Genomic DNA, 58,440 nt, shown 5'->3' with positions numbered 1-58,440 from the left:
CCACTGCATATAAACAAACAATTCTGACTAAGGGTTACAAAATGCACTTGAAACTTGAAGTAGAACTTGAAAGTGTGAAATAATGGTACGTATTGTCATTCTAAGCCTCCTTAAAGTTTTCATTGAGTGTTTTTGTGTATGTTACCTTTCATAATACTAAAAACAGAGGTGAAATGTATGGCATTAGTAATGTCCAGACTGTTTTTTGCATTCTGGACTTTTATGATTTCAAAATGGCAACCTGTTCCCTCTGAAGCATTTAGTGATGAAGTCAGCACTGAAAATATCCCACAAACCACCTACTACTAAACCACCACCACAGTATTTCTTCGAGCACTTCATCATTCATAACATTTGACGTACGAGCACGTTTCAGCGGGAACTCGACTCAAACGTAGAAGGTCTAAAAATACACTCGCTGCTATTTTAAGCCACGTTTTTACTGCCACCTGGGCTGCCGCATGGAGAGAAAGTGAATGTGTGTGTGTGTGTGTGTGTGTGTGTGTAAAGAACAGAATGAGAGACGCGTGAGTCACTGTGTGTGCCATGATGAATGCCTTACCTAAATCCCCCCAGAGCAGGCGGAAAGGGATCACAGTCACACAGAAGCTCCAAAGCTGTCAAAGCAAACAGGTAGTAAATAGGCTTATCGTGCCTCAGAGCGTATGCAGTGTCAGGCAGCAAAACTCGAAGTGCAAAGAAAGGAATTATAAAATGAAAGCGCCATCTCTTACTGTAACCGCTGCGTCAGATGTTTCCAAATCCTCAGAGATGTGCTATTGGGGTTTTCGGTACAGTCAGGAGTCAAGACGATCAATGTCTTGCGCCACGAGTAGTCAAACTAGTGCTAGCTACATCGCGCGATTTAATTAAAAGATAATCCAACACTAAGATATAAACACTAGTTTGCAATTAAATCACCTTAATTGGTGCCAAATTCTCAAATAATCTAAATGTATTTGTTCTAGCTCTTTGTAGAGCAAATAACTCTCTTCTGAAGGGACTTTCTTGGTGCTGACGTCACTTAGCCTCCCATGTGGGCTATTTTATTATGTTAATAATAATAATAATAAAATGCTTTTATGCTTTGCTTTAGCATCCTTTAGATATGTTTATTGTTGAATGCTATAGATGACAAAACATTACTAAACATTGTGCAGTATACATACTGTATACTATGCAGTCTATTACATTTAAATCCAGTTTTGAAAAAATTATTTGACCCTGATCATATTGAAAATGAAGTCAGGTCCATTGCATTGTGGGATGCAGTATTTGCATACAGAAAATCTGCATACTGTGTACTGCAGCAATAAAAATATGGTAGTATTGTGCTGTTAAAATTAGCATTGAATGTCCTATTCCATTCTGACATATCACATATTGCAAACAAGCTGCAGTGAGATTTTGTGTTTACTTAAAAAATGTTTTTATAATTTTTATTAGAAAACAAGACAAAAAGGATTATGTGAGTTGCTTTTTTTTTTTTTTTTTTTTTTTCAGCAAACTCCAAAATCTATTTTTGTCTGCAGTATAGAGCAGGGCAGTGTGGGAGTTTTGTGTGATATTGATGTTGGATGGATTGAACTTTCATGTTAAGTCTCTGAAGTGCACTTGGGAGGTGCTGCCTGTTCCAGTTCCCTGCCATGTGTTCTTGGTTTCTGTTGTGTATCTAATCCCCTAACATGGATTATACTGGAGTATTTGTGTAAGAGACACAATTTAGATTTCATACAGGCTTACATGACATTTCTTGTGGAAAAATGTACCACTTCTCTTGACAAAGACTCTCTGACTCAGTGGCGGCACTTGAGGGCTTGTGAACTTGATCAAAGGTTATACCTACTGAGTTGTACATTTGTTTGTTTTTAGATTTTTTTTTTTTTTTAGATGTAGTTCACGTCAGTATGATTTTGTGATAAAAGATTTAATTAGTAATCGTTTCATGAAGAAATCATTAAATGGAAATGCTATCACTTAGCATCTTAACCTGACAAGATGAAGTATTAAGGATTTAATATGAGGGGAAGGGTTGGAAACATGGCCTAGTCCAGCATCGACTTTAATGTTCTTCCAATACAACGTCCAAGTCTTGTTTTTCTTTGGCAGATATTGAACTTGAGTGAACTTGAATTATATTAAGTGTTTTTTCTGGCTATTGGCAGAATATCACCCCTCTCTGTCATGATCCTGCCAGGATACTGGAGACAGGATGGCAGCAGATGAAGGACATGCCTCTGTTAATGCCAATTTCTGGCATTCAAATACACCACATTATATAAATGAAAAGGTTGAGCAAACCCATTCTATTTTGTTTGATAAGTGAGCTTTCCTCACATTTCCTCATTTGATTTATGTGCACACATGACACCTTTGCAACAGGTCCATGTATTTCATAACCCTTTGGAGCAGGGAGCATTTTATTGTTTTATGCGAGGAATCATGTGTTACATGAATGGCAAAGCTGAAAACTTTTTGAATAAAGCGAATTAAAGCGTTAGTTCACCCAAAACTGCTGGTCCTTATTGACTTCCATGTGTTCAGAAGAAGAAAGAAATTCATACCAGTTTGGAACAGCTTGAGGGTGACTAACGATGACAGAATTGTTATTTTTTGGTGAATTATCCTTTTAATGCAGGCACAAAAGTTTTAAGTTTCAGCAGTTTCAGTGTTTATTTGATTTGAACACTGGAGATGCTGAAGAGTAAGCTTCCTCATGTGATTGATTGATTGATTGATTGATTTACAAAATGATTTTTTGTGGTAGTTTACCTATCACCCACACATGTAAAGTTGGTTGATAGCACAACTGCAACTAATAGTTAACAATTAGCATACTTGTTTTAAATAGAATGTATGAGGTATTTTATATCTACTATTTAAGGATCTGTATCCTATTCATTTAACAGAATTTTCTATTTTAAAATGCCATATACTATCTTTACGTTTTCTTATACGATTGTTTATTATAAATTCTACAACAAAAATGTGTCAAATTTAGCACAGTGTGTGAACACCCCCTTACTTTAATATAACGTGATAAAATCTAGAGTGGTCGTGAGTAGTTTAAAAAGCTTTCTAATGAATGTTGTTGCAGGAGGAAATGCTCTTTTTCTTCTGTCTTTTAATTTTATGCGGCTGTTTATGATTTTTCTGTATAGCATTTAAAGACAAGGTTCGCCTGGCTCAAGTCCCCAGGTAATTTTTCAAGTTTTGTTTGTAAGAGACAACTTTGAGAGGTCTGATGCTACATGAAAGTGGCGCCAATTTCAGTTGATATTTATAACTCCTTTTTGCGTTTAATTGCAGTGCATTCCCATAGTTTTTTCTAAGTAAACGTGCGCTAGACGAACGTCTCGCGCATGACACTGTGTTCTAAAAATGGGGCGCTCAAGTGTAAATAATTTTTAAGAATCCTTTAAAAACGCATCTGTCTATAAAATGCGAGTTTACCCCATTCCATTGCCCTGCGTTTCTCATTTTTAAAGGGAAAGCTTGGAGTGAGTAACCTATAACTTAACAGAGAATATTTTGTACACTTATAGTTCAGATCTGTTGGTTTCTTTTGTGGTTACTGCCAAACTTTTATATAGAGTCTATACCTTAATGTTGATGAAAACAAGTATGTGAGGGAAATACAAATCTTTACCCGCCGACCCATTTAGGGGCAAGTAGGGCTCGCTGCATCCTGCGGTGGACATCCAACCCCGCCCACATCCAAGTGTGACATCATATTGGTAGGTTTAGGGGTGGAAATGGGGTGGGTTTAGGGATCAGGGCGTGGAGATGGGTAGGCTTACGTAAATGTAAGGTGGGAGGAGTTGGATCTGGATCCAACCACACCCCCTTGATCTTGTGGGCTGCAGCGAGACGCTCCTCTTTAGAGGCCCTAAGCAAATTCAAGACTTGAGGGCCCTTCGAAGGAAATGGCATTCAGGGGGCCTCTGTCAAAAAATTTAATATGGCGCTACCCTAACTCTTTGCCATCATAGTTAGAGAAGGTTGGTGTAAGTTGATGGTTATGAAAAGCATGCTCTTTTTGCAGTATTCAGTGCTATGACCTATTCCAGAGGCAGGACAGAGAGTGTTTGAACAGTTCTGGAGGATTATGAGCATTGCTCATCCTGTTTTAGAGATACATGCAATCTGTCTGACAACACTGGGCAGGACATGCCCTGTGCTCCACCTTATTCTTTCTACCATTTTAAATCTCCTCTCCCAGCTGTTGGGTGGGCAGGATTGGCCGCTCTTGAGTTCCTGCCTCCAGCACTATGGGGCGGAGCATCATCCAGATGTTACGTTGCATATTCATGCTGTATTTTAATGCTTTGTCAGTCAGAGGGGCTGAGGAGGAAGAAAATGGTAGAGACAAGATGACCAAACTTTGTGTTTTTTGTCATGTCCTGGCATTGCCAGTTGCTGTACACATCATGTAGGTGGTGGCTGATGGCCACTGTGTATCATCTCAAAGCCTAACTTCAGTGGGATCAGACATCACCGCTAATGGGCCACAGATCTCAGAGGTGAACTTGGATCTTGAGGGCATCAGTCACCGATTCTCCTTGTCCTCTTTGCAGAAATGCCCAGAACTCTTAAGAATAAAAACGTCTCTTGGGTGAGTACTGTCTGAAACTAAAACTGTAAACCCTGAGGTACATTGCATGTGTGTTTCTAGCTAAATTGTCATTCAAAGCACATGGATTTCATTGGGACAATTGGCTTTAGATGAACTATGGGTTGCACAAAGCTCTCTATTGACAGCTGTAGTTTGTGAGGGCCAGATTGTGATTAGAATGATATGACTTGTTTAAAAAAGGTCATCATTTGCATAAAAAGATGGCAGAATAAAGTATGCTACAGCATTAGCCGTTATGCGTGATATCATTTAGCTTGACATTATTAGCACAGTGGTCTTTTGAAAGTGGTTTGAAACAGCACAAAACGCAGCTCAGCTAGACTAAAAATTGCTTCATAGTCCCTGAAGACCTTACAACTTTGATTTATAATGCCATATTCAAACAGATGTGAAGGGAAAGATGCTTTCATTCCAGGACGCATTTCAAACAGGCATAATGAGTGACCTGAATGCTGTTAAGAACAAGGATTACTGAGAAAAAAAATAAACCCTCCCAGAAACACAAATTAAGCTCTTCTGGAGTATTGTAAGCAGCCAATCAGATATACAACATTTTAAGTATAAAAAGAAGCCAATATTCAGGTTGGTACTCGACTAAATTCAGAAATTCATTAAAGTTAGCAATAACCAAATTGAATCCCTCAGAGATTTCATATGATTTCCCCAGTCCTATATTACTTACTTTCTTCTGTGGACCCCATTGACTTTCACTGTGTTGAAACAGTTAAAAAAATTCTTGAATATCTTTTTTTTTTTTTTTTTATAAAAGATAATTAAAGATAATCAGAGTGTAAATTATGACATTTAAATTTCTATATTAAAATACTTTTGAATGAATTTTTCTTTTTGTATGAACTGTCACTTTAAGAACTAAAGAGCAGTGGAGTTTAAATTTGTGGTCTCCCACTGAAAGGCTGATCATTTATGGTGTGATTGTAAGGTCAGACAGATGTTTGTCTTCCAGCTGGATGTGTGTGTGTGTGTGTGTGTGGGGTGGGGTGGGGGGGTTGAATGATCCAAAGGAGAGAGGGGCTGAGGCCGGAACTCCAGCAGTGTGTGTCTGCTTCGTTGTGCCCTTCTGAACAGTGTATTACTGAGCGTGGCTTTACACTGCACACACCCCTCTGTAAGAAGCTTATAGATTCACTGTGTGTGTGTGAGAAAAGCATAATCCAACTGCATGTGCTTTCACATGCATATTAGTGCATTTCGTTCCCATGAGTTTGTGTGTTATATTAATGTTTAAATGTACAGGTCTATAAAATAAAAAAATTATAAACAGACGAATAGCTGTATCTTGATTTGGAATGCATTAGCCATGTCTAGGATAATACAATAGGACAATATAGCAGATATGTTTATGGTCAACGGATGCTCCACAGAAATCCTATTCTGTTAGTGCGGCTGACGTAAAGTGTCTCACGCTAAGATCTGTCACCTACTAATTTAGTAAGTGCATCTGTGTGCTCACAGAATGATCATGACTGCTTGTGTGTGTGGGTTGATGACATTTAAATGTGAGAAATATATATATATATATATATATAAAAAAGATTGTATTGTTCATACTCTTGGCTACTCAGTAGTCCATAAAAATGTAATTCTTTGAAAGTCTAAAGAAATGAAAGGAAACATGATTTAATAATATCTATATAATTATTTAATAATATATAATATAATTTAGTATTATCATGGTATTGTTAAAATGTGCTGGAGATGTTCAAAAAGTACCGATACATAAATCACTTCACCAAGTTTTATACTTAAAAATCAACAAACAGCAAATAAAATGACTTTTTGTTTGCATAATCACTCAAACAATAACATTACCAATGAGGTCTGGATTTTAAATGACAACTTGACTGACACCAGTTTAATAGCATGTTCAAATAAATAATGTAAATGTTCAAATAAAGCTTTGAAAAAGTTTCATATAAAGGTAAACCTCACATTTCAGCCTTTAAAGAAAAGAGTTAAGTCAAAATGATAATTGATTAATAAGGGGAAGGGGAAGAGGAAGTGGTGTGTGGCCAAGTATGGTGACCCATACTCGGAATTTGTGCTCTGCATTTAACCCATCCAAGTGCACACACAGTAGTGAACATACACCCGGAGCAGTGGGCAGCCGATGTTGCAGCGCCCGGGGAGCAGTTGGGGGTTCAGTGCCTTGCTCAAGGGTCTCACCTCAGTCGTGGTATTGAGGGTGGAGAGAGTGTTGGTTATTCACTCCCCCCACCTACAATCCCTGCTGGACCTGAGACTCGAACCCACGACCTTCAGGTTACAAGTCCAACTCTCTATCCATTTATCTGCTCCATAAATAATTCTATATAGCTTATCTGAATAGTTTAAATGTGTAGAATCCATATAAGCTTGTTTTTCATCAACCGGTTAATATTTACAGCAGGTCATGCAAATTTGGTCCGTTTTTTTGGCCAGACAGAAACTGCACACAGGCTGAATGTAAATAAGTGTCTGTAAATCCACTCTCTGACAGCAGGTGGCGCTTTATACGGAAAAGCTGAATTACAGCTGATTCCCGTGAACTCCGCGAACAAAGCAGTATTGTGTTTAAGAACACTTCCTTTAGGTATTACATGGAGCTAAGATGAAAACAAAATGCCATCGAATCGTTTCTGAAGACAGTCAGAACCTTCAGAGGTACATTCATATAATTAATTCACTGATATATTCATTTGTATAATTCCCTCAGCACTCTTTTAAAACCTCCCAGCTTTTCCGGCCTGTTTTCACTCAGAATGAAACTCTGCTGCCGTGCGCTTGTGAGACTGTTACACTCTGCTTTATGCTGGACAGTATTTATTCATCGTGAGATGTTCAGATCGCGGTAATCAAATACGGTTTTAATGATAATTAAAATATGAAACGGTAATACTAACCGTGGGGAATTTTATCATGATTTATCGTCAAACCGGTAATCGTTACATCCCTAGACAGTATAGATAGATTAAAGATAGTATCCAAAACTATTCAGAATGATCCAAAGATATTGTCTACGCCAAAAGAACAATAATTGAAGGCACAGTGTTTAGTGTCTTATGTAGCGTAATAACAACGTAATATTAATATGTAATTTAAAGAAATAGTTTAATTTAGCTCAAAGGGAATCATTTATGATTTTATAAGGATTTGAACAGAATCACTGTTACGGCGATTCACTGAACGAGCCGTATAACAAACTCTGCACTGGATATTAAAATCCAGAATATAGTGACACTCTTAAATAGCACAGTAACAAAATCAGCAGATTAAGACATTAACTTATGAGCACAAAACACAAGATACTTCTCTTTTCAATATAAATCAGATTTTATTTATATAAACCTAAGACATAAACTAATCTAACACATGAACACAAGCATTCACACATTCACACGTTGCAGAAAGAGAGAAAGTGAGGAAAGGATGAGTTTAAGAGAATGGAAATGTGAAATCCCAAGTTTACAGCAATATGTTCAATTGCATAGACCTGAACAACCATCAATCACTTATTTAACCCTCGCTTTGAGTTATGCACCTGATTCAGTTAGAACCTGGAGGTGTACTTGCTTGCTTTGCCTGTGTAAAGGGGTTTCCTTTGTCTCATCGTTGCAGACAGGGGGTTCCCCGAAGTGTCTGATTGGTTGAGAGTTTAGTAGTCTTTGAAGTGAGGTCTTGGGCGTTGGCTGAGGATGCGGAGTTGGTCTGGTCGAAGTTTGAAGCGAGTGCAGTCGGAGCTGGACTTTGCAGCAAACTTACATTAGAACACGAAACTCCACAGAAAGAAAAGAAACTAAAGTAAAAGAATAAAAATAAAAGGATGTAACGACTAGGTGGCTTTCTTCTCATTATGGTAGCAGCTGGCCAGTGGGCCAGAGTAAGCTCAAAGAGCAGCACGCGGTGGCAAAAGAGAAGAAGAGGGCGCAAGAGAGTAAGAGGGACTAAGAGAGCATTTTTACGAAGAAGAGTAAGAGAATATGAGGCTAAGAGGGACTAAGCGAGCATTTTTTTAAAGAAGAGTAAGAGGAAGTTTGATGGTGTCCAGAGTTTTTAAACTCGGCTTTCAGACCGCCCCATCTGGACGTCTTGACCAATTAGATACTGTCCTTGCTTGGGGTATTGCTTTGTTTCTCCACCCCACTAATAAATTGTTGTTATCTGTTCAGTCAGAGGTCCGAACTTTACAGGCTCTTGCAAAGTATACCTTTTGAACATGATTTCTATAACAAGATTATGATGCATTCGACAAAGAATTGATTGGAAGAAACATTTAAAGCATGAATTTTCACACTCATACATACCAAACACGCATCTGAATCCTTCAGCTATTCAATGGTGATTTAAAAAAAAAACATACATAATATTTGATTAAAGCATGATAATCTAATGTGTTGTTACAAACATAATATAGGTTATTTCTATGCAGAGAAATAACTTGTATGTCCTTTTAAGATGATTTTTAGTACATGTGAACAGATTGTCTCTATGAACGAAGGACTTTCAGTCTGGTTCTTTGTCTTCTGTGTGTGGAGACCCACCCAAGAGAGTCTGTAGCTCGTGATTTTCTATCACAGGTTTAAATGTGACCATCAGTCTCAATTACTTTGAAATTTGACAGTCTCCTTCCTGAATTGGAATTATCAATAAGTGTTCTTTTGTCTCAAGGTTGTAAGCTATTCTGTGAAAGAGGCTTGCTGGTTAGTTTGCTTGTTAGGAGCCAGGAATCCGATTTATGACGTTGTCCTGTTACAGCTTTGAAGCCTCTCTGCATTCCAGCTCCTCAGGTTTCAATGTTCTGATGCATCTTAAATTCGTCTGATTCGGTCTCTGATATCTTACACTTATATTTATGTTTCTACTTTCTCACTTTTCCTGCAAGGTGTTAGTGCATTCCCATTCTTTCTGCATTTGACAACTTTATAGCATCTGTCACATGCTGAAATAAGAGATTGAATTAAGAATTATTACACACTGGCTAAGGAATAGTGAAGTATACAATTACAAGGCCTTATATTGTATGTATAAAAAGGGCTTGTGAAAAAAATCATGCAAATAAACTATTGCAATTTTGCAAATCAAACTGCATTTCATTCACACTCATTCTACAATGTCTAGCCATATTTCATGTAGTAAGGTCAATACACGGTTTACTTGAAATCAAGTGCACACAATATAAGTATTCTGAGCTCAAAATATATCATTTAAAAGTGCTGAAATTCAAAGCAAGCATTACATAATCTGTTGTCCCCATAGTCTGGATTTTAAGGTCTATAATTTTCATTTAGTCTTCTGTAATTTTTAAAGCAAATTTGAAGAGAAATCCACAAACAAAAACAAATCTCTCTCTCTCTCTCTCTCTCTCTCTCTTTCTCTCTCACAGGATCACAATCACTTACTCTCAGGTGTACACCTTTAATTCTCTGTCATCTGATTAGTGGCATACATAGGTCAACTAGAAAGATGTAGTAGTCTTTAGTGGGTTACAGTGTTAGTCTTTTTATTGTTGATTATATACAGTGCCCTCCAAAAGTATTGGAACATTAAAGTCAAAATTGCTCTGTTGGCTGTGGAGTAAAGACATTTACAAATATGATTAAAAGATGAATATGAGACAAAAGTACAGAATGTCACATTTTATTATTGGGTGATTCAACACATAGATCTTTTACCAGAAGAAGTTCAGCACTTTTAGAGTTCTATCCCTCTATCTGATGTGAGCATAAGTATTGGAACAGTTGCCTCACAGCTCTTTCTAAGTGATCAGATGTGTCCTGTTGCATTAATTCTTCAGATATGAAAAGCAGGGAATATGTTGTATCAGTTATATCCATTACTTCTGTATTCTGAATCTTGCTTTCGATGATGACACACACAAACCAGGATGAAGATGAGGGAGCTGACTTTGAGAGAAAAGCAAGCAATTTGGATGCTAAAAGAAAAGAGGAAGTTAGAGCTCTAGAAAAAACAAAGGGCAGAGAAATCAAGAGTTTGGAAACTACCAGCGACACCAGCAACCAACGATGACCTGATCGGCAAAGAAATGGAAAGTCTTAGAAATCCACAGTCGATCCAAGTCCAAGTCGATCTCCAGATTTAAATCGGATTGAACATGAATTTCACCAGCTGGAGAGGAGAGTAAAGGAAGAAACTCCCCAAAACAAGCAACAATTGGAATTGGCTGCATTAAAGGCTGGGAAAAGCATTTCAAAGGATGAGACCAAGAGTCTGGTGATGTCTATGGGTCACAGACTCACTGCTGTGATTGTGCGCAAGGGATCTGCAACTAAATAATAGCTTTTAGTCTTTTATATCTGCCTTATGTTCAACTGTCCCAATACTTATGCTCACATCAATGAGTGGGATGAACTCTAAAAGTGCTGTTCTTTTTATTTGGTAAAACATGTATGTGTTGAAACGGCTAATAATAAAATGTGACATTCTGTAGTTTTGTCTCATATTCATCTTTTATCTGCAAATGTCTTGACTCCACAGCCAACAGAGCAATTTTGTCTTTACTGTTCCAATACTTATGGAGGGCACTGTATTTCAACAATAGAAGTTTACAGTATTTCCTCATTTAGATAGCGACAGCAGGGGTTCTCCAGTCTGTTGTGATAGGGTTGTGGTCAACAGGGAAAAACATTGCTAAATGCCACTAATAAATGACAACTAACCAAATAACTGTGCAGTAGTTAGGGCAGCAAAACAAATAGACTTCCTTTTTAAATGTTTATATAATACTTTTTATATCTTTTGTTGTTGATATCAAATGCTATGTGTCCAATCAAACTACAGTATTTTGGTGCAGACACACCTTTCACTTTGTAATATAGCTAATGCTAATATAATATTTGGCCCAGTGTTTGCTCCATGTGTGAGGCTAGTGAATCATACTCCTGCTGTTGTTTATACATTTAAAATATCAAATTTTCTGTCAATTTTTTTTTTTGTGTTAATAATTTGCATGTTATTGAGCCTATGCTGTCTGATCTGATCTGAAAATGTCTGATTTTAAGAACATTTTGTTCTAAACAGTTAGTTCCGGTCAAATCTCATTGGTTGAGGGGCATTCTGAGAGTGCTCATATAACATTCCAGAGCAATGGGCCATTCCTGCAGGCATTTTGCGAGTATGTGTCAACAACTGACTTTAAAATGAGTGAGTCATTGACTCATTTACTCAACCAATTCATTCAGGAGTAGGATTAGCTTACTTACTGTTTATGTAATAGTGTTATATAAGAGTAGTATTCTAGTACTCTATTTTGTATTTGAATCATTGAATCATTTACTTAACCGATTTGTGGTTCATTCAGTAACGCCAGTATAGTGTGTTTTTCGGAGACGTAAAAAAGTTAATTCGCTTTTGAAAATGTCATCGCTAATATAGTAAAACATGATGAAAACCAACTTGAGAGGACATTTGAAGCAGTCCCCACTCCCAAAGGCTCATAAATCTCAACTCATGATTAATTTTAAATCTACTGATTGGCCTGTGAGTTTTAAGTGTAGTCGTAATGTTACAATTAGGGATTGTCAAACATCTTTATTTCCATATAAAATATTATATCTATGAAATGTCTTAATATATACAATATATCGAATAGCAGTTTTGCTAATCGCACAGGTTTGCAGCTCGTGCTTGGAGCAACAGATGCCATGCTGTGGAATAAAGCCCTTCAGAGCGGGGGAGGGTGGAGGAGTAGTGTGGCAAACTCCACTCACAGAGAGAGCTGCTCACACTGCTTGTGTATCCACTCATGGAGAGACTTTCGGTCCTCATTGTTTTTGATAACTATCAGAGAAACCCGAGGCTCACGACTTTATGATTTTCACCATGCGCAAAACATGCCGTAAAACCTGCTTAGGGCTCATCTGACAAAGTTGGCTGGCTGTCCTGGGACGGAACAGATTAAAGGGGATAGTACATGGATATTTCTCAGTTGCTGGTCAATCTCGGCTGTTAGAGCATAAAATTGACCACTAGTTAAGCTGTTAATCGTGGAGAAACGAAAAGAAAACCGAGGAAGTGGGTATGCCACCCAAGAAAAAGGTAAAACGTCTTGTGTGTTAGTGCGTTTGTGTTTGTGAGGGAGTGATGATGAGGTAGACATGAGAGTGCCATTCGAGGAGAGTGCCATCTGTTGCTTTCAAATGTAATCCATGTGAGCTTGAGCTGCTATGCATCATTGCTTTTATGTATCTTAGACAATACACTGTGTGTGCACCAGTACTGGAGTAAAGAGTGCTCTGCCTATGCTGGATGTTTTCTATGTCAAAAGTAAAATTGTCCTGAAGTGTAACCTCCATGTGACAGGTTGCACAATCATTGCGATGCTGAAAGTGATGGAATTGTGCTGAGCAGTGTTATGAACATAATCCTTTTCCAATTGTCAGGATTTCTAAACTCAGCTGTTTCTCAAATGATCTCTAAATATAGAACAGGTGTGGGGTTTGTGTTTTGTTTAGTTTTTTCCCTAGTTTATATTTTTTGGGAAAGTACCCGGACTAGTTTACTAGATACTTAGAATAAAAAAAAATATGACCTGTGTCAAAGGGGCATTAAACTAGTCCCTTCTTGCTTATATATTTTGTTCGCCATGGCTTCCAATAGAAATATCTAAACATCTTTAAATAACGTTTTAAAATTCAAATTGTATAAAATAAAAAATTGTTTTCAGAGTTTATTTTCATACCCCAGTTGGCATTTTCAGAGTTCATGTTAAATCAAGTTTCTTTTTCATACCGTAGTTGGCATTTTCAGAGTTCATGTTAAATCAAGTTTCTTTTTCATACCGTAGTTGGCATTTTCAAAGTTCGTGTTAAATTAAATTTATTTAAAAAAAAAGAAAACTCAAACAATCAAACAAAGGGGGGGCATGAGAAAAATAAACTTTAAAAATTAAAGATTTTTTTTTTCAGAAACCAGTTCCTAATGTATAATTTAATGTTGCTTGTCATCTGGTTTAGATATTTTTACTAGAACAAAATACTGATTAGAAAAATTTAAAAGCAGTAACTTTTGTCTGCTGGGAAAATCCCCCCAAAAAAATAGTTTCAAAGTCCTTGTTTTGTAGCTGCAGTTCGTTGAGGACGTGTGAAACTCTAGTCTCTATCTGCAGTGTTGTCCATTGGACAGGACGAGTTTGCATTTGTCTCTTTCTCTCCAAATCCTGGATTGACGCATGCCATCTTAATCTCCTTACAGAGAAGCAATCATGCCCAGGAGGCAACAGCGAGAAAAAGAGACGTAATGTTCACGAGTGTCTCTCCCATAGGCCTCATATTGTGTTTTGTTTCAGTACAAAACAGGCCGGATCTCTACCTTTCTATACATTGCCTTAACTGGCACAATGTTTTGTTGATATAAAAATACAGGTTGACATTGTGATTGTTGGTGATATACAGTGTATTTTTATGGGAAAACACTAAAAGCATCTCTAAACTAAACTCTCTAAACTAAATCTAAACTGATCATTGTGATAAACACTCCTTATCAGTGTTTATTGTGTTATGATATCTGATATTTAACGTGGAGATGTACCACTTCTACTATTACAGAATTATAAAATTAATCAGAAATAGTTCAGTCTACTGTATTGGATGTGTATCTATCTGTTTCAAGATGATAGCCTTATTTACTAACAAATTACAAGTATAAATTGTAAAAAATCTATACAGTCATTACTTTATATTGTTCAAACAGTAACATTTGGCAGAGTCTAGAATACAGAGCAGTTGAATACCTGGGCGACCTGCCAGAGCTCATTTAGCATCAGTCAGGAAATCTTAATCTTAGTTTTAATTAGATTAGGAGGCAGTTTCAAATAAGAAAGTGTGCTGCTCCACCATCTACAAATTGTCTTTTGTTTTGTCCACTCAGAGCTCAGGAAAACATCCCGGCCTCTCAGAAAATCAGTATATATTCTCCTTCACCCATGCATTCACCTGAGACCAAACTAAACATAGCCCCGAATCTACTTAATTGACTAAAATCTCAAATTTTGTATTCAACTTTATATAAGCATGTTACTGTCTGATGTCATTTTTCAGGGAGAAAAACATTTTGACAAAATTTCCGGCTCCTGCTGTACCCCCAGTGTTGAAGTGAAAGGTGCTGACTCACTAAATGGATCTGACCCAAATCTCATGACATGTTCTGTGGTGCGGTAGCAGGAGTCACACAGGTTGCAGTAGGTGGATGTTGGAGTACAGCCCAGAACTCAAACCATTATAGCACTGAACTAAAAAATCCACTAGTGTGATATTGTGATGTACTTACGTCTATTAATCACAATCTTTTAACTGTCCTAATAATTTTTAGAAACGTACACAATACATTGGGTTGTTTTTTATGAAAAATCTAATAATTTTAATACAGTACGTTGTAGTTGGTAAATGGGAAATCTAGATTTTAAGTCATTTACTGCATAGCCAGCACATTTCCTTTTCTTGAGTTTCCATAGCAACGGCTGTTCTCGCCTCCATCCCTTACAGCTTTCAATGCAGACACAAACACACATAGTTCTCTATTGTATTGATGACGACTGATAAAATCTTGTTTCCTCATTTGTATTTCGTAATGTCATCAATCTGAATTACTCTTATAGTAATAACATTTTATTTTAAACAATGGGCACCTTAGAAAATACAAAGTTTCTAAATCGATATAATAATTAAAATTACCCAGACTGGCCCTGTGAAAAACAAATTATGGAACTTTTTGGCAGATACAGGTGTTCCTGGTGTAAACCGAGTACTGATTCCACTGTAACAATGTCATACTGCAGCAGAGTGATTGTATAGGTATGTTTTGCTGTAGGACCTGGAAAACTTGCAACATTGCAGACACTTCTTAAATATATTGTCCATCCGTCTGTACATGAGCTGAGCCATGGGTGATGTAGCAGGACAATGAATCAAAACAGAATCAGGTCCATGTCTGAACTGCTCAAAAGAATCAAAATGAATGCTTTGGAGTGGCCTAGTAAGAATCCAGACTTGAATCCAATGATGATATGGAAGGATCTGATGAGTATAGTTCATGCTGTTGAATTTGTATGGAAGCTCATTTTTGCCACAGGATGGAAAATAAAAAAGGTAATTGCAACTTTTTATCACACAATTCATACTTTTTTACTTTTAAGTTTGGGTAATTGTTTTCACTGCAACAGCAAAATTAAATAATGATTTGTGCAATTTTGTTACATTTTGATTTATTTGTTTATTTGCAACTAGTTCCCCAAAGATGAATATCATGAAATACATTTTCACACCTCTGTAGGTCAGGTTTGTCATTCAGGGGATTCAAGTCTGATAGCTGACGCTCACTTTGTAGTTTGTTAATTGGGTTTTCACTTGTAAGGCAATCACCGACTCATTGGTAACATAGCTATGAAGATGAAAGAACACTGAAGTCCAGTGTGTGGTTTAAACAAAAACAGGTGCTACATATGATTTATCTGCAGAGCTGGGTAGTAACTGATTACATCTAATCTGGATTACGTAATCAGATTCCAAAAATGAAGTACTTGTAATTAGATTAAATTACATTTTAAAATACTCAGAATCAGACTACAGTTACTTTTTTTTACTGATTACATGATTACATATTATTCAATAGTAATAAGTTATTCATAATTCATTAATTCTCCCTAATGCTGCTTTTTTTTTTTTTAGTCTTTTAAATTTTCCTTTTTAAAATAGCCCACTGCTTATTTACAGTCAGAAAATCTTCTAGTTTTGCAGACATTCACAAAAAGACCAGTCACTAATCAGGTGGATATCATTTCACAGAAATTTGACCACTGGTTTTACAAAAATCATTTCAGTTTTAAGAATTGTTTTCTTAGCATTTCAACATTACATCGACTACTGATGAACATGCAGAGGGTTATTTAATCATGCATTACTTTGTCTTTGGAAGGCTTTTGTCTTTTTAAACACATTAAAATGCACAAAAGGATTCCCAAACGTTTTTGTCAGCCGAACCTCTTTCGCGTAATATATTTATTTTAAGTACCCCTGAGATTTTTAAATAAATATTTTAAAAATTAAGTGTAACATTTGCATGTTCACAGTTCTCAGATGTTGGTTAATGGTCACATGACATGCAGGTAAACAAATAAAATATAAAAAATTTTAGTTAATGTTTTATTTTGATTGATGTTATTTTAAAATTATTTATTTTCATTTTTTTTTTTATGATTGAATTAATTATTTGCTTTTTATTAAACTCACAAACTCCCTGGAGTTCCTTTACGAAGCCCAGTTTGGGAAACCTTGACATAACCTTGACATGAAGATTAATTCACTTCATGTTATCAGTAAAAACAAATGGAATTTATTGGCTTTTTCTTGGCATTTTTATATTGAAATGGTACAAGATTATCCTTTTTAAATAAATAGGCCAAAAGTAATCAAATTTTGTCATTTTAGTCATTTAGAAATGTAGTACCTAAATTGCATAATGTAATGGATTATGTTACTAACTACAATTTTTCTCATGTAATTTGAAATCAGTAATGATTACAAAAAGTAATCTACCCCGATCTGTTTATCTGTGGTTGCCTTTGTTCAATTTTTGCATGATCGCACCAAACCTTTAACAATGACTAGGAAACATTGGGAAGAGACGGTCAGATCATTGACTCAAAAACATCAGCTACTCCCTTTGAATACTGTGGATAGGCTTCACTCGTCAATACATCTAAGAATGAGAATATAAATGATCCCCACTAAACTCAGTGGTTGGAAAAGCATCTTGGTGAGCGTGGCATTGGTTAATAATTCAGGAGCGTTTTGTACTGCTCTCTCCGTGACATTGACTTGCAGGAGAGGCGGCACTGAGTGAACAGATGTCTATGGCAGACATGAGTAAACAAAAGCTAGCACCTCTACATGGCTGTGCCTATGGGAAAAGCCCACTCTGTTCCCCACCCTCCAATTATGCCGGTCTCCTCTAATTCCTCATTTTATTCCTTTCTTTTCTCAATCTCGTTTCACCACCTTCTCTGCTAATTAGCCTCATTTCTTTCAACGCAAACTATGTTATGTTTGCTGCATGCCCTTGAGTCAGTTTATCCAATGGGTCCTGCGTTAAGACTGTTTATTTTAAACACTTGTGAGCACAATATTTATTAATAATAACATTCAAGCTCACATTGATATTCTTGACAGACTTTATGAAACATTTATAGCATTTACAACTTTAATTACAGTTTTGCTTTGATGTGATGATGAAGTTCAGACTGGGTCTTGCTGGTTTGGTGCTGTTTACCAGCAAAAACTAATTGGGTAACCAGCACTTTAGAATCCAAAACACAACATATGCATGAGACCAGTAGTGCTGGTCTTGTTAGCAAGGTTATCAGCCTTATATTAAGGTCAGTGTGATGTTTTCAGACTGCGTGCCACCAGTGTCTCTCGAGGGGCTTGTCACGGTGCCATTCCTGTCAGCGTGTTAGTGTGCATGTGAGCATGCGTAGGTGTGCCTTTGGGAAAAAGTGTGCTTGGGTGTATTTCAGTCATCATGACTTTCGCACGACATTGTGAAATTTGGAATCTTAAACTAGAAATGGATTGAATTTTAGAAATGAGAGTAACTAAAATGTGATTTGATAACTAAAATGCATATGTAGTGAGATTAGTTAGACTGAGTATTGAAAAAAAGCAATATACACACCAGTAGAGTTGAATTTTCTGGAATCAATTCTTTTATAATCAGTATTTTTAGTTTTCTAGTAAAATATCTGTATTTCCATCTAATATTAAAATACATTTACATGAGAAACATAATTGTGTGATGTATTAAGATCTGTTTTGGAGTATATATCTTTGTTTACTTTTCTTACACATTTAGCATGTTTTTTCATGTTTTAAGAATGAACCTCACCACATTTTGTTATTTTTTTGGTTAAAACAAGAAAAAATATGTTTATGATGTAAGCAAAATTAATATGTTTAATAGAATTATTTTGAGTCTACAACATTTTCTACAACTTTTGCTTTAAGAAAATACTGAATATAAAAAATGAAGACTACAAGAAGCAGAAATTTTGCAAAAATAAAAACAAAATAAATGTATTATTATTATTATTATTTGCAATGGAAGGGAATGGTAAGAATGTTAAGTTACCATGTAAGATACAGTGTAATATCTGATATCAAATCCTTCAGCAGGTCATATAGAAGATTTAATATCATCACTTCTTTTCACGGCACTGGGTTAAAATATTATGGACACTGTGTTGTTGAATTTTTTTAAATGCAGTCTTTGTTTTGTGGTAGCACTTTGTCATAGATTAGTGTTGAAAAATGATAGGGAGTGTTGTGCTCAAATTAATTTACAAGCTCAATTTAACTGAGCGAAATGGTTTTACTTTGAGTTCTTATTGCCTGACATTACTAAGAAATTCTCTGCATGACTTTGAACACTGCCCTTTGTGAGGAGTTGTTTATAAAATTTGATGAAGGAGCCCTGAAGGAGAAAGGATCATTTGCGACTTTGATGACACTGTCATTATATAGTGGAGTGATCGCTACTGAAAACGACACATCAATGCATATGCCTCATTTGATGATTTTATGATCTCATAATGATGTTGTCTTTGTACCTGCTTAGGATTGCCTCTGTTTTTATATTTTTTTATTATTATTTTTAATTTTAAAGGCAAAGGCAGCACAGTTTCAGCTTAATCATCTCAACACTGTTATATTTGATGATATGTGCACAGTCAAGTGCTTGTTGCTACCGAGTCAGAATGGACAGAAATGTCTTGTGAAAGAGAACGAATCTATAGGTGTTATAATAATGCTGATTCTTACTCGTGTTTGTAAAGGGTTCGGCGGACCGTCAAGACTCAGGGGCCACTGAGGAGAAGGAGAAGAATGCCCAAGTCCAGCTGGAGAAAGCCAAGGTAGATTGCAACTCTATAATTCTCTCAGCTGCCCTTTCCTGCTAACAGTGACGTTGGCCACAAAGACCAAAATATATCACAGCTTTAGATGTGCTCATAAATTTTACACGGCTCTTTTTCCTCTGTCAAAGTAGTAAGGTAGCTGTGTCAAAAAGCTAATTACCAAATGCCTTGGTTGAAAGAGCACATCAGTGTTAAATCTTGTACTCTACAAAATCAATGCTTTACACATGACTGACAAAAGATAGCTACAATTACCTTTTCTTCTGTTCCTTTACACAGTCCAAAAACAGATAAGAAGCACCGTGGCAAACCATGAATGAGCAACAACAAATGCTTGGTGTTTTATCATCGGCTCTTTACAGAGACCAGTTTTTCTCGGCTTTAAAAACTGAATGAAACCCCCCTGTCTGTGTCAGTGAGCTCCCTGAGGTCCTTTTTAATTAAGCATCACGTCCTGCTTCAGTCCACCATCTCCCACAGAGCATTGCCTTTTAAAACCAGGCTATAATCAGCTAGACTGTTGACATTTGACTTTCTTTTAATTAAATACTAAATTATAATACAAAAAATTAATAGAACAAAGCATTTACTTATCATTGTATGATTTATTTGTTATTGTGTTGTGACTCAGGCAGTATTTTTAAATTACTTGGACTTAGGTTTTTTTTTTAAGGATAAAAAAAGTTATACACTGTGAAATACAGTAACCAAACTTTTACAAATGTTGTATACCATATTTTCTCACAAATTCAACTAACTAACTAACTAACTAAAAAGCATGAGATTGTGATTATTTTGTCCTTTTTAACCCATAAGTGTAATATCAAATATCAAATCATTCAGCAGGTCATATAGAAGATTGAATATTATAGCTACTTTTCACATCACTAGGTTAAAAACATTATAGGCATTATTTTATGGATTTTTATAAATGCAATTTTTGTTTTGTGGTAGGGACTTTGCCATTGATTAGTTTAAAAAAATTAAAGGGAGTGTTATGTTAGATTTCCATTGTGCTGATATTTGACTTCTTGTAAATCAAATACCAAATTATAATACAATAATTAATTAGGAACAAAAAGATTACAGTATTTTAAAACATGGAGACTTGGAGGATCGTTTTTTAAAGAAAAAAGGGTACACTTTACATTAAGGTTCCATTAGTTAATTTTAGTTCATTTTAGCTAACATGAACAATCAACGAACAATATTATTATTACAGTTTTTATTCATCTTTGTTAATGCTACTTAATGAAAATACAGTTGTTCATTGTTAGTCCATGTTAATTCACAGTGCATTAACTAATGTTAACAAGCACAACTTTGGATTTTAATAAGTGATTAGTTAATGCTGAAAGTAACATTAACTAAGATTAATACATGCTGTAGTATTGTTCATTCTTCATTATTAGTTCATTTTAACTAAAGTAGAATGTTGAATAAAGTAAAGTAGTTAACTTATGTTAACTAATGAAACCTTACTGTAAAGTGTTACCGAAAAAGTTATACATTGTAATCTACAGTAAGATAATGTTTCAAAAATTTTTGTCTTAGTCTTACTAAGTCATTTAATCACTTTTTTTTTTTTACATTTATACCAGATTTAAGCCAATCAATCAATGAGACTGTGATTACTGTAACCTTTTTTACCTTTAGAGATTCCTTATTTGAAGTTTTTGTTTTATAGGTTTAACTAATCAAAATTGTTCCCAAAATATTGTACATACAACCCTGTTGGCAATCACTGACCCAAGCAAATCAACTGTTTATCACAAAATCTCAGTTGCTACTCAATTGTCCTTTTGTCCTGTTACTGTAAATATGGATGAATCAACTCTGATCACATGTAGTTTACTCTGCTGCACTCCATAGAAATTATCCTTGCAAATTTTACAGCACTTGAAGGACAAGTTTTAGGTCTTTGCAGATTAAATTAAAATGAACTTGTGTGCATTCAGTCTCATCCTATGTATACAAACCCGCATTAGCCCGCAAGCCTCATGTAGCTGTCATTAGACTGCATTACCCTTTACTGTGCTGATATGGAGCTCTTTGAGAATGAATTTGTGCATTGCAATTGGTTTGAAGGTAAATGAATGAAAGCTATTATTAGTAACTTGCCTGGGGCACTGCAGCACATGTGCCGTTGCTCAAATCAGCAGTTGTTTTGTTCCCGCACTCTCCTCAAAGTATCTTGTCTGCTGCCATTCACTCATACACAGCCATGGACAAATTTACTAATATTTTTACCATACATGGTAGAACTACACTCAAGAGATTATATGTTTACAGAGCTGAAACACATACTGTGTTGCAGTTCATGTGCTCACAAAGGATTCTGATGCAAAAGTGTCACATTCAGTATGTTGTGTTATCAAAATGTAGAGGTTTCACTCTTTCCTTTTGTTGCGATTATTCAGTTTAAGCCTGTTGCTTTCGCGGTGCGCACAAATTTCACCTACACTCCTGCAGATGATGACAATGTCCCCATACCAGGGCACGGGGTTTCTTTTGAAGCTAAAGACTTCCTGCATATCAAAGAGGTCAGTGTGTTCCCAGATCACCTGCACAATCATTACACTGAAATACATCAAATTAAAGGGATAGTTCACCCAAAAATTAAAATTCTGTCATTAATAACTCTCCCTCATGTCGTTCCAAACATCAGAACAGCAGCTCCTGCGTTAGCAGCACCACACATGCGTGGTACTTTCATGAACGTGCTTCGAAGAATGACACAGAAGAGAAGAATGTTGAATAAAGTTGTTATTTTTGTTTTCTTTGCGCACAAAAAGTATTCTCATAGCTTCATAAAATTACGGTTGTACCACTGATGTCAAATGGACTATTTCAACAATGTCCTTACTACCTTTCTGGGCCTTGAACGAGGTAGTTGCAATGTAGGGTCAGAGAGCTCTCAGATTTCATCAAAAATATCTTAATTTGTGTCTCAAAAATGAACAAAGGTCTTACAGGTTTGAAACAGCATGAGGGTGAGTAATTAATGACAGAATTTTCATTTCTGGGTCTCTTTAATGTCAATATAGTCAATGAAGATGGTTTTTAAAATATTGTGTTGTTTTTTGTTGTTTACAGAAATTTAACAATGACTGGTGGATTGGACGGCCTGTGAAGGAAGGGGGAGAGGTTGGTTTTATCCCCAGCCCGGTGAACCTGGAGACGATTCTGATCAGAAGAGAGGTGCAGGCCAGGAAGGCCGCCAAAGCGCTGGCCAAGTAAACAAACCTGATTAATAATGCAGTGTGGAGTCTTCATTTTGTAATCCTTGTATTCTTATTGCATGAATGAATCAGCCATTTAAATGTGCATAAATTGCTGCAAAATTCATTATGTACAATCTGCTTTTTTTTTCTCTTGTTTACAGTAAAGCGGCTAGTGCTGCCAAAGATGATGTGAATGCAAAGAAAGCTGCTCCGCCACAAACAGGTGCACTGACTTCATGTTTCATTATTTGAATTATTATTTTTTTTAATTAGACAAATTACTGAATTTAACCAAATTTGCACATATGTTTCCTTTTATTATCCTTCATTTGTTGTCATCCACTTATCTGGATGAAAAGTATGTATGTGGAACATAAATAATGTTATTTTATGTGTCTGTGTGCAATTCAATTTCTACTTTTTCTCAATTTATCTTTTAGTTCAGCAAGTGAAGAAGAAATCGGTAAGCAAATACATACAGTAATGCTGTGATTATGGCCACACCACACACACATTTATGTTTATATTCAAATACTGCCAGTTTGTTTCAACATATCTTCACCCATTTTCTTTTACTGCAGGGAGAGCAACTGGCTGCATATGATGTTGTGCCTTCCATGCGTCCTGTGGTGCTCATGGGTCCTTCGCTCAAGGGCTATGAGGTGAGGGCCATTTGCTGCTGTCTCCGTATGTGCCATATTCAGTCATTCATCGTCCAAACTCTCTGAGGATCTTAAGCATTAAAGCTTTGAAGGAGCCTGTGGCTCAGAAGACATGAGAATACATTACTCCTAAAATAAAGCTTAAAAAAGTACCATTCTTATTTTAAATGGTCTATAATGTGTCTTATTGCAGAACCTGAGGATTATATTCTTATGTTCTCTTTAGCCACACTTATGCTGTACAAATATGTACTGCCCTCTCCTGTACATAACAGAAACTACAAGTTTATGCAGTATAATTACTGAGTTGCATATTTTCTCCCTTTATTTTAATTTACAGGTTACAGACATGATGCAAAAAGCTCTCTTTGATTTTTTAAAACACAGATTTGAAGGAAGGTATGGTACATGGACTGTTGACTTATTACAAAAGAAGAAATGTGTGTAGTCGATTAGACTGTTGTGACTTTTCTAATATGTAAATCCATTGCTAGAATTACTATCACCCGGGTGACAGCAGATATTGCACTTGCCAAGCGATCGATCCTCAACAACCCCAGCAAGCACACCATAATGGATCGCTCCAACACCCGCTCCAGTTTAGGTATTCACTACTGTTTGTCTGTCTGTATGTCTTTCCATACAAATTACATAATATATTCTAAATGTATTGGCTTGAGATATTAAATAATACATTTAGTTCAGAATCAGAGAGTATAGAAAGAATTTATTGGTCATTGAACCCAAACGTGCATATACTTTACTTTACAGATTTTTAATTAACTGCTTAAGACTGGGATAATAGAGCTTGATGGTGCGCTGCAAAAAAATAAATAAATCTTAATTAGTACTTTTGTCTTAATTTTCTTTAGTGCATTTACTTAAGAAGGAAAACTGCATAAATAAGTAAACTTAAGTCAGTTTATTTGGTTTGATAGATTTCTTAATAACTGTTTGAAAACAAGACAAAATACTGATTAGTAAAACTATTTTTGCAGTGTGTTCAGAAAACAAAAAAATGATCCCACTTACAGAGAAACTCCCACTGCTTTGAAATTGTATTTCTCACAACACTAAAAGTTGTGTATTTTCATTTTAATTATTAAATGGCTGTTTAACATCAGTGGGTGTGTTTTCTCACCAAGTGTGGATCTGAGGTGTGTAGCTAGCTTTGTTAAGGGGATCTGATTGGTTTTCTCCACTCTGTCCCTTGCATTGCTGTCTTACCTCAGATGCCGCGGGTATGTATAACAGCAGTAGCCTCTCCATGTTCCCCAACTCATTCCTGTTGGTGTCATCAGAGCTGCTTTACCTCTTAGAGAACACTATAAGTGTCAAAGTACCCTGATACTTTTAGTAAAGGTCACTGCTTCAAGCTTTGGCTTGTGTTAGACGCGATAACCACAAAATCTCTGCTGACCTTCATAATATGTGTTTATTTTTACTGGTCAAACAAATGCAAGCCAAAGTATTTTAATGTGTATGTATGAGTGAGTTGTGTGCTACTTAATCTGTAATTTTGTCTTGTTTTTCTGAAAAATATATAAACATTCTTTAAAAAAGATAATTTTTGTAAGATAATAAGAATATTTTTTCCTGATATATGTTTAACAAAAGAAAACTTTCTCATTGGAGTAAAAGAAACAAAAGAATGTTTTGATATTTTTACCGATTAAGAAATTTTTTTTTTTAGAGTGTGTTATGAAAGATAATGTTGAGCACCATGCGAGATGATTTTGAACTTGTCCTGTTTTTATCATTAAAGTTTTGCTCACTTTGGGCCAAGAGCAAGTTTTAAACCTTCATTGTTCTGTTACATCCTGTGGGCAAGGAACGTCTCGGTTACGTATGTAACCCTCGTTCCCTGAAGAAGGGAACGGAGACGTCACGTCGGTGACCGACGAATTGGGATCTCGCTTAGAGAGACCAATCCCCTACGAGAGTATCTAAACAAGCCAATGGATATTGGCATGCGATTATTGCATCCAGCTGCCGCTAATCACAGCGTGAGTATAATTAGGCAGCGGGTGCAGCGCATATTCAGGTTTTCGCTGAGGAGCCGAGCCGGTGACCCGGCCGCTCAGCGGTGGTACAGCAGCCGTGGCGACGGGACGTGACGTCTCCGTTCCCTTCTTCAGGGAACGAGGGTTACATACGTAACCGAGACGTTCCCTATCAGTCGGTCACTCCGAGTCACGTCGGTGACCGACGAATTGGGATCCCTACCAAAAGGCCACGGGTACTGCCCCTTCCAGTGTCCTGTGGAAGCCTCCTGAGCCCCTATTTTTTGGCGCAGGTCAGGGCTACCGCAGAAGACCAGCTACTGCTGCCATGGCACTACCCACTCAGTAAGACTGGATAACACTGGGAAAACGTACCCGTTCTAGTTGGAACCGGACGCTACGGAAGCTCGCCCTTCCCGTAGGAGGTTCGGAGCAATTACGCATATGATCAACCTTAGGCGCATATGGAGAATTAGAGGAAATTGCTTTACCTCATGGAGATTGGCAGAAGACCTGCCGGGGAAACACGGGCTCTCAGGCTATACCGTGGACTATACACATATGGGGTCCAAAAAGGCCTTTCATATGGAACCCAGCCCTCTACCGGTTCTCATGGATTCAGCGAGTGAGGGCCTGGCGTCAGATGCTCCGCCACATCTGACTGCCGAGGGGACGGAGGAACTCGACAGGGTCTACAGTACGGACTCTCTGGAGCAGTTTTAGCAAGCCGACCCGAAAAACGGAACCCCTCAGTGCTTCTATCCGTTTGAGGTGAGAACACAGGAGGAAACCGGTTCCACACGAAGGCTATAGAACCTAGCGAACGTGTTAGGGGTCGCCCAGCCCGCAGCTCTACAAATATCTGCCAGCGAGGCGCCACGAGCCAACGCCCAGGAGGATGCAACAGCTCTAGTAGAGTGAGCTCTCAACCTGAACGGGCAGGGCACACCCTGTACCTGATAAGCCAGGGTGATGGCGTCCACTATCCAGTGGGCCATCCTCTGCTTGGAGACGGCCTTCCCCTTCTGCCGGCCTCCGTGACAGACAAAGAGCTGGTCTGAGGTCCTGAAGCTTTGTGTCCTGTCAACGTAGCATCTTAGCGCTCGGATGGGACAAAGCAAAGCAAGGGCTGGGTCTGCCTCCTCCGAGGGCAGCGCCTGCAGGCTCACCACCTGGTCCCTGAAGGGAGTAGTGGGAACCTTGGGCACGTAGCCAGGCCGGGGCCTCAGGATTACCTGGGAGTCAGCCGGCCCGAACTCTAGGCACGAATCGTCGACCGAAAATGCGTGCAGGTCCCCTACCCTCTTGATGGAGGCCAATGCAAGCAGGAGCAGAGTCTTCATTGAAAGAAACTGCAGCTCAACTGACTGCAAAGGCTCAAATGGGGCCTGCTGTAGTGCTTTGAGCACCAGAGACAGGTCCCAAGAGGGTATAGAGGGGGGCCGTGGAGGATTTAACCTTCTCGCCCCCCTAAGGAACCTGATGACCAAGTCATGCTTACCCACCGACTTCCCTTCCACGGGGTCATGGTTGGCAGCAATCGCAGCCACATAGACTTTAAGGGTGGAGGGAGACAGCCTTCGCTCCAACCCCTGCTGCAAAAAGGAAAGCACGACTCTGATCGGGCAGTTTCGGGGGTCTTCTCGGTGAGAAGAACACCACTCGACGAACAGGTTCCATTTCAAGGCGTAGGCCTGTCTCGTGGACGGCGCTCTAGCCGAAGTGATGGTGTCAACTACCCCTTGGGGTAGGTCACCTAGAACCTCCGCGTCCCGTCCAGGGACCAGACATGTAGCTTCCAGAGGTCTGGACGCGGGTGCCATAAGGTGCCCCGTCTCTGAGTCAGTAGATCCTTCCTCAGAGGAATCTGCCAAGGAGGGGCTGTCACGAGGAGCATTAGTTCTGAGAACCAAGTCCGAGTGGGCCAGTACGGCGCCACGAGCAGGACCTGCTCCTCGTCCTCCCTGATCTTGCATATTGTTTGTGCGAGAAGGCTCACTGGGGGAAATGCATACTTGCGAAGGCCCCGCGGCCAGCTGTGTGCCAGTGCATCCGTGCCGAGTGTTCCCTCGGTCAGGGAGTAAAACATCTGGCAATGAGAGGTCTCTAGAGAAGCAAACAGGTCTACCTGAGCGGGTCCAAAACGTCTCCAAATCAGCTGGACCGTCTGGGGATGGAGTCTCCACTCTCCGGGGAGCGCAGCTCGTGACAGCTCGTCGGCTGCCCGGTTGAGCAAGCCCGGAATATGAATGGCACGAAGCGACCTCAGATGCTTCTGACTCCAGAGGAGGAGGTGGCGGGCGAGTTGCGACATGCGACGGGAGCGCAGACCACCTTGTCGGTTGATGTACGCAACGGTCGCAGTGTTGTCCGTGCGGACCAGTACGTGTTTGCCTCGTAAGCGCCTTCTGAGACGGATCAAGGCCAGACGTACCGCTAGCAACTCTAGGCAATTGATGTGCCAGTGCAGTTGGGGGCCCGTCCAAACCCCCGACACTGCAAGCCCGTCGAACGTGGCACCCCAGCCGGTGGTGGAGGCATCCGTGAAAACCACAGCATGCCTGGAGACCTGTTCCAGGGGCACTCCTGCCCGCAGAAACGAAAGGTTTGACCACGGGGTGAGGGTTCGGCGACAGGCCGGTGTGACTTGGACCCGGTGAGTGCCGCGTTGCCACGCCCACCTCGGGACTCGGCCATGGAGCCAGTGTTGAAGCGGCCTCATATGAAGCAGCCCCAGCGGCGTGACTGCCGCTGCAGCTGCCATATGCCCCAGGAGCCTCTGAAATTGTTTCAGTGGGGCCGCTGTCCTGCTCTTGAACGCATTCAAGCAGTTCAACACCGACTGAGCACGTTCCTGCGTGAGGCGTGCTGTCTGACTGACCGAATCCAACTCCATACCGAGAAAAGAGATCCTCTGCGTCGGGGAGAGTTTGCTCTTTTCCCAGTTGACCCGAAGGCCCAACTGGCTGAGGTGTGAGAGCACCAAATCCCTGTGTTCGCACAACTGGTCCTGAGACTGAGCCAGTATGAGCCAGTCGTCCAGGTAGTTGAGAATACGAACGCCCTGTTCTCTCATGGGAACTAGGGCTGCCTCCGCAACTTTCGTGAAGACACGGGGCGACAGGGACAGCCCGAAGGGCAGGACCTTGTACTGATATGCCCGTCCTTCGAACGCAAACCGCAGGAATGGCCTGTGGCGCGGAAGGATCGACACATGGAAGTACGCGTCCTTCAGGTCGATCGCTGCAAACCAATCTCGGGGACGGACGCACCCGAAGATGCGTTTCTGCGTGAGCATCTTGAACGGAAGCTTGTGAAGAGCCCGGTTCAAGAGACGCAGATCCAAGATCGGTCTCAACCCACCGCCTTTCTTGGGTACAATGAAGTAGGGGCTGTAAAACCCCGACCTCATATCGGCTGGAGGGACCGGCTCTATCGCATCCTTCGCCAGTAGGACTGCGATCTCCGCGCGCAAGACAGGAGCATCTAACGCTTTCACTGACGTGAAGTGGACGCCCCTGAACTTGGGAGGACGCCGGGCGAACTGAATCGCATAGCCGAGTCTGATGGTCTGGCGGAGCCAACGAGACAGACTGGGAAGCCCTAACCAGGCCCCCAGAAACCGTACAAGTGGCACCAGCGGGACCACTGACGTACCCGCGGCGGGGCAGCGAGGAGAAACGCAGGGACCGTGCTCGGGCGTCTCTTTGCCGGTCCGAAGCAGGGTCAGCGTGTGTGGAACACCAACCTGCGTTTTGGCAGAGGGTGCGTGGGTAGTACGGTTGACCGCACTCCCGAACCGCCCACAGCTGCTCACTGGCGAGAGAGGCGGGATAGTGTGGATCAAGACTGACTCGTCCACAACTTCCCGTCCCCTCGGGGGACCCAGAGATAGAGGAAACTGCTCTTTTGTCGAGTTTTTGGGTGCCACTGACCGAGAGGTCAGTGGCGGGGAAAAAAGAAACAAAAGATTCTCCGCCCGGCCCTCCTCCGGGGGAGGGAGTGGTGCGTTCACCATCTCCCGAAGAGCATCCCCCCCCATCTCCGGGTCGCCCGTCTCAGGGCCGCTTGCTCTTACGCTTACCACCAGGTTTGGCGGGGGCCTGGACGGGCGGGGCGGCTGCCCTGCGGCCGGCTCCACGGCGCTGCTTTGCTGGAGGCTGCTGCGTTTGCAGCGCGGGAGCGGGGGCGGCGGCAGGCGGCCGCCCTCGGCGACGAGCAGGCTGAGGCGCTGCCACCGGCGGCCGGGTGGAAGCAGCAGCTGCACGCCGGGGCAGGATGTGCCTGATGGCCTCAGTCTGTCTCTGTGCAGCGGAGAACTGCTGGGCAAAGTTCTCCACTGTGTCGCCGAAAAGGCCGGCCTGGGACAGAGGGGCGTTCAAGAACTGTCTCTTTTCTGCCTCCCTCATGTCCGCCAGACACAGCCAGAGATGGCGCTCCTGGACCACCATAGTGGACATCGCACGGCCCAGAGACCGCGCCGTAACCTTCGTCGCCCGTAGCGCGAGGTCCGTGGCGGTACGAAGTTCTCTGAGAACTTCTGGGTCGTGACCACCCTCGTGCAGGTCTCTCAGTGCCTTAGCCTGATGGACCTGCAACAACGCCATAGCGTGTAAGGCGGAAGCAGCTTCGCCACAAGCCGTATACGCACTGCCGGTCAGGGCCGACGAGTGCCTACAGGCCTGGGAGGGGAGCAACGGAACCCCACGCCAAGTGGTAGCAGTAGTTGGACACAGTTGCATCGCAACTGACCGCTCCACCGGCGGGATGCCCGCATACCCCCGCGCTACCCCACCATCAAGGGTGGTGAGGGAGGACGAACCACCAGACCGGTTTCGGGCAGTAAAAGGTGCCTTCCATGATCTAGTGAGCTCATCATGCACCTCCGGGAAGAAAGGCACCGGGGTGGGGCCCTGAGAACCAGCGCGAGCCACCCCGAGAAACCAATCGTCCAACCTAGAGGGTTCGGGACGCGGTGGAGGATTCCACTCGAGCCCGACCCTTTCGGCGGCCCGGGCAAGCATAGCCACCATCTCTGGATCCGAATCCGGAACCGCTGACCACCCAGAGGGTGGCAACGGTGCCGAATCATCATCTCCAGAGAGGGCAGACTCACCCTCCGATGCAGCGATTGACATCTGGTCACTGAGGGGAGCACCAAAGGATACAGCTGGTACTCCATGAGAGGGTCCAGCATGCTCCCTTGGCAGCTCCACAGGCTGCGAAGTGCCGGTGGCAGGAAGGACCCCCCCCTGAGGGGAATTCCTCACTGTCACCGTAAGACCAGTCCGGCCACTGTCAGAGGTAGTGGTCCCCCGGCTGCCGCCAGGGGGAGCCCTAGATCTAGGCAGGGGCACGGGCACTCCGCCCCTTTGCAGGAAACGGAGCCTGGTCCGCAACTCCGCGATGTTCATACTCCCGCAGTGAGAGCATGACTCATCCACGAAAGCTGCCTCAGCGTGATCAAAGCCCAGACACGAGAGGCAACGATCGTGACCATCACCCGGCGCCAGGTAACGACCGCATCCAGAAACGCACGGGTGGAAAGGCATCTTGAAAAAGACGCGTCTTTAAAAAGACGTTCCACCCGTGAATGCTCTTTCAGAGAAAAGCACTCTTTTAGTGTGCTGAAGCGCACAGGGGAGATGGCCGCTTGCAGCACGATCAGAGGGTAGTGCAATCCGATGTGCGCAACCCACTCGACAAAGGGAGACCACCACCGCTGACGCGCCGTCACACCAACACACTGACTTGCAGACACTTTGAAGATTTGGTCAGGAGCAGAACGAAGAACGCTCGGCTCCGAAGCGAAAAGCTGAATATGCGCTGCACCCGCTGCCTAATTATACTCACGCTGTGATTAGCGGCAGCTGGATGCAATAATCGCATGCCAATATCCATTGGCTTGTTTAGATACTCTCGTAGGGGATTGGTCTCTCTAAGCGAGATCCCAATTCGTCGGTCACCGACGTGACTCGGAGTGACCGACTGATAGGGAACTGTTCTGTCAGCATATTTTGATCATCTCTATTTTCATTGACATTTTGCATGAACTGTGTATGGAATGCATTTAGTTTTGAAGATGAGACTTTTACTTTTATATGCCCTTTTATATATATATATACTTCATGAGCTTTTATATATATATATATATATATATATATATATATATATATATATATACTTCAAAAAGCTTTTCTTCTTGATCGTTTTTTGATGTTCTTCTTAAGTATAATAGAGGAATTGGACATAAAAAGCTTCCCATTACATTTGAACTGCTTTTGGCTACACTTCAGCAGATTTGTACTTTGCTAGAATAATATTTTTGAAGATGCCATATAAGGGTTTTAGGTTGACTAGTCTCATTTATTTCTTAATCTGCCCCTACAGCCCAAATCCAAGGAGAGGTTGAGAGGATTTTTGAATTAGCACGCAGTCTACAGCTCGTGGTTTTGGATGCCGACACCATTAATCATCCTCTCCAACTAAGCAAGACCTCCTTGGCCCCGATCCTGGTGTATGTCAAGATTTCATCACCCAAGGTCAGAAACTGTGTTCACGGAACTCGCACACATTCTTTCAATAGTCATTTGTTTACTGATGAAATAAACTGATTAAACATTACCGTTCATTTTAAATGTCTTTACTGTGACTTCTGATCAAGTAGTATGTTCTGGGTGAGTTAAATGCTTTTTGTTTTCATTTTAAATTATGTTTTTATTAATGCACATTGTTAATTTAATTTGTATACATGGTTGTATTTGTACCATAGCTTTTCAACTACATTCTGCCAATATTAACCTCAAAGCAATTCCAAATTCAAAATTTGTTTATTCCAAAACAGGACTTATTAAGTGTGGAGAATTATGTTCAACACTTAGGAATTAAATAATGTTCAATACTTAGTCATCAGTTAAATAGCTATTCAGTCATCAGAAATAAATTAATTTAACTTTCATTCATTATTCTAACCATTTCCAGCTGGTCTATGCCATTTCCCTAGTCTGCAAAATATTAAAAGTATTATTTGCTAGTATGTTCATGTGTAGCATTTGTTGCTAATAGATGGTATAAAAAATGACTTCAGCCACTAGGAGGCAGACACAAGATTATTCTGTATCTAATGTGGTACTATATCAACTTGTTTGATAAACTTGTCACTTTTCTGATAACTGCAAATATCTTTCAAAGTGCACCATATCATTCAAAATGATAAATATCTGTCATATGAATAAGATCTATCTGTCTGTCACTAGTCTACACAAAGCATGGTTTCATTCATTGTCCAAAAGCTTTTTGAATGTGCAGCCATTACATTTACATAGGAAACGCAAGTTTGAGAGAAGACCGGCTGCACAAAAACACAAACCTTTCTCTTGTGACCCAGCGTGACCCAGCGTGACCTAACGTCCACTGTTCTTTCACCCCCTATGCCTCCCACTCATCCTTCCTGTCCCTTTTTCCTTCCTCTTTTCATCTGCTGTTCAGGTTCTGACAAGATTGATAAAGACCAGGGGCAAATCTCAGACTAAACATTTGAATGTTCAGATGGTGGCCGCAGACAAACTGGCCCAGTGTCCCAATGTAAGTTTGCCCTCTCTAAATACTTAAATACATACTAAAGATGTTAAAATGTTTTCCATATGACTGCAAAAGACCCTTTTTAAAAATAGTTTAGAAAGAGAAAAGGAATAGTTCACCCAAAAATTTGCAGAAAATTTACTCAGGCCATCCAAGATGTAGATGAGTTTGTTTGTTTGGATTTGGAGAAATTTAGCATTACATCACTTCCTCACCACTGGATCCCCTGCAGTGAATGGGTGCCGTCAGAATGAGAGTCCAAACAGCTGAGAAAAACATCACAATAATCCACAAATAATCCACACGTCTCCAGTCCATAAATGAATGTCTTGAGAAGCGAAACGCTGCCTGTTTGTAATAAACAAATCCAGACAATTTTAACATCAAACCGTTGCTTCCAGCTAAAATCGGATTCAGTTGTCTTATCTTACTCAGAAGAGAAATATGCACAGATGTGCAATATTTACAAGTGAAAACGGTCCCAAACAATTCTAAACAAAACTGTCAGCAAATTCTCTTTTTTGGGTGATCTATTCCTCTAACTTTACATAATGTCCTATAGGAATGAATTGGAAGTTTTCTTGATAAGCTCTATTTTCATGTGGATTGGTTAATAATATTTTAAGGCATAGTGGTCAATTAATCATGATACAAAATGTCACCTTGTTTTGCACTTGATATATTACCTCTGATAAACTTAGAGTCTGTTTCTTTAAAAAATCAATATGACCACCCAAATCTTGAACCTCTTTGATGGCCTCCTTTTAACACTGCCCTTATTTCTAATCCAAGTCTAGCCGGAGGGCTTAATCACAAACTGTCTTGATCTGATTATCAAGAGACTGTTATTTTTACACTGAATCATGTTGTAGGGCAGTTGACATAGATTAGCCTCCCAGCATTATCCTGTGTTATATGCTTCATTTCTCTGTCACTTATACTTACACTTTTTGTGACGTCACTATTGGTCTCTCTCACAGGAGCTGTTCGATGTCATCTTGGATGAGAACCAGCTGTCAGATGCCTGTGAACACATCGCTGATTACTTGGAAGCCTATTGGAAAGCCACACACCCTCCTGAAATGGAGCCTCCCAACCCCATGCTGGAGAAACTGGCAGAAAACACACTCCCCACCAGCCCCACACCTGCTAAGGTACTGGACACACCGAGAAACTCAGGAGATGGAGTACTGAGACTGAACATTTACAGACAGAGCCTGTGGATTTTTAGGAGTGAACTAAAACAAATCAAGCAATGCTCTTTAGACGTGTTTTCTGACACTCGCTAGGTAAATTTGTTCAAAGATAGTAAATATACACTCACCTAAAGGATTATTAGGAACACCATACTAATACTGTGTTTGACCCCCTTTCGCCTTCAGAACTGCCTTAATTCTACGTGGCATTGATTCAACAAGGTGCTGAAAGCATTCTTTAGAAATGTTGGCCCATATTGATAGGATAGCATCTTGCAGTTGATGGAGATTTGTGGGATGCACATCCAGGGCACGAAGCTCCCGTTCCACCACATCCCAAAGATGCTCTATTGGTTTGAGATCTGGTGACTGTGGGGGCCATTTTAGTACAGTGAACTCATTGTCATGTTCAAGAAACCAATTTGAAATGATTCGAGCTTTGTGACATGGTGCATTATCCTGCTGGAAGTAGCCATCAGAGGATGGGTACATGGGGGTCATAAAGGGATGGACATGGTCAGAAACAATGCTCAGGTAGGCCGTGGCATTTAAACGATGCCCAATTGGCACTAAGGGGCCTAAAGTGTGCCAAGAAAACATCCCCCACACTATTACACCACCACCACCAGCCTGCACAGTGGTAACAAGGCATGATGGATCCATGTTCTCATTCTGTTTACGCCAAATTCTGACTCTACCATCTGAATGTCTCAACAGAAATCGAGACTCATCAGACCAGGCAACATTTTTCCAGTCTTCAACCGTCCAATTTTGGTGAGCTCGTGCAAATTGTAGCCTCTTTTTCCTATTTGTAGTGGAGATGAGTGGTACCCGGTGGGGTCTTCTGCTGTTGTAGCCCATCCGCCTCAAGGTTGTGCGTGTTGTGGCTTCACAAATGCTTTGCTGCATACCTCGGTTGTAACGAGTGGTTATTTCAGTCAAAGTTGCTCTTCTATCAGCCTGAATCAGTCGGCCCATTCTCCTCTGACCTCTAGCATCAACAAGGCATTTTCGCCCACAGGACTGCCGCATACTGGATGTTTTTCCCTTTTCACACCATTCTTTGTAAACCCTAGAAATGGTTGTGCGTGAAAATCCCAGTAACTGAGCAGATTGTGAAATACTCAGACCGGCCCGTCTGGCACCAACAACCATGCCACGCTCAAAATTGCTTAAATCACCTTTCTTTCCCATTTTGACATTCAGTTTGGAGTTCAGGAGATTGTCTTGAGCAGGACCACAAAGCATTGAAGCAACTGCCATGTGATTGGTTGATTAGATAATTGCATTAATGAGAAATTTAACAGGTGTTCCTAATAATCCTTTAGGTGAGTGTACATATGGTGGTTCAAATGTTTGGGGTCGGTATGATTTGTAAATGTTTTTGAATGAGTCTCTTAAGCTCACCAAGGCTACATTTATTTGAATTTTCACAAAATACAGTTTAGACAGTAATGTTGTGAAATATTGCTATTTAAATCATTTTCTATTTGAATATAGTTTATGTAATGTAATGTATTCCTGTGATGGCGAAGCTGATATTTATCAACCATTACTTCAGTCTTCAGTGTTACATGATCCTTCAGAAATCATTCTAATATGCTGATTTGCTGCTCAAGATACATTTCTTATGATTATCAATGGGAAAGCAGCTTAATTTGGTTTTTTGTGGAAATCTTGATACAATTTTTGGTCACACTTCAAGGTCCAATTCTCCCTATTAACAAACCATTAACTACGACCTTTGGCTCAATAAACTAATTTTCTGCTTATTAATAGTCAGTAAGGTAGTTGTTAAGTTAAGGAATTGGGTAGGATTAGGGATGTAGAATATGGTCTTGCAGAATATGCTTTATAACTGTTAATAAACAGCCAATATGTTAATAATAGGCATGCTAATATGCAATTAGTTAATGGTGAGAATTGGTCCCTATAGTAAAGTGTAACACTTTTTTTCCCTCAAAATTCTTTAAAGAGAAAAAAGTTGAAAAGAACAGCAGTTACTTGAATTAGAAATCTTTTGTAACATGATTAATGCATTCTTGCCTGCATTCTTTTGTGAACATCCTAAATTACAACTGTTTGGAAACATCTGCAGGCTCCATAAAGTCTGAAATTTTGCTTAGTGGTGTGTCATTCTGTGACATTTTCAATTTCCTTCCCACCTCTTACTGAACTTTCTTGGACATTTAAAGAAGACTTGAGCTTTAAGGACCTTCACTGAGTGAGATGGTGGTCTCTGAGGTAAAATGCCTATAGTGTCAGTACCTACTAGCTTGTCCTACTTCTTAGTATTCATAGTATTAATAATAGCCTATCTTACGTAGGTGTTATAAGTAAACTTTATAATAGGGTGGAAGTGCCACGTTTGTAGTTCTTGTAGCTTCTTTGGTTATTTCCTTCAGCAGCATCATGGGTAATGTAGTTTTTCACTAGGATTTTTGCAGTTAAGCATGATTATTGAAAAAATAAGATGACATAATGAGGGCTTCCGACTTCAACAAAAGCATGTTCCTCTGATTAACGAACTTGTAGCTCACAGTAGGTCTGCCTGTAAAGGTTTAAAAGTTATCAGTTCCCCCATAGAGAAAATGAATGGGATTTTTACTTCTGGAGCCCAAATGCTGCACTTTATTTTGGTCTGTTTCCGTTCCAAAGCTAACAGACATGGACTAGAAGCCACAAAACTCTAATTGCATGTCATGTATCTCATATACAGGATGAACAGAAAAGCAAGAAGACGGCCGCCACCAAGAGAAAAGGATCTCAAGAGCACCAGCAGGAGCATCAGCCCCAGGCTCAGGAGACGAGAGAGGAGGAGGAGGAGGAAGAAGAGGAAGTGCAGGAGGAGGCAGAGGAGGAGGAGAGGCTCCTTCGTAGTGAGCCAAAGAGACACAGCCATCATCATCACCACCATCACCACCACCACCACCGCTCCAGCACCAGCCGACCAACAGAGCCCCACAACAAACACCAGCACCACGTGCGCCACCAGCAGCCCGCCGACATGGAGCTGCTTCCTGCTAAAGATGCTTCATATGTGGAGTCCCGGAGCAGGCGCATGCTCCCGGTCGAGGGCGACCCGGACCAAACCGAGCTCTACCACAATAGGACTACAACTCAAAGGGACCATAACCACCACCATCACAACCACCACCACCGGCATCACCACCACCGCCGCGGGACCACAGACGTTCAGCCGGATTATGCCCACCACGGGCAGCAGGACTACGAGCTGGAGCACAATGAGCACAACAGGCAACAGAGACAGTCGAGCCAGCTGCGCTCGCACAAACAATCGCACCACTACCCTCAATCGCACCACAATCACTATCACTACCAGGGACGGGAGCGGGACAGGGAGAGGGACAGGTGCGTCGAGACAGAGGAGTGGACTGAAGACATGTACATTCATCGCTGAGATGGACGTTGTTTTAATGCTGCTATGTGAAATGCTGGCTACCGTGTACTCAGGACAACATGGTTTCTCTTTCTTTATCCATTCTGCTGCGTTATCACCTGCTCTGGTCCACATCTATTTTCCTTGATTTTCAGTTTGCATTCAAATAATTCTGTGTTCCTTTGGCTTTATATTCATGTCTTGCTATCAGGGCTTGACTGGTCACGTCTTATACTGCTATGCTCTTAACCATGTTTATTTGTCCTTGAGAAAGATAACTGGATTTTTTTTCCTTCTGATTTTTTGTCAGTTGGCCTTTTGTAGAACATGCTGCTACACTAGTGGTAGATATGAAAATATTAAGAATATAATAAGGGACAAGCCACACAAAAATATTAATTTGCATTCACATTGTGCTGCTGTTGGCTGCATGAAATTTAGGCACACGCTCACTTGGGCTTTTCACCTCAAGGATTGGAAGGTCTGTTTTTTACCGACATTTAAACAATGACAGTAATGACAGTCTAGTCTAGTAATTTTTTATGAATTTTTGCCACCTTATTTTTAACATAAGAGTGCTGCCATTTATAATTGATTTGTGCAAGGCTTCTGGGGTCATTCGCTTACAGATATTTTAGCTGCACAAAAACAATCCATTATGCTGCTTTGTTATCATAGTATTTTAATTGATCAAAATCATAAATGCGCTGATTTGTATTTCAAAGAAATTTTAATTTAAATGTTTATTTTATTACACTTTTTTAGTTTTAGTTATTTACCCATCTCGCCTACTGAATCAGAAGTCTTGCACATTTACATAAAAATGCTAAAAAAAAATAAGGTGGATATTTTGGATGTTAAAATATTTTCTGTTGTGCTCGTTTAAAACACAGAAACAATTTGTAGGTTGATTCAGCTGAAAAGTATAAACATCGTTGCTCTGTGGCACAACACAAAAAATAAAGTATTTGACCATCTCAACCAGCCTGACAGCAACAGCTGTCATAAATTTGCCAGACCTATGTCAGCTAGGGGGAGGGTTCAAGGCACCTGTCTGAAAAATCATTATGAAGTTTTATAATTCCATTTAGTGACACTACTAAGAGCAGTTTTAATGTCAGCATAAATGACTGTTTGCAACCTATTTTCCATAATCTGACATCTCAGAAGGACACAGAATATTCAGTGAGATTCAAAGCAGAATATTTATTTTCATGTTGGCTTTAATGTATGCAAAGTTCAGAGTTTAGTTTGGCCTGGTTTTGTAGATCCTAAAATCTATCCAGATTTTATTCAGTAAATTTCATACAAAGGATCATTTGTGTCAATACAAAGACCTAAGCTGATCATATCAACTCTGGAGCCATACTATGTGTTATTTGCTCATGCATAATTATTTCAAATGAACACTTTTAATGTTTATGAACACAGTTTCATAATTTATAATATATACAATGAGATCATTTTAGCCAACCAGCTGCATGTATTTATGATTTTCAAAATGTTTGTTTAAATGGATATATATATTTTTTTCTTAATCATTACTTTCATCTTCATAAAATACAAAGGCACACTCAAATGTCCTGAGAATAAAATAGTACAATGATTCAGAAAATACCTATTTTATTACAGCAGCATGATAAAAGATTTGTTTCCAGTTTTGTTAGAAATGAAAAGAGGAAGATGGCAATGATCTCTGATCTGTTCATATTCTCAGCGCATCTGGAATCATGACATTTATTTATACTTGATACCTTTATGTTTCCTGAGTACTCCATGCATTAGTTTGTGACGACACTCTAGCTTGAAAATTGTTTCTATGCATTTGTATATACCTCATAAATGCCTTTGTAGATACTGGACTGATAAAACTGAGTACAGATACTGCTGCACTGTAATATAGATCTACTTCTGTATTCAGTTGGTCTGACTGTATATTGTCTTTGAAATGTTCTCCTAAACAAATAATGCACACGTACGATTTACCATTTGATGTTTTCGTGCATTGTTTTCCCAGATGTGGCTCTCATTGTGCATTCACCTCACTATGTATTATAGTAACACTTTACAGTAAGGTTCAATTTGTTAATATTAGTTAACTACATTAGTTAACATTAACAATGAAAAATACTTCTAAAGCATTTTTTTTCGTTCATTTCAGCTTTTGATTTTAATAATGTGAAAGTTTTTTCTCTTTTATATGATTTGTTTATGCATTAACTAATAGGTCCATATTGTAACATTGTCAATATTTTGAAGGAATTTGAGAGCCCAGATTTTCAGAAACTAAAAATGGAAAAGTTAAATAGTAGTCACTCAAAATGCAGCCATGTCCGCTGACCTTTACACGTCATCTTATCCTGTTTTTTGGCACTGCACAATTTTTGCATGCTTAAACTAATTTGCACTGCACAGTAATTGATGGTTTGCTCAAAAACAGTGTATCCATCAAAGTGTAAATATTTATTTAGAGACTGTTCTTATTCAGCTTATGCACAAACTTCTAAAAACTCAAAGACAGTCTGAAAACCCTTAAAAACAACTATACAAAACAATTGCAATAGCATATTAAATCAGTGATTCTTGGCGATTCTTTGAAATATGTAATTCTTACTGCTCAATTGCACCATTCTGCAAGTTGGATATTTTTGGCATAATGAGTGCTTAACTTATAATTAACAACTGCCGAGTCTGCATGGCTACGTTTCTTCTAACATAAAATATTTTCTACCCAAATCAATATTTGGTGAGTAGCCATGTAAAACAGGATAACGCACAGCCATTATCGCAAAATAAACCTGATGAGCCCTGTCATAGTTTTTTTTTTTTTTTTTTTTTACGATAATAATCGACTGACCATCTCTTACATATAGTATATACACAATTGGACATTATAAACAGTTCTATTCAGCGATCTCAATGTCGCCAATCAAGGATTTATATTTACTATCTGAATAAGCAGCATCCCTGTTATTATACACGGGATTTTCAAATGTAGGCAATAACTGTCTTTTTGAATTTCTGTAGTACAAGAAAGCTAGAGCTCCCAATATGCCAATCACTACAATACTCAAGAACACAGCCAAACCCGTATTGACCTTGTGAGGTTCAGGACCTGTGAAGAAATAAGAGATGAAAATAAGAGAAACTATCTAGTGTGAAACTGTGATATGCACATTACATCGAACTGCAGTTTTATTACATAACATGCACATCTGAGAATCAGTCTATTTTAAAGTAGAGAGGTTGCTGTTTTCTTGACATAAAATTAGATTTTTTAATATTTCTTGACAAAAAAAAAAAAAGTGCAAGTGAAGTCATTAAGTATATTACCTTCTTGCGGGGCCTTAGTGGTAGGACTTATTACTGCAGAAAAAAAAAGAATAAAAAAAAAAATCAAGTCTTTTTTTTTTTAAACATATAACGTCTGACAAATAGATTGATCATGTAATGTTGGTGATTTGTTTCCCCTTTACTCTAAACATTCATATTAAGTATATCTATTGATCAGGACCAAAATGATTTTTGGTGAGACCATTTGTCACAAGTTTTACTCCAATTAATAGATTTTTTTGTCTACCCTAAAATATAAATTTTTGAATATAGGGTAAATTCTCACAAAATGTGGACCTGGCGTTATTTGACAAGAATATTGTGGCGAGGGGGGCGTGGTTCAGCGGAGTCGGCAGCGGGAGAGAGCATTGGGAGACGAGCGGTGAGTCAAGTGCAAAATGATGAACACCTGTGTCTGATTGCAGTGATTGGCGTGGAGAGACCGAATAAGAAGCCTCCGACAGCGACAGACGGGAGAGAGAGCCGGACGGGAAGGAGACTCGGACTGTGATAAGCTGGTTTTAACTGGGCGAACCCGGGAAACTGTCCCACGGAGTGCACGTTCGTGTTGTGTGCAGAACGGCAATCTTTATTTTGGTTTTTGTTTTAAGTTATTGTAAATAAAGCCTTCCGAGTCTCCCAAACACCTTGTCCTCTTCCTTCCTCAAACCCCGAACTTGAACTGTATCACAAATATATTTTAATTAAATAAAATGTCTAAAATAAAAATTACACCTTCCACAGCATACTTGTATTTAAAATATATCATAGGGTATTTAATGGCTTTTCAGGAAGATTTAAACAGCAAAATACTGAAACTGTGGTCACCTATGAGTCGCGGCACAATTTACTGCATAATCATTTTAATTTGGAGGACTGAGTTCACAAGACAGGTTTGAATAAGGTGTTTGAAACCAGCATAGATAAGCACTGTTAGAGACAAATGCAATCATGCTGTTGGACATTTTACTCAAGACATTAGTTAATGAGACACAATCCTCTTTCTCTGACAACAACTAATTCTGCTTACAAAAATGTCACTAAAAATGCTGTTTTTAAATTATACAATACATACCTTTGGGAGTTTTGCAGATAAATGATGACATTGCGTAATCACAATGCTGTTTTTTCCATTTCTTAGTTTTGGTAGAGATTAATGCGCAGTCCATATTCCAAGAATGGTCAAGATAGTCCTCTTCATAGTCGTTCACAGCTGCCCAGTTAGTGTAATCTACCACGCTACTGTCTGACCATAACCAGTGACCTATGTGGTTAGATAACCCAGGGTGAGTTCACATAACCAACTCTTTTAGGCTTATGAGTTCATTCACTATTAAAGGGATAGTTCACCCAAAATTTCTGTCATTAATTACTCACCCTCATGTCATTCCAAACCCGTAAGACCTTTGTTCATCTTCGTAAAACAAATTAAGATACCCCGGGGGGGGGGGGGGGGGCATAAGATATCAAAAATATCTTAATTTGTGTTCCGAAGATCGAAGATGAATGAAGGTCTTACAGGTTTGGAACGACATGAGGGTGAGTAATTAATGACTCGGGACCACCAGAAAAGTGTTGAACAGAAGAAATTCTTGTATGTAAATGCATATTTGGTGCATTACCTCTCTGGGTTTGGAAGAGCCCAATCCAAAAGTCTTTGTAGCTGTCAAGGAGCATGATGTTGTTCTCTATAAACTTCTGTTCCCCTTCATCCCTAATGCTGACAAGAGATGCTCCTGAAAACCGAAGTGCAAACTTTCTTACTCTTTTGTTCTTTGCACCCGTCATGTAATTGAGTAAACAGCTTTTTAAATCAATGTACTTCCTTACCCCATGTCATACAAAGTCTAGCTGCTCTGCTCCATGATTTCATGTCCATCATAAAAGCATAGCAGCTGTCTTTGAACGGTATCCACCTCACTGGACTGTCATCATTTTCATGTGGGCAGTGCCCAGGGTGCTGTGCTGGAATGGTCGGGGGAATGTCTGAGGAGAACGTCACATGGAAATAGTTTTTACCAAGCTGATTCAAGAAGTATTATCCATTCAGCATGGAATATGATTGGATGTGTGTCACTTCAAAAACTGAGTATTGAGGCTTTTACCTGTTTGTATCATAACGCTTGTGTGTGTTCGCATGGAAAAGACAGACAGTCTTTTCCATGCATTTTTACTGACTCTTTCTACAGATTACAATGTAATGCCAGTAGGTGGCGAAAAGTGTATTTATAAATAAGCTATGGAACATTGATTCAGTCAGTCCATTTAAAAACACTTATTCATTCAGGAACAGGAAGTGACTGGCTTTCTGTGTGAGTGATAGAATCATTCACTCAACCAATTTGTTTCACTTCTGTCTGCGTGACCAACGGTATGACTGTTAACACAACTCTGAATGACTGTTTGAAAACAATTAAAGGGGTCATGAACTGCCTCTGTTTTTTATTTAGTACTGTTCTTTGGGGTCAACTTATAATGTTATCAAGATTTTTACATCAAAAACATCATAATTTAGAAGTAATAGGGTATTTTCTGTCCTGTTTTTGACCCCCCTCATCAGAACGCTGTTTGAATAGGCATAGCTGATTATAAACTCTGAAGTAAACGCCCACTGCTTTGACTACGTCCTTCACAGATGAAAGCTGTATAGTGATTTAGGTTAAAAACGCATAAATACCTCAAATGATCTGTTTAACCGATAAAGCAACAGTGAGCATGTAATAAAAACAGTTACTCACACTTGTTTGTTGCAACATTACTGTTGGATCCAATATAGTCGGGCACAGCATCGTCTTTCAGTTTAAATTTTTTTTTTGAAAATCTTGTCTAATTGTGCCTTGTTTGTTAAGCAATCAGCAGTAAAATTAAGTGAACAAAGGACCAAGTTCTTGATGCGGTCTGGAGCTCCATTAAAAATAAAGTTCATCCACTCTTTCCTAACGTTGGGATCAGACTGAAAGCAATGCAAAGACTGTTTTTCCACAGCTTGGCACTGCACAGTATCTTATTGCCTTCGGAGCTCTCTTTGCATGTGCAAAGGCAGGGCTAAACAGGCAGCGATGTAGAAGCAGGCATTGATCTTTTCTGCAGAGGCGGTGTTTAGCCACACTATTACGTAATAAAGTGGCACATTCCCCAACCTGTCATTTTGGCAGATATGGTTTCAATATAAGCTGTTTTTAGACTAACGAGAAAGTTCTGAAACTTACAGGATGTCTTATATGTCAAAAGATCAAGGGAATTTTGGCTTCTCATTGAAAGACACCTTTAAATACTGTTTGACTTCCTTTATTCATGATAAGTGGCGGGTGACATATACAGAAACCTGTGTACAAGATTTAATGGATAATAAGCTTTCTAATGCATTCTAAAAGTCTAAATAATTTGATATTTGAATAATGCATCCATAATTATTTGCTGTATTCTGGGACACACATACACACACTTGTATCTCACCTGTTGTTTTCTCACAGACACTGTAGTAGGTTTGATTGCAGAGCGTTGTTTTCCATTCTCCATCTATGTCCATGTATACACAAGGGTGGCTGGGCCGTGGTTCAGAAGGTGCCCAATTCTCTATATTCATGGGCCAGTTATTTGCCCATATAAAATATCCATGTGTCTGTTGGATCCAAATATACAATTTGTAGATTATGAGTCATCATCAACATATCACATACAGAAGAGTATATAGTGTTCGTTTTTTAAAACATCTGCTTTTGTGTTCCACAGAACAAAGAAACTCATAAAGATGACATTCCCATTTTGGCTGAATATTCCTATTAATTGCAATGCCAAGATTTTCCCTTTCTCACTCTGGTGCATTACCTTTACACTGCTGAGACCGATCCACATGGGCTGTTTGGACCTATAGACCTGCAACTCAAGGTAAGCCTGTGTTATTAAATCCCGAATGCTGGCCAAATGAGCCCCCTCTGCCTCACAGCGACGGTTTGCCTCACTCCACGTTATATTCTCTTGAATCACTTTGAAAGATGAATTTCCAAGATTGACAAAGGTTTTAGGAACTTCAGTAGGCACTGGGGCAATACCAGGATCTGAACATGAAAAAAATGACACAATGGAAGCAAAATATGAAAAACGGTAAAAGCCTGCAAGATATCTACAATTTCTCTGCAAGTCCACAGTGTTCAGTTAAACTCACCAGCATCACGACTGCAGATAAAACCGTGCGTCGAATTACAGTCAGTTGCCACCCACTTGCTAAAGTCAGAGCTAGATGTTTTGCTCATAAAAACACATTCCTGTTTGAAAAAGAAACACTCTATTGAATCCACTACTTTTATCACTAAAAATAATAGTATTCAGTTAGAATCTCAGCTTGTCTCATTACCTGTTCATCCAAAAAGTCATATTTTGTCCAATAGCCTGAATGCCACTGTGAGTGAGGAAAAAAATTAAATAACTATAAAAACAGTCCATACCAAAACTTCTTCAGGTTAAGTGTGGATTTTATTAAGCAGGTTTACATACATGGGTTTGAGGTTCTCCTTTGGCCCACTCTGTGAATGTAACTTTACTCCCATCTGTCCACTTGAACCTCCCGCTTGCCAAATTGCTGAATCCAATCCAGAAGTCTGTGGTTTTATCTCTAATCAATGTGCTTAAAAAGACTGGAGCAAATATGATGTAATAAATAAAACATGCAGTGTACGATAATGATCATGTCAAAGTGTGCAGTAAACAAAATAAATAAATCTCTCTCATCAAGATACAGCAGTCCTATATTTTAGATTAAAATGGGACCTTTTTCTATCTATGCAAAATATAATAATGCTTCATTTTCAGAGCACATTCACATTTTTTACATAATTTTGAGTAGCGTTGAAATCTCTTGTCTAATTCATTAATTGAACAATCACGCTTTTACCTTGTTGTTGTCTACTCATAATAGATGCCAGATCTCCACCAAGTTCTCTGCAGTATTCTCTCGCTCCAGTCCACGTTTTCATGTCGTCTTTAATGTTGTAGCACTATAATATGTAATATAAATTATTATTTATTTTCTTCTAAAAATGAATAGCCATAAATACAGATTAGGACACAATTTCACAAATGTTACATTGGAAAATCTATTACAGCAGTGCAAAAACATTTTTTGTGATAAGCACACCTTTATTCTGTGTGAGATCTGATTTTGCTGTGAAACATTTTAATTTCATTGAGCTATAGAACAGTCTGGTGCAGAACTGTTTAAATATACTAACAAAAACTACATGCAAAAAACACAAAAATGTCTAAATGTAAAACCTGAAGGTATTAGTTTTATTATAACACACTATTATTATTATTATTTATAATTTTAAAATATGTTTATAATTACTTTTCCTTTGAAGCTTTTCCACTCAGGAGCACAGCCTCCTTTTGGCTCTTGTGTAGGGGCCACCGTGGCATTCACTGGAGGTGACTGACTTCGCTTACAAACAAAATTATATTCATCACCACAGTTAATAGTTTCCCAGAGTCCTGTAAGAGTCAAAATACTTTGTTTAATGTAATTTATCAAATGTATAAACAGTACATAAGAAACATTCTCTGCACCAAATTTATCAGTGGTCAATAACACATTCCAGATAAGATGATATGCTGTACCTTGAGATGTGGTCATCTTCACACATCTTTCCTCACTGTTTTTAAAAGCAGGCTGATTTGTTTCCCAAGCTTGAAACACTACAGGGGACCCATCCATCCACCTTTATAGATAAAAAATAATTAGCTTATTTGTTCTTTTGCAAGGGAACATAGAATGCTGCTTGCATTATTTAAACCTACTGGTAAGTCCCATCCAGATCAACTGTCAAACCAATGATATATTCATCTTGGAAATGTCTAGTCTGCAACACAGAAAAAACGCCCAACACTAAAGTCAGTCAGTAAATTATATAGAAAACATATTCAAAATAACAAATGATACAAAGATACATGTTGTGTGATACATGCACCACAAACATGCTGCTAGAAAATGTAGCTCGGCCCTCATACCTGATGCCAAATGAACACCCGCTCGTCCTCATCATTGATAACCACAAGATCACCATGTGATTTCTTACAGAATGTCCGTGCGTCATGCATAGAAAGTGCTGAGTACTGAGACACATAGTACTGGCTACCTTTGAATTGAATCCAGCCATCCTCTGTTTCATTATAAACTTAAATAAAAAGAAATAAATGTTTTGAATTTGAGTTCCTCATTTACCCCATCAGTGTGACAAAAAACAAACAAAAACGTTTGTGGAAGTTTAAGACTTACCTGGATCTGTAATATTTACTTCCTTTGGTATCTTTCCTAAAGACAAAGCATAGCAGTTAGCTGTCATGTATTTAATTAAAAATTAAAAATAGAATTTCCCATGACACTTTAGCAGCCTATATCGACCAATTCTCACTATTAACTAGTTGCATATTAGCAGGCCCATAATTAACATATTAGCTGTTCATTAGTAGGCTACTTATAAAGCATATTCTGCAAAACCATATTCTACATCCCTAATCCTACCCAATACCTTAATTTAACAACTACCTTACTAACTATTAAGAAGCAAATTAGTTTGAGGCAAAAGTCGTAGTTAATGGATATTTGTTAATAGCGAGAATTGGATCTTAAAATAAAGTGACCAAATTTTCTTTTCAGTTGAGTAATGGTAGAATTAGACTTTTGCCAGATTGACATGTTGTACCTTTTTGGATCTGACAGTACCAGTCCTTTTTGTCTTGACAGTTTATGTCATTCCATGCTCCTTCATGGTCCCAAATTGAAATTCTCATTTCAACACAATTTTCCATGTTGTTCAAATTGTTTGGTTCATCACTAGCCCAGCTTTGATATGATGACTGAAAGACAGTAGATTTTGAAAAACCAAAATGACATTAAATGTGAATTAAAATGAATTCTGTTCAGCATTTGTTGTCTTTGTGAACTCACCGAAGAACCATCACTCCAAACAAAACCCACAGCGGGATCGTACATTCTGTAACCAATCCATGCTGGATACAGTCTAAAAGCAAAACCACATAGTTTGTTTGTTTATTTATCGATCATTAATTCATTAATCAAGTAACGGCATGGAATACAAAAACACAAGAAAAACATGGAGACAAATATAATATTCATTGACATATGTGCAAGTGTATGGATTGTGGCTTAATTGTGGATAATTATTGTGAATTATGACCGCTGATGGTCAGTGTCACCTGACTTAAATACATGTCTGCTACTACTGATCATGTTAAACAAGTTTTTCCTTTAGCTGGACATTCATCAGCTATCATTATGCAAAAGGAATGATAGATATTACTCTCTGTGTTTCCAAGGAATATCAGCCCCATGATGGATACTCAGGAGATCACCGCCAAGCTCTCGGCAGAAGTCAAGAGCTTCATCCCAAGTCTTCATTTGTCTCACAGGTACATTAAAATGCTGCCAGAGAGAGAAATCAGTCTTTCTGATTCTATAATAAGCTAGGAAATGTTCTACAATCTGTCTTTTATTTTGTTTAAATAACAAATTTAGCCAAAATTCAATCATGAAAATAACTTAAAAAGCCTGTTTTACCTTTATACAAAAGTCTCTAGACAAAAGTGGTGTCCAGTCTTCGGCACAGGCCAAAGCAGTTGTTGTTGGAGGGGCTAGAGTTGTAACTAGTCCATCGGCTCTCTGCTTGCAGATGTATTTTTCCGTATTTGTGCAGTTGAGCACATCCCAAAGCCCAGCAACAAGTCCAGTCGTCATGGCAACACAGCCTTGTTTTCTTCCTAATTTTTTAAAGACAAAAAAAAGAGATTTTCTAAAATGTAATACTGTATTTATGAGAAATCAGAAACATTATCATTTCATTGACACCAAGTGCAATACCTGGCATCCCAGCATTGAAATGAGTATAAGAGACTTCTTTAGTGTTGGTCCATTCAAAAGTGTGCAGATCCCTCTGATTTGACAATCCAATCCAGAAGTACTTCTCTGGTCGAGCTCCAACTAGACTAACAAGAAATGCATTTTCTACTCTAATGGGGAAAAACAGATGAAGTCTTTTGTGAAGCAGAAAATAACACTGAAAGCTTTTTTTAAATATGAAATATTTTACACATATTTGGAAAAGTTCTCAATTGCTTCAAGATTTTAGTCAATGTATTAAGAATTCAATGTCAGATGTAGAAAGAGCATATAACTGAAGAAGTCATCTGACCTGGATGAAATATCAATCAGTTGAGAATCAGCTTTTGCACACATCTGTTTTGCTTCTTCAAAGGTCTTAGTCTCAGATCCTGCCATGTAGCAGTAGTACCCATACCTGGTCCAACCCTTCTCAAAAAATAAGACAGCTGTCAGTGAATACATTTCACCACCTGATGACCAAGAACATAACTAGAAGACATAATTCTGTCTATGTCTAATTAGGCCATTTTCTAATCATACAATACGTACTGTTTTGCATCCCGGGCTTGTGACAGCTGTGTCATTATTCGAGGCTTTAGAGCTGGCCTTCTTCTTACAGATGAATCCATACTTATTTTCACAAATATCATCGGCCCACTTTCCCTCCTAAATGAGAAACATTATGCAAATGTTCAGTTCAGCAACATAATGTTATGAGAAAAACTATGCAACTAGAATTTAAGATGACTTCTCAAATAATGTGCAAAATGTTTTTTACTTCTTACTGATGAAGTTCTTACCTCTCCTCTCATTAACACGCAGTCCTCCGCATAGACAGCACTGTGACTCGGCTCCCTCACTTCCCATGAGGCAAACGGGACGCTAGACTGGTCACTCCACTCAAACAGCATCTGTGTTTTACGGTCATTGAAACCAATCCACAGCTCGTCTGTTTTCGCTAAGAATAGAGATGTAGATGATTGACTAGTAACCTTATATTGGGGTGACTTCTATACCTTTTTTACAACAACACTGTTAAAAATGTATTTTAATTATCAAAACGTACAGTATCCAAGCTGTGTGATGACAAAGCTTTGCTCTTCTTTGCTGAGAATACTCAGCAGGTCTCCTCCTTCCCGGAGACAGGAGTCTCGCGCCTCCAGCCATGTCCGCTTGCTGCGATGAAGGAGATAACAGTTGCCTGAATATGGAATCCACGGTCTAAGGCAAAAACCAGTGTCCACCACTGTCCAAAAAGACAAAGATACCACATTACCAACACCATATACACAATACAGTATGGTAGAGGATACCTACATTTTGGATACCATAGAAATTTCACAATTCTTGTCACCAGTGTCAATATCACAAAAAAACAAATACTAGCCTAAATAAAAAAAGTAAACCATCAGCGATTAAAAAAGGAATAAGAAACTAATTACAAGCAATATGACAAAAAACGTCTAAGGTTACGTATGTAACCATGGTTCCCTGAGAGTAGGGAGCGAGACACTGTGTCCTCTAGGGGTCGCTATGGGGGAACGCCTTGGCGTGACCGGTGTCTTGAAGCATATATCTAATCAAAACAATAACATTGGCCGGAGACAGCCTATGACTTTACTACCTGCGCGGCCACAGTATAAAGGGGCGCCGGGAAAATACGTCATTCACTTCTTCGTCAGAAGCTTGCGTCCGAAGCATGGCACCGAACCTAGAGGACGCAGTGTCTCGTCCCCTACTCTCATGGAACCATGGTTATATACGTAACCTGAGACGTTCCCTTTCGAGGGAACTTCGAACTGCGTCCTCTAGGGGTCGCTATGGGGAACGGAATAGCCCCGCCACCATGCTGAGGGGAGTGCAAGCCAAGCACAAAAGGCAAGCACTAAGTACCAACTCTACCCGGCTAAGGGAGTTGCCCCTGGGACGGTACGACGCCTGTCAGTGACATTATCCCCTTCGGCCAAAGGCCTGAGCTGCATACCCCAGAACTTACCTGTTAGGGGCCGGGCCTCCTGGACCCAGGGTAGAGCTCAAAGGCTTGGAATCAGAAGAAGAGATTCCTTTAAGGGGATACAACCAAGCACTTAGGATAGTAACTAAGTCTTGGTCTGTCACCCAGGGGTTACTGCTTGCTCTGCAAGAGCTCGCTGAAGGAACTGTCTCAACAGATCCTTGGTAGCAACACCCTGTTCAAGTAGTATCACTGGGGATACATAGAGTGGGGCCCAAGGTGAAACCGGGGCCTGACCAACTCCACAGCGCGTAACCCATACCGTACAAGATTTTAGAAAAACCACAACACACCTGGTGTGCGATCTTACTACAACGTGGCTTTCAGAAAGTGCACAGAAATATGTGTGTGCACTTACCATATCATGGATTTCAAATATTCTCGGGAGGGAGCAGCATGCTCATAGGTGACCCTCTATAGTGAGGGGAGCAAAGCTAGCTCTACCAACAAGGAGAGCAACTAAACAGGGAGGCAGAGAGAAGCTTAACCTGAAGTTGCTGACTCACAGAGCTGAATTCTTTTCAGATGCTCGGGAGGGAGCAGCTTGCTCATAGGTGACCCTCTATAGTGAGGGGAGCAATGCTAGCTCGACCAACAAGGAGAGCAACTAAACAGGGAGGCAGAGAGAGGCCTAACAACCTGAAGTTGCTGACTAGAGTATGAGAGGGAACTCAGACACTCAGGGAGGGTTAGCGTGCTCGTAAGAGACCCTCGGAGTGAGGGGAGCACTGCTGAACACACCATGAGATCAGCCTAAGGGGAAGGGTGGTCCTGACCTAATGGCATGACTGCACGGTGGATCCCACAGAGCAGAGAATCAAATTCTCAGGATAAGAGAGAAACTCAGATGCTCGGAAGAGAGCAGCATGCTCATAGGTGATCCTCTATGGTGAGGGGAGCAATGCTAGCTCGACCAACAAGCAGAGCGACGTAACAGGGAGGCATAGAGAGGCCCAACAACCTGAGGCCAATGAATCCCAGAGCTCCGGGGAGCAGAGAACCTAACTCTCAGTATGAGAGGGAACTCAGACGCTCAGAAGGGAGCGGCATGCTCATGGGTAACCCTCTATGGTGAGGGGAGCAATGCTAGCTCGACCCAACAACCTGGCATGACTACTAACCGGAGCTCTAGAAAGCGGAGGCCTAACTCTCAAAATAGGAGAGGGACTCCGATGCTCAGTTTTAGGAGCGGCGTGCCCATAGGTGACCCTCTAGGGTGAGGGGAGCACTGCTGAGCTCATTCAACAAGGACAGCAACCTGACAGGGAGACAGAGAGGAGCCTAACAACCTGAAGTTGCTGCTCAACGAAGCTCCAGGGGGAACAGGACCCAGTGAGAGGGTCCTGTTCAGGGTCCTCAGACCCTCGACCGGGAGTGGCAAGCTCAAAAGTAACCTCTAGGTGAGGAGAGCATTGCCAGGCCTGACCAACAGGGTAACTCAACAGGGAGGCAGCAAGCGGCCAACTTCCTGGTGTCACTGCCACAGAGCTCATAAAGAACCTCCCGCAGTGAGGTTTCGGAGCACTGCCATGTTCAGAGCGGCGCTCTCAGCCCTCGGGCAGAGGCGGTCCCTACGACACAAACTGGGAACAGGAGGTGCATAGCTAACTCTCGCAATGAGGGGAGCACACCCTAGCTCGACCAGAAGGCAGTGCCAGAATAAAAGGACAGTACAGCAGCACCCAAAGTGAGACCGTCATCTGTTAGTAGGCGAACGTAGTTCTACGCTCTCCATCTTGATAAAGAGCATAGACCACAGGTTAGCCAAAAATTATACGTGTCTGAAGAGCTATCGCTCCTCAGAGCTAAAGCACTCAGGAAGGGTTTCTGCAGAAACACCTCTCACTCGTACCTCCGGGAAAGCAGTGTACTCAAGCCCACTCCACAGAGGGGCGATTCACTCGTTCGACCATAAGGACAGTGTGACTCAAATGCCTCTCGATGCGAGACACGAGTAGCGCATCCTGGCCGGGGCAGCTTCTCGAAGCAAACACCCAGCCAGGAGGTCAGGGAGCATATCACAACGCAATAATCTCCGAAAAAGGCTCAGCCTGAATGGAGGACCTGCAAGTCCTGGGTTGCAGCGCTATACTGGGACCTGAAGGCCAAGGAGGCTCCCGCAGAAGCCTAGGGACTTGGCTGCATGATCCAGCAAGCATGAGGCCGAAGATGTAGGCCATCATCCAGGCTGGATCTAGTACTGACAGGTGAGACCATATCCACAGGATCGAGAGGGCTCCCGCAAATTGCGGATAATGGGCTGATAATCCTCACCACTTGCAACGCGCAGCATGTATTCAGCTGATTAGATATATGCTTCAAGACACCGGCCACGCCAAGGCGTTCCCCCATAGCGACCCCTAGAGGACGCAGTTCGAAGTTCCCTCGGAAGGGAACTACAGTAGAACAAGTAATGCTACATATATTATACAATCAAATGTATTAAAACATGTAAACAAATGTTTACATTAAATGTATTTCTTCTTCTTATAGTTACAAAAGTGATTTAGTTAAGAGCAGTGAGAGATTTTCTATCTTGTGTTGTTTGATTAACATGAATGACAGGCAGTGAGAATAGACTGCTGTCACTTTAAGAACTGTCATGTTTTCTTACCCAGCTGTTTGCTTTCCCTTAAGAACTACAGTACTGTGTTATATTTGCAAAGACTGGCATTTTATCTCATAGTTTGTGTGCATTTAACCGTTCAAAGCCTTCAAATTGGCAAAAATAACTCAATACTCCCGTGCTCTATGAACATCGTCTTCACATGCTTGCACCTCTCTGACAGCACATGCATATAGCGAAATGGGTACTTTTTTGCTGCTGATTGCTTTTCAACGGCTTAAAATCACTTGTTTGTAAACACAATGCTTAAAAACGTGTGCAAACGAAATATTTTAGTAACCACGTAGCACAGCAACGTCACGTGAGCGTGTAACCAAAATAGTCCAAAATCTCTACCAGTTGACAAATTTCTACCGGTTAATCTGGTCTACCGGTATATCGTCCACCCCTAATAGCCCATATTGAAGTAGGTTAAAAACGCACTGACATGCAGTTCAATAAGTGTGTCACATGTATGAAAACCACTCTGAGGGATTTGGTGAAAAGATCCGACTCATAAGAGTAATTTGTTTGTTGATTACACTGCACAGATCACACTATATGTTTTTTGTTGTTGTTGTTGTTGTTGTTTTTTGTCCTGAAACTGCTCGCCTCACTAATCCCAGTTCCACAGTTTGAGAACCCCTGCTATACAAAACAAAGAGTGACTGGGAAGCCTACCTGGTGGAAGAGTTGGAACAGAATGGCCTCTTTGGCAGACATATCCATGTTTTTCAGAACAAGGTTCATTTGACCATTCAGAACCAAATGCATTTCTCAGGAGACCACAACTGTAGCCTGGTTGTGTGGTTGGGTATCCTTCAACAAAGAAAGAAATTATAATATCAGTGCTCAGTTAGCTAGTCAATGCATATTTGGTTTGTTTATTTAGACATCTAGGATATGGTTAATAAAGGCATAGTGAAGGTCTCTCACTTCATGCTACATTTACATTTATTAAAGTACACATTCCTTTGTATCTGTTTGTTTGTTCACTGGGAATCAAACTAGTGTTGTTGGTATTATACTATTCTAATTGAGCTACATTAATTCAATGAGACTGAATCCTTTGACTGAAAGATGGTCTTACCACTGAGCCATTTCAGATAGCGTAACGGCTGTCCATTGCTCCATTGCCATCCACTGTTTACATCTAATTTATTGAGTCCTGTCCATAGTGTATTTTGAGTCGTCTGGACAATTCCTAGACAAGGCAGTTTTCTTAATGTTTTATTCTTTGGATATTTCTAGACATTCATCAGTATTACATTATAGCATGTAATGATGAACAGTTCCATTCAGAGAATCTTTTTGATGGGACTGTACCTGCTACAAAGGTGTGTTCGTGAGGTTCAGAGACACTCAGCAGCTCCGCACCTTGCTGCTGGCAGCTCTTTCTAGCCTGGTACCATGTCAAGGCCGACCCACTATTCACTTGGTAATAGACGTTTGTCAGTGGATGTTTGGCCCAGAAAGCATCTGAAAATCATCACTACCCATCAATATGTGCAAGCCAATGTTTCATTGTTAGAAAATATATTATTTATTAGTTTAGTCTTCAGTGATGGACAAGTAACAATTGTAGTCTCAAAGATTTAATATTGATCATGGAGGTAACAATTCAAATGTAAAGTGAATAGAAAATAAACCTACTGTCAGGTGTTGGGCAGTAGCCCCACAGCTGATTAACACTGTAGTCTGTCTCAGTGGAACACCATAGACGTTGATTTTGTGAATCAATTTTGGTACAATCTGCATACCATTTTTTCTCATAAAGAAAAGGAAATTGGCATGGGCGCCCAAATGCATTCCCATCAATGGTATACAATTCTGTAAAATAAAATGTAAGAGTTTGTAGATCAGTTATTTGAACCATCATTTGTAGTACTGGTGTAATGATTAGATTTTGCACAAAAACACTACATTTGCAACAAAATTTTAATATATATATAAATAAATAATCATTCAGTTTACTATTAAATAGCACAGGTTGATTAGACAATATGCTAAATGGAATTTAATCGATTAATGTTGGAAATGACTTTGTACTCAAAAATTGATATAATAAATTAGTTGCATTGGTATCAAGGCTAGTAATAGTATATACTAACAAACCAGTTCCTGATGAAACTAGACAGTGGATCCCATTGTGACAAAGGCATTTGAATTACCCAATCACTCATAGTGTTACCTTGGATTACGGCAAATATCAGGAAATATTCAAAGATGCAGTAATTGACCAATCAGAATAAACTATTACATGTACACAGACATGTACAGCTATGTACCATACGTGCCATTTTGCCCGGACACATCCTGGCTAGGATTTCTATATTGCTTTGATTCAAAGTACCTCGAGATCGTTCAAAAAGGAATGAACATAAGGAACCGATGTCACTATGTTCAGACTTCCCAAGCCAAGTAATAATCGGTCTTACTATTCAGATTCAAATCTATGTTTTTATGCCACTGACTTGGAAAAAAATAGTTATGACCAGTCTTAAAGAAAAAACAGATGACTAACTTGTAAAACTAGTCTAAGCGGTTTACGCAATGACCACTGAACTGCTGGAAACTTGTGAAAGACAAACAAGCTCAGACGTCTTAAAGGGAGAAGCAACCCGAGTCTTCACAAACAGTTTGGATTTATATTTGTTTACAAGTCATAATAAAGGGCATTTGAATAAAACTAATGAGCATAATACTAGGGGGAATATATACTAGAGACTTACTAATGAGGACAAAAAAAGGCTGGGAATTAATGTTTTATTTCACCATTATTCAGTGAAATAACTGTATTTTGCTCCCTGATTAAATAACACACATTTGCATATAAAATAAAAAAGTTCAATAGACACATTAAAACACATACCTTCATAAGGCTTAGAGCAAATGCTGTTTAGTGTTCCATGAATTGTCCATTTGCTCTTCGCTCCAGTGTCTTTAGTGATCACTGGCACACCATTACCATTTACAGCCAGGTACAGAGACTCATTCTTTAGGCCAAGCAATGTATCACTGTGGCATTCCCAATTCTGCAGAACACTGTCATCTTCACAAAGCAGCCACTGCAGTTTTTTGCCCACTGTTTTACTTCCTACTCCAAGGCATTTCTTTGTGAAAGTGTTCAAAATGCGATTCTTTGAAGTCCAGCGAAACTGTTGTGGGTTACTGTGTGGGTCACACGTGGCTAGTCGTTCCAGGGAGCTGCTCATGCATTTGTTATAATCCACATTATATATTAGAAAGTTTCCTCCTGCACAAAAATTTGATTGAGATGACGCAGCATTCAGTTATTTACACACATAGAGAATGTGCTATAGCATATTTTCCCCCCACAATAAATAATACTATTTGCAACAACAAAAAGCATGATTAATACTGTTATTCATTTTTCAGCTTGATAAAAGAAAAAAGACATACCTGACTGTGCAAAGCAGTTTGCTAAATGTAATATGAGCAAAATCACTACTGTTATTATTTTCATCTTGAGCCAAAATTTTGTGCTGCTGCTAGGTTCATTCCAGTGTCATCCTCTGTCTTTAGCTGAGATTCTGCAGTCTCACATTTGCTCATGCGGACCTGCCCTTTAAACTGGTCCGATTGTCCCAATCTGAATCACATCCTGTCACACGTCTCTTCTTTGGAAAGGAGAAATCTTTTCATTGATCGAAAATATGGTCTTAGTCAGCTTAATTTTCTGAATTTTGGTGTGAATAAGTGTTTTGGTTTGGTTATTTGAGGAGCACAGATAATTTCGGTACTAGACAGTGATTGCTCACACCAGAGCATTCGGAAGAAGTCAAACCTAGTCACTGTCACCTCCTAAATCACTGAGACGTTCCCTCTTTCCAGCAATGGTTCTGCCCTGTAAGCATACACAACAATATCTGTACAAAAAAACTGAATTAAACTTAAAATGTATGATCTGAATGCAGTTTCCTGTTATGCCTTGTACTCATGTTCCTGGACATCCTGTGTAAAAACTTGTGGTGACAGCAATTTACCACATACGAAAATATGTTAAGGTCATGCCTGCCCTGATACTGTTAGATACTGTTACTGTCTGTGACCCCACATGTTACTTTATATATAATATTTATAAATATGTAATTATATAAATATTTTATTCAATACTTATAAATCATTATAAATCATTTTCACAGATTTGTCTCCAATCACCCGATGGTATTTCAGTTCATTTTCCATTTCAGGTATTTCAGTTCATTTTCCATACATTTATACTTACCCCTTGTTATGACGTCACCATTTTTCTGCCTCATGAGAACCAGCTGTCAGATGCCTACGAACACGTCGCTGATTAACTGCTGGCCTACCCTTTGAAGAGGCCAGTTTTGAGCACTTCGGTTTGGAATGACCCTTCAATATGGCAGCCATGATAGTTTTCACTCTGAAGTGCCCTTCGGAGGGCGATATATATCCCGTTTGGAACGCACCGTCAGTTCCTGGAGGGTCACAGCCCTGGAGAGTTTAGCTCCAACTCTAATTAAACACACCTGATCCGGAATCAGGTTCTTCAGGCTTATTTGAAAACTACATGGTATGTGTGTTGGAGCAGGGTTGGAACAAAACTCTGCAGGGCTCGAGGAACTGAGTTTGACACCCCTGCTCTATAAGCACCCCACAAAACATGATTTCTACCGAGCCTTCCTCAAGTCTAGAGAAGCAAATGACTCTGTATTGCAGACATACTGGTGTTTCTGATGAAAGTATGACTAGGCCTACAATATGACAGATTGAATGGAGGACCGTTTGATTCAAAACAGTAACTTGTGTAGTGCATCTTTTTGAACGATTCAGTAAATGAGCCAACTCATAAGAGTCATTTGGACGAGAATCGGATGACATTTGTCACCATGTGGATTTGTTTGTGGCATATCTTATCTGTATTTTTTCTTATGTGTTTTTTTTTCATAGGTTTAATTTAGACTGAAACACACCACCTCGTATT

At 39.8% G+C, this 58,440-nt stretch overlaps 2 protein-coding genes across 2 annotated transcripts; one reads left to right on the top strand and one right to left on the bottom strand.

The window, feature by feature from the left end:
* The first annotated feature begins 12,316 nt into the window (after nucleotides 1-12,316).
* Nucleotides 12,317-39,055, top strand: cacnb2b (calcium channel, voltage-dependent, beta 2b). The gene is made up of 13 exons (XM_079379815.1): nucleotides 12,317-12,688; nucleotides 19,476-19,553; nucleotides 21,977-22,099; nucleotides 22,653-22,792; nucleotides 22,942-23,003; nucleotides 23,221-23,243; nucleotides 23,362-23,442; nucleotides 23,783-23,841; nucleotides 23,937-24,046; nucleotides 31,836-31,987; nucleotides 32,934-33,029; nucleotides 34,007-34,180; nucleotides 36,942-39,055. The coding sequence occupies exons 1-13, from the start codon at nucleotides 12,671-12,673 to the stop codon at nucleotides 37,641-37,643; spliced, it is 1,818 nt and encodes a 605-aa protein (XP_079235941.1). The 5' UTR covers nucleotides 12,317-12,670; the 3' UTR covers nucleotides 37,644-39,055.
* On the bottom strand, nucleotides 38,816-57,260 carry LOC306846430 (macrophage mannose receptor 1-like). Its single transcript, XM_079379814.1, has 31 exons — nucleotides 56,892-57,260; nucleotides 56,341-56,724; nucleotides 55,122-55,298; nucleotides 54,795-54,947; nucleotides 54,559-54,672; nucleotides 54,150-54,287; nucleotides 49,916-50,095; nucleotides 49,650-49,807; nucleotides 49,399-49,515; nucleotides 49,160-49,275; nucleotides 48,829-48,977; nucleotides 48,529-48,728; nucleotides 48,272-48,393; nucleotides 47,899-47,971; nucleotides 47,654-47,807; nucleotides 47,227-47,262; nucleotides 46,959-47,125; nucleotides 46,749-46,810; nucleotides 46,569-46,669; nucleotides 46,300-46,442; nucleotides 45,847-45,949; nucleotides 45,450-45,589; nucleotides 45,310-45,354; nucleotides 45,121-45,220; nucleotides 44,784-45,013; nucleotides 44,412-44,577; nucleotides 42,786-42,941; nucleotides 42,578-42,691; nucleotides 42,031-42,219; nucleotides 40,956-40,988; nucleotides 38,816-40,737 (listed from the first exon to the last, which is right to left on the bottom strand). The coding sequence occupies exons 1-31, from the start codon at nucleotides 56,953-56,955 to the stop codon at nucleotides 40,526-40,528; spliced, it is 4,296 nt and encodes a 1,431-aa protein (XP_079235940.1). The 5' UTR covers nucleotides 56,956-57,260; the 3' UTR covers nucleotides 38,816-40,525.
* Between the last annotated feature and the right edge of the window lie 1,180 nt (nucleotides 57,261-58,440).

Source organism: Barbus barbus (genome assembly GCF_936440315.1).
Source record: "Barbus barbus genome assembly, chromosome: 26".
Lineage (NCBI taxonomy): Eukaryota > Metazoa > Chordata > Actinopteri > Cypriniformes > Cyprinidae > Barbus > Barbus barbus.
This window is presented reverse-complemented; position numbering and strand designations above follow the sequence as displayed.

What these genes read in the sequence shown, in the direction of transcription:
- cacnb2b (XM_079379815.1), top strand. An exon ending in AGCTGCTCCGCCACAAACAG is followed by an intron (nt 23,004 to 23,220) that starts GTGCACTGACTT and finishes TTTATCTTTTAG; the next exon opens with TTCAGCAAGTGAAGAAGAAA. An exon ending in AACTGGCCCAGTGTCCCAAT is followed by an intron (nt 33,030 to 34,006) that starts GTAAGTTTGCCC and finishes TCTCTCTCACAG; the next exon opens with GAGCTGTTCGATGTCATCTT.
- LOC306846430 (XM_079379814.1), bottom strand. Translation starts at nt 56,955, where the DNA reads ATGAAAATAATAACAGTAGTGATTTTGCTCATATTACATTTAGCAAAC. An exon ending in CGAACACACCTTTGTAGCAG is followed by an intron (nt 54,673 to 54,794) that starts GTACAGTCCCAT and finishes TGCCTTGTCTAG; the next exon opens with GAATTGTCCAGACGACTCAA. An exon ending in TCGGTCTCAGCAGTGTAAAG is followed by an intron (nt 44,578 to 44,783) that starts GTAATGCACCAG and finishes TGGATCCAACAG; the next exon opens with ACACATGGATATTTTATATG.